Source organism: Peromyscus maniculatus, chromosome 20, assembly GCF_049852395.1.
Source record: "Peromyscus maniculatus bairdii isolate BWxNUB_F1_BW_parent chromosome 20, HU_Pman_BW_mat_3.1, whole genome shotgun sequence".
In the NCBI taxonomy this organism is placed as follows: Eukaryota; Metazoa; Chordata; class Mammalia; order Rodentia; family Cricetidae; genus Peromyscus; species Peromyscus maniculatus.
Window position 1 is genome coordinate 6,586,612 of NC_134871.1, and position 72,089 is coordinate 6,658,700.

The 72,089-nt window shown below is 38.6% G+C and overlaps 1 protein-coding gene and 1 long non-coding RNA gene across 6 annotated transcripts; one reads left to right on the top strand and one right to left on the bottom strand.

Annotated features, from left to right (window-relative positions):
- Positions 1–19,798: 19,798 nt before the first annotated feature.
- On the top strand, positions 19,799–45,825 carry LOC143269715 (uncharacterized). 5 transcript variants are annotated; one of them, XR_013046315.1, is made up of 6 exons: positions 19,799–19,986; positions 39,720–39,781; positions 40,379–40,494; positions 41,402–41,514; positions 42,458–44,058; positions 44,706–45,825. It is a non-coding gene; the product is annotated as an uncharacterized LOC143269715 (long non-coding RNA). The 5 variants fall into 5 exon arrangements; XR_013046313.1 differs by having other exon boundaries at positions 40,379–43,578; positions 43,992–44,058; XR_013046314.1 differs by having other exon boundaries at positions 41,402–44,058.
- A 1,494-nt stretch (positions 45,826–47,319) lies between these two features.
- On the bottom strand, positions 47,320–48,396 carry LOC102920232 (large ribosomal subunit protein uL10). Its single transcript, XM_006982379.4, has one exon. It carries the CDS (start codon positions 48,327–48,329, stop codon positions 47,376–47,378), a length of 954 nt encoding a protein of 317 aa, XP_006982441.2. The 5' UTR covers positions 48,330–48,396; the 3' UTR covers positions 47,320–47,375.
- Between the last annotated feature and the right edge of the window lie 23,693 nt (positions 48,397–72,089).

The window sequence follows — 72,089 nt, forward strand, 5'->3', positions numbered from 1 at the left end:
CTCAGCCATTGGTTCATAGTTCATGTGTTTCCATTCATTTGCCTATTTGTCCCTGGCTTTATCCAACCTTGGTTTCAACAATTCTCGCTCATATAAACCCTCCGCTTTCTTGCTAATTAGACTCCTGGAGCTCCACCCGGGGCCTAGCCATGGATCTCTGCATCCAGATCCCTCAGTCATTGGATGGGGTTTCTAGCATGACAATTAGGGTATTTGGCCATCCCATCACCAGAGTAGGTCATTTCAGGCTGTCTCTCGACCATTGCCAGTAGTCTATTGTGGGGGTATCTTTGTGGATTTCTGTGTGCCTCTATCTACTTTGCATCACTACTATCTAGCACTACTCACATCACAAGGGAGGCTACCTGGAAAACAGGACTCCAAGAAAGTCACGGGGATCACCCAATGATGGAGAAATGGATGAGATCTACATGAACAGCCTGGACATGAGTGGGGGTAATGAAGGGTGAGGGTTGAGGGAAAGAGAGCTTGGGGGAGTGGGAGATCCCAGCTGGATCAAGAACAGAGAAGGAGAACAAGGAAGAGGAGACCATGGTAAATGAAGACCACTTTCATTTTAATTTGATGTTGGTTGTTAGCTTGCCACATACTGCTTTTATAATTTTTAGGTATGTTCCTTGTATCCCTGATCTCTCTAAGACCTTTATTATGAAAGGGTGTTGGATTTTGCCAAAGACCTTCTGGAGGAATGAATCACTACTATGTATTAAAAACAGCTATGGTATTAAAAACAGATTGGTATTGTCATCAAAACTAATATGCGAACCAATGGAACTGAATTGAAGACCCTGATGTAAATACACACACCTATTAACACCTGATTTTTGACAAAGAAGCCAAAATTATACAATGGAAAAAAGAAAGCATCTTCAACAAATGGTGTTGTTCTAACTGGATGTTAACATGTAGAAGAATGTGAATAGATCCATATGTACCACCCTGCACAAATCTCAAGTCCAAGTGGATCAAAGACCTCAACATAAATCCAGTTACACTAAATCTGATAGAAGAGAAAGTGTGAACTAGCATTGAATGCATTTGATACAGGAGAACTACTTCCCAAATATATCACCAGTAACACAGACACCAAGAGTAACAATTAATACATGGTATTCCCTGAAACTGAAAAGCTTCTGTAAGGCTGAGGACACTGTCAATAGGACAAAATAGCAGCCTACAGAATGGGAAAAGATCGTCACCAACCCCACATCTGGCAGAGGGCTGATCTCCAAAATATATAAAGAACTCAAGAACTAGACATCAAAATACCAAATAATCCAATTAAAAACTGGAATACAGATCTAAGCAGACAATTCTCAATAGGAGAATCTCAAATGACTGAAATACACTTAAAGAATTGTTCAACATCCTTAGTCATCAGGAAAATGCAAATCAAAATGACTCCATCTTACACCTGTCAGAATAGCTAAGATAAAAAACACTGATGATAGCTTGTGTTGGAGAGGATGTAGAGTAAAGGGAACACTCCTTCACTGGTGGTGGAAGTACAAACTGGTACAGCTACTTTGGAAACCAATATGGCGGTTTCTCAGAAAACTGGGAATCCATCTACCTCAAGATCCACCTATACCAATCTTGGGCATATATCCAAAGGATACTTGCTGGGGACCAGCCTCAGCAATTTCTGGGGTCTGAAGGATGGGATCCATGGAAGGTGCAATAACGACTCAGAGACAATGTTCGTGCAAGCTGACAGGTCACTTTGGGCTTCTGCAGTTGCTAAGTTTCTTTTTCTTCCCTAGCTTCTCTTAGCTTCTGCTTTTGCCCTGGTAACCTCAGTCTTTTATTATCAGAGATCCACAGCCAAGGTCTGAGCCAAGCTCTGGGAGTCCTCCTAAAGAAAAGGGAGGAGGCATAGTACAGTCTAGGGGAGGGGTCAAGGTCATGATGGAGGAACCCACAGAGACAGCTGATGTGAGCTCATGGGAGCATAAGGACTCTGGACCAACAGTTAGGGAGCCTGAATAGGACAACCTAGGCCCTCTGCATGTGGATGACAGTTGTGTGGCTTTGTCTGTTTGTAAGGCTCCTAGCAGTGGGATCATGACCTGTCCCTGGTGCTTAGTTGGCTTTGGGAATCTATTCCCTACACTGGATTACCTTGCTCAGCCTTTATACATGAGGAAGAGCTCAGTCCTATCTCAACTTGATGTGCCATGCTATGTTCAAGCCCATGGGAGGCCTGCTTCTTTCTGAATGGAGACAGAGGAGTGGGTAGAAGTGGAAGGTAGAAGGGAGGGGGTAGAAAGTGGGAGGAGAGGAGGGAGGGGAAACTGTGGTTGGTATGTAAAATAAAAGAAAAAATGTTAAAAAAATAATAAAACACACATCTGTTTAAAAAATAGAAGTTGGTGTTCTAATAAAGTTTAATGTAAAACCTCCTCGGGTCAGTAGGCAGAACTTCACAACTTGCTGGCCACCACTTGCTACTTATTACTGTTAATTTTTATTTCCTTATTAGGAATTCCCTCTAATTATTACACTTTCTGATTTTTTTCAAGACAAGGTTTCTCTGTGTAGTTTTGATGCCTGTCCTGGATCTCATTCTGTAGACTAGGCCGGCCTTGAACTGACAGAGATCCGCCTGGCTCTGCCTCCCGAATGCTGGAATTAAAGGCGTGCACGACCACTGCCCGACTCCCACTTTCTGATTTTATGTCATATTTTTTTCTTTACTGTCTCTTCTTCCAACTTCTTTAAGATCTCTTCTCCCTTCTTAATGTCTCCTTTGTAGTTCGCGCGTGCGCGCGCGCGCGCGCGCGCGCACACACACACACACACACACACACACACACACACACACGCGCGCACGTGCACACACGCACATGCGTGTGCATGAGTGGGTTTTAGTTATTTTAACCCCAATACCTTTCCCCCTTCCCTTCTTTCTCCCAATGAAACCAAACCCAAACTCCTCTCCTTCTCAAGCCCCGTCCTACTTGTGTCTCTTTCTTTGTGACTCACGGAGATTAATTATGGCTGCTGCTATGAGCATGACTGGGGACTATTGACATGGGCACAGACAATGATCAATGCCGACATCACTGAGGAAAATGATTCTAACCTCCCTTAGCAGCCAGTAAACCTTCAGGGTGAGGTGGAGCCTTGTGGGCACTTCTCCGTGGAGGACGGAATGTGAGACAGCCCTGTTATGCCAAGCAGTATTGTTTTGCTATATATGATTATCCATGAGCCTCAGGGGAAGAAGGCATGATATAGATGTCTCACTTAGAGTTAAGATTCCACAGTCTCTTTTTCTCTGTGTGCTGACCAGTTGTAGGCATCTGTATTAAACACCATCTACTGCATAAAGAAGCTTCTCTGATTGGAGAGAGAGAGAGAGAGTGAGGTGCATACTAGTCTAGGTTACCCCATTCATAATGATTATTTCCAGTTTCACCTGTTACCAGCAAATTCCATAATTTCAGTTGTCTTTGTCATTGACTAATATTTCATTGTGTATTGTAGCAGGAATCTTAAAAGTTCTTATTAATAAAATCAAACCCGAGGCCAGTTATTGGGGTCAATGCTGGTAGATCAGAGAGACAGAATAAGCCACAGCTATCTCACCTCACCAGTTCCTCAGCTGGTCCTGTTTCCTCAGACTGGAAGCTTCTGTGTCCTCATCCAGAATGAATCTCAGCTGTACTGTGTTGCTCCATAGCCTGAAAGCTTAACCAGGCCAAATGCTTAACCAGCCAAATGCTTAACCAGCCAAATGCCTAACCAGCCAAATGCTTAACCAGCCAAATGCCTAACCAGCCAAATGCCTAACCAGCCAAATGCCTCTAGTTTCTGGTCCTCACGCCTTATATATCTTTCTACTTTCTACCACCACTCCCTGGGATTAAAGGCTGGCTTTCTGGGATTAAAGGCGTGTCACCATGCTTGGCTATTTCCAATGTGGCCTTGAACTCACAGAGATCCAGAAGGATTTCTGTCTCTGGAATACTAGGATTAAAGGCGTGTGCTATCACTGCCTAACTAGTGGCTTGTCTGTTCTCTGACCCCAGGTAAGTTTATTAAGGTACACAATATTTTGGTGAACACAATACCACCACATCTCCTCTCTTTTTGTCTAAAATTAAAAAAGCTTATAACTAGTACAAGAAAAACTATCCAATAAGTATATACAATATATACAGCCAAAAATTACATTAATGATTTCTAGTCCATTAACATTTGACAGATTCAGATAAAAAACTCCACTAATATATAACAATGTCCAGTCCAGTAACATCTGATAAACTCAGACCAAAAAATTTTCATTACTTATCTTATTTCAAACAAGTAGTTCCTTTTTAAAAGTAGATTCCATAATCTCCCTTTTTATCTTATCATATCCATATTCTCTTTTTTCTTTTCATAATACATTCAGTAGTCTACCTTTTGTCATTTTTATATCTTCCCCTTTTCTTCAGTGTAGATTCAATGATCTACCTATTTATCCTATTATTTCTTTATCTTTTTTCTCAGAGTAGATTCGATGATCTATCTCATATCTATATTCTCTTTTTCTTTTTGCTTTCTAGGGGTGAAGATATCTTTAGGGAATTTTGAAAAGAAAATTTTGGGGTTAATCATCAAGTCCTGTATCATTTGTCCAGTCTCTGGATAATAGGAAAGTTCAGGGCTTATTTCAAGTCCTTGTTTGAGTAGTCTGTCAGGCTGGATCATCTCAACTAGTCCTCTCGAAATTGTTCTGACCAGTTTGTAGTCCAAAGTCGATTTTTCCATGGTGTTAATCGGCTTAATGGCTTTATCATAGTCCATGTGGAATCACCGTTGTAGGATCCTGTCATCTTTTTGAAGATTTCAAAGTCACTGTTAGGCATGGTCATGATTTCCTGCAGAATTTTTTTATTTTTTCCTCCTCTGTGGTTTGGAGCAATCACAGTCTGATAAATGTCTGTCTCTCGGAACCATGAACATTCTTCCCTAGAACAGAAAATCTTCACAACAATTTCTCCCCACCATTTGTCTTGCCAAACTTTTCCAAACTGACCTTTGCTGATGCTTTCTTGTAACACGATGGTCCTGGCAATTCTTCTCTGAAATAGCAGCATTAAACCCTTCATCCCAGGTAGCAGCATCACCATAGTCACCAACATGATGAGAAGGAGCTGGCAACGTGGAGCAGTAGCCACTGTTTCCATGGTCCCACCACTGTTTGTGGTTCAGTCCGGGCCAAAGCTTCTCCCAAGCCTCCTAGGCCGGCCTCAAACTCGGGATCCTCCTGCCTCTGCCTCCTTCAGCAAATCCAACCGGCGTGCGCCACCACAACCCACTGAATGTAGCTTGGGCCTGAGCTGGGGCTCACAAGGCCACAGGCAAAAAGCTTTTTCATGAATTCGTAACACAAACGTTGGGCGCCAGATGTAGATGTAACCAACCGTCTTATAAAATAAGAAACACAGAAACAATGTAAAAGAGAGAGCCGAGAAGTCAGAGCTCAGAGCTAAAATCTCACCCTTCCTCCTGCTGTCCCAGCTTCGCGAAAAGAGACCTACCTCCTGTCTGTTCGTTTTTTTATAGTATGTTGTTCTGCCTTCTCATTGGTTGTAAACCCAAACACATGACTGCCTCGTCACTGTCTGAATGTACAGCCCCCTAGGTCTTAAAGGCATATGTCTCCAATGCTGACTGTATCCCTGAACACACAGAGATCTTATGGGATTAAAGGCGTGTGCCACCACCGCCACACTCTTGCTATGGCTCTAATAGCTCTGACCCTGAACACACAGATATCTATGGGATTAAAGGCGTGTGCCACCACCGCCACACTCTTGCTATGGCTCTAATAGCTCTGACTCCCAGACAACTTTATTTATTAACATACAATCAAAATAATAATTCAGTACAATTAGATTACCACCACAGTGTATATGCACCACATTTCATTGGTTGATAGACATCTATTTCCGTTTCTGGGCCATTGTAAGCAGAGGCTGGGCGAGCAGGTGTGTAAGAGGAGTGCTATGCTCCCTCCAGATAAACTCTGACCCCTCACTCTGGTTCTAGAAGCCTTTGTCATGTGTGCCTTACTGCTGAGATGGAACCTTCAATTTTCTCAAGATTTCCTTCTGAGAAACTGAGCAAGTGCCTCAGCAGTCCTACCTGGAAAGACCTGTAAGAGACCTGTAGCTTTGCTGGCTGGTTCAGGACCAGAGCAGCTCAATGGAAATTGTTACAAACTATCCTTAAATTGTATCTTTTTATGACTACCTACTTGGTTCCTCCTGCTTTTCTTGCTTTCTTCTACTGCTTAAAAACCACTGGGAGTACTTCCTTAATAAGTACTGGGCACATACCCTCTTTCCTTAGGCTCTGTTTCCAAGAACTTGATACACAAAAGCCCAGAGCGGCTTAGAGCAACCAAGAAAGATCTGCACTCAGGTTTGGAACCACGTCTCCATATAATGATTTATTAAAACTGCCAATATGTGTCCCATGTAGCTTCCTGGACAACTCCAGTGCTTCAATTAGAAGAAGAGAGACTGTTTTCTCTGGTCATACACACTTTGTGAGTTAGTATTTGCCAATTACAAGTATATTATTCTCTGGATGCTTAAAGAAAAAAATCACATTATTTAATTGCTTCAGAATCTTCTTTCTTGAAGAGAAATACTTTCATGCTTTGTTTGCATATCTGCTGCTTGCTTTTTTAACCATTAAATTGTCTTGAAAAACAATCCTGCCAGGCAGTGGTGGCACACACCTTTAATCCCAGCACTCGAGAGGCAGATGCAGGCGGATCTCTGTGAGGTCAAGGCCAGCCTGATCTCCAAAGCGAGTTCCAGGAAAGACGCAAAGCTACACAGAGAAACCCTGTCTCAAAAAAACTGAAAAACAAACAAACAAACAAAAAATCCAAAAAAAAAAGAAAAAAGAAGAAAAACAATCCCAATGTCATTAATATCACTCATATCATTATGTATAGAATATGTACAGATCCACATATTCAATTGTAGTTCTTACACAGTAGTTATAAGATGCCCTGAAATATTTTTAATTTGCTGACAAAACTGGCTTTTTAAACTTGTTTTGTTTTTCACATAATTGTTCCCATCCCATAGTTCAATTCACAGAGCTAGATAAAGCAATGATTTCAAAGATTTAGAAGCTTTAATCTCTTTCCACAAGAGACATGTTGACTATTTGTACTCATGAATTACCAGGTCAGTCCAAAGGCTGTTTTGGTAATTCAGCTTTTAACCCAATTATTCTATGTGTAAGAAATTAGATTAATATACTGCTATGGGTCAATTTCCATTCACTTTTCTAATCAAACTTACTTTTTTTTTTAACTCAGTCTTCTTTCCATTTACATAATTACTTCCTGATATTTCTCTGACACTTGTATTGCATTTCCATGCATCTGCCTTGCTAACTGTACTGGAGATGCTCTGGCAAAGCTCTCCAAGTATGTTGCACATTTCCCCATCTTCATTCCTCCGTGTTGTGCATATAGAACCTCTTGAAAGTCTCCTCACCTACTTTCTATGCTATTACTAAGTTCCTGAAATATTCTTCCCAACACCCTGCTTACTCTTAAGTAATCAACCATCATAGTCTTTTTCTCATTTCTCACTCTCCACACTTCTTCCAGACCATCTCTATTTCCGTGTTGCAAAACACTGCAGAATTCCCATAGTTGAGGTTTTTCTGTGTCCCACGCAGTCCGCAGCTGCTAGAACCCAATTGAACACCCAGAGGCTTATATTAATTATGAACTGTATGGCTGATTGGCTCAGGCTTCTCACTAGCTAGATCTTACGTCTTAAATTAACCCATTTCTATATATCTATACTTTGCCATGTAGCTCCTGTCTTACCAGTATCTTTACATCTTGCTTCTCATGGCAGTGGTTGGCAGTGTCCTCTCTGTTCTGCCTTTCAACTTCCTCCTCTCTAGTTTGAACATCCTACCTAATCCTATTCTGTGTCACCATTGGCCAAACAGTTTTATTTATCAACCAAATCAGAGCAACACACATTCACAGCATACAGAAAGACATCCCCAGAAAATTCCAGTAAAATATTTGACAATCTAGAAACACAATTTTCCTATCAATGTATCAAAAATGACTTGAAAAATTGCAGTGTTCTAGCATCCATGATTTTCTTGCTAGCTGCAAACATTGGTAATATGTTTCTAGACGAGCAGAACTACAGCTGTTTGGAAGTGTTTGAAGGAACTGTTCCTGTTGATTAAAAAGAACAACTACATAAACATTACACTATTGTTTTGCTCATCTTCACACAGAAATAGTAGCATTTATAAAATTTCATGGCAAAGCTATAAGTTCTTCTTGCAATGAGAATTGTGAATCATATAATATTGATTTGAGGAAATATAAGTTAGCAATTCAGTCACACATTATTCTCATTTGCTAAGTTCATTAAGTTTTTTAAGAGCCACCCCAGGGGCTGGAGAGATGGCACAGAGGTTAGGAGCACTGACTGTTCTTCTAGAGGCCTGAGTTCAATTCCCAGTAACCACATGGTGGCTCACGACCATTTGTGATGAGATCTGGCACCCTCTTCTGTATACATAATAAATAAGTAAATCTTTAAAAAAAAGAGCCACCTCATAGTTAAGATCACTTTATCACTCTTTGTTTACAAAGGGCAGAAAAAATTATGATTTTTTAAAATTAACTATACTACAATAAAAGTGCAAAAGAATTCCAGGTCAAATTGCTAAACTATAAAAGTGTTAAAGAAAACACAGGAAAATCTATGTAACTTTGGATTTGTGATCTGTTAAAATAGCACAAAAATTCAATCCGTGAAAGGAAAACATGGGAAGTCGAGCTTTCTTTTTATTTTATTTATTTTTATTATTTAAAACAATATTTAAATTTAAATATATTTTGATCATATTCTTCATCTCCCTAAGTCATGCTAGATCCTCTCCCTTTCCCTACTTACCCAGTTTTATGTTCTTTCTTAAAAAATATCCAATACAAAAACAAAGCCCCCAAAAACAAGAAAACTAAATAAAACCACAATCAAGATGAAAACAAAACAAAACAAAACAACAAACTATAATCAAATAAAAGCACACACACACACACACACACACACACACACACACACACACACACACAAAACTATGGAGTTCATTATACTTTTATACTTTGATGAGCTACTTCTGAATGTGAAGCCTTTCCTGAGATGGTTGATACCTAGCGAGCGTCACTCTTGGAGAAAACTGATATTCCCTATCCCAGCAGGTGTAAGTGACAATTCAGTTGTTACATTTTACCCTAGTAGCTAGTTTTCATTCATTCATTAAAAATATAACAATATAAAATATAATAAGATAAAACAAAAACCATTTGGGTAAGACAAACTAACAGAAGGAAAAGAGCCCAGAGAAGGCCTAAGAATCAGAGACCTACTCCTTTGCACACTCAGAAATCCCACAGAGACACTGAACTGGAAGCTATAACATACTTGCAGAGGAACTGGTGCAGACTGTGCATGCCCCTTCAGTCTCTGTGAGTTTATATGAACTTTGCTCATGTTGGTTTATAGGGCCTTGCTTTTTTGGTATCATCAATCCCCTCTGGCTTTTACACACTTTCTGCCTCCTCTTTGGTGGGGTTTCTTGAACTCTGAGGGGAGGGATTTGGTGGAGAAATACCATTTAGGGCTGAGTGTTATAGGGTGTTTCACTCTCTGTGCAATGCTGGATATGGGTCTTTGTATTTGTTTCCAGTTTCTGCAGGAGTTAGCTTTTCTGATAACTGAAGAAGGTGCAGATCTATGAGTGTAGTTGAATATTATTAGGAGACATTTTATCACTACATGTTTTTTTTAGATATGTATTATTTGGTTTTCCCCCAGGTCCCTGGTTATCTAATCTCAGGTTCTTGGTCACCCAAGAATTGTTGGGTATGGGTTCCATTTTGTAGAATCAGCCTTATGTCAAATCACATATTAGTTAGTTACTCTCAGTCTGTATCAAATCATTGCCCTAGTATATCTTACAGACAGTAAACCATTGCAGATAACGGGATGGTGGCTGGATTACTGTTTACCTTTCTCTTTTGAGAACATGCTATACAGAGTATGTTCCTGTAATAAAGACACTGGGATGTAGGGGTGAAGGCTCAATGAATTCATCCCTGGTTGATGTGCACATTTCTCATTGGAGAGCATGCTATGTTCCTGTACCAAAGAGGGTAGAACATAGGGATGCAGGCTGTAAGTGGGGACTGACTCAGCATCTCCATCTTCAATGAGTTGTGTAGTTGTTATTTTCATCAATGGGGCCTTCCTCTCAGTTTGTGCAGCAGAAAAAAATCAATGTGAACTAGCTTTTAAAATAAGAAAATACATTTGAGAGTGATGTTGGATGTGGGTGGACCCAGATGGTTTCTGATAGGATTGGGGAGGTATGCCTCTTCTTTCCACAGCCTCTTCCCCCTCTCTATAAGAATCATTTTCAGATGTCAGTTTTTATGCCAATACCAAGCTGTTTTTATTACTGTAGCTCTATAGTAGAGCTTGAAGTCAGGGATCATGATGCCTCCAGAGGTTGTTTTATTGTACAGGATCCTTTTGGCTATCCTGGGTTTTTTGTTTTTCCATATAAAGTTGAGTATTATTCTTTCCAGGTCTGTGAAGAATTGTGTTGGTATTTTGATGGGGATTGCATTGAATCTGTAAATTGCTTTTGGTAAAATTGCCATTTTTACTGTGTTGGTCCTGCCTATCCATGAGCATGGGAGATCTTTCCATTTTCTGACATCTTCTTCAATTTCTTTTTTCAGGGACTTAAAGTTCTTGTCATATAGGTCCTTCACTTGCTTAGTTAGTGTTACCCTAAGGTATTTTATGTCATTTGTGGCTATTGTAAATGGTGATGTATCTCTGATTTCCTTCTCAGCTTCCTTGTCCATTGTATATAGGAGGACTACTGATTTTTTGAGTTGATCTTGTATCCTGCTATGTTGCTGAAGGTGTTTATAAGCTGTATCAGTTCCTTGGTGGAATCTTTGGGGTCACTCAAGTATACTATCATGTCATCTGCAAATAGGGAAAGCTTGACTTCTTCCTTCCCAATTTGTATCCCCTTAATCTCCTTATGTTGTCTTATTGCTCTGGCTAGAACTTCAAGTACTATATTGAATAAATATGGGGAGAACGGACAGTCTTGCCTTGTTCCTGATTTTAGTGGACTTGATTTGAGTTTCTCTCCATTTAATTTGAAGACCCTGACATTAACCCACACACCTATGAACATATAATTTTTGACAAAGAAGCCAAAAGTGTACAATGGAACAAAGAAAGCATCTTCAACAAAAAGTGCTGGCATAACTGGATATTAAAGTGTAAAAGGCTACAAATAGATCCCTATCTGTCACCATGCACAAAACTTAAGTCCAAGTAGATCAAGGACCTCAACATAAATACAGCTACTCTGAACCTGCTAGAAGAGAAATTAGGAAGTAGTCTTGAATGCATTGGCATAGGAGATCACTTCCTAAATATAACACCAGTAGCACAGACACTGAGAGAAACAATCAATCAATAGGACCTCTTGAAACTGAGAAGCTTTTGTAGAGCAAAGGATACTGTCAACAAGGCAAAGCGACAGCCTACAGAATGGGAAAAGGTCTTCACCAACTCCATAACTGACAGAGGACTGATATCCAAAATATATAAGGAACTCAAGAAATTAGACATCAAGGCCCCCGACTTCCCTTCTGGACCAGAGGTGAGTATCCGGGTCCAACCCGGACCCCATCCCTGGGCACCAGCCACTCCGGGAAGACCTGCCCAACTTGGCCACAGGCTCTGACCACCGGGTGGGTCCCCTTCTAGCCCCACTGGGAAGGATCCCCTTTTCCAACCCCCCCCCCCGGCAGCCCCTGTAATCTCCGTGCCCTGCCCCCACGCCCATCTGCCCAAGACCTCAACCACTTCCTGAGACTTATAGACTGGCCCCCAGCTCCCATCCTGCCCCTGACTTCCCTTCTGGACCAGAGGTGAGTATCTGGGTCCAGAGTTGGACAAGAGAACTCCCTTTTGGACAAGAGAGACAGACTTCCTGAATCTGTCAGCTCTTTCTGAAACAAGTACACCTATAAGACCAAGAAGGAACCACAAGGAGATGGGCAGACGTCAAGGCAGAAGTACATACAACAAAATGAAGAGCAATACAGCATCACCAGAACCTAGCCCGCCTACAACATCTAGACCTGAACATCAAAAATTGGAAGAAGCAGAAGAAAGTAGCCTTATGAGTAACATCATGAAGAAGGTAGAGGCTTGTATAGAGGAAAAGACAAGAAAATTGGAAGAACGCTGTAAACAACTAGAGGAAAGGGCAAACAAATTAGAAGAAAACAATAAAGCCCTGCAAGAAAACAATAAAGTCCTGGAAGAAAACAATAAAGTACTGGAAGAAAACAATAAAACACTGAAAGAAAATCATGAAAAAGCAATGAAACAAACAAAGGAAACAGTCCAAGAACTGAAAAGGGAAATTGAAAAAATGAAGAAGACACAAACAGAGGGAATGCTGGAAATAGAAAACCTGAGTAAAAGATCGGGAACTTCAGATGCAAGTATAACCAACAGAATGCAAGAGATGGAAGAGAGGATTTCTGGCATTGAAGATACAGTAGAAGAAATAGTTTCATCAGTCGAAGGAAACACTAAAGCCAACAAAGTCATGAACCAAAATGTCCAAGAAATTTGGGACACCATGAAAAGGCCAAACCTACGAATTATAGGGATAGAAGAAGGTGAAGAATACCAACTCAAAGGCACAGAAAATATATTCAACAAAATTATAGAAGAAAACTTTCCCAACTTAAAGAAGGAAATGCCTATGATGATACAAGAAGCCTATAGAACACCAAACAGACTAGACCCCCCAAAAAAGTCCCCTCGACACATAATAATTAAACAACTAAATGTACAGAATAAAGAAAGAATATTAAGAGCAGCCAAGGAAAAAGGCCAAGTGACCTATAAAGGTAAACCCATCAGAATAACACCCGATTTCTCAATGGAGACTTTGAAAGCCAGAAGGACCTGGACAGATGTAATGCAGACACTAAGAGACCATGGATGTCAGCCCAGACTAATATACCCAGCAAAACTTTCAATCATCATAGACGGAAGGAACAAGACATTCGAAGACAAAGCCAGATTTAAACAATACCTATCCACAAACCCAGCCCTACAGAAAGCACTAGAAGGAAAATTTCAACTGAGGGAAGTCAGATACACACTCGAAAACACAGGCAATAGATAAAGCCACAACAGTAAACACCAAAGAAGAGAAGTACACACACACTACCACCAAAAATAACAGGGATGAAGAATCACTGGTCATTAATATCCCTTAATATCAATGGACTTAATTCACCTATAAAAAGACATAGACTTACAGAATGCATATGAAAGCAGGACCCATCTTTCTGCTGCATACAAGAAACACATCTCAAATTCAAAGACAGACACTACCTAAGAATAAAAGGCTGGGAAAAGACTTTACAATCAAATGGTCTTAAGAAACAAGCAGGGGTAGCCATCCTGATATCCAACAAAATAGACTTCAAACTAAAATCAATCAAAAGAGATCAAGAAGGACATTACATCCTCATCACAGGAAAGATCTACCAAGATGAAGTTTCAATTCTGAACATTTATGCCCCAAACACAAGGGCACCCACATATGTAAAAGAAACATTACTAAAGCTTAAACCACATATAAAACCCCACACATTAATAGTGGGAGATCTCAACACCCCACTTTCACCACTGGACAGATCTCCCAAATCGAAACTTAACAGAGAAATAAAGGACTTAACTGATGTCATGACCCTATTGGACCTAATAGATATCTACAGAACATTCCATCCTAACAAGAAAGAATATACCTTCTTCTCAGCACCCCATGGAACTTTCTCTAAAATCGACCACATACTTGGCCACAAAGCAAATCTCAACAGATACAAAACAATTAGAATAACCTCCTGTGTTCTATCAGACCACCATGGTTTAAAGTTAGATTTCAACAACAACAAAAACTACAGAAAACCTACAATCTCATGGAAACTGAATAATGCTCAACTGAATCACCAATGGGTTAAGGAAGAAATAAAGAAAGAAATTAAAGACTTCCTAGAGATCAATGAAAATGAAGACACCACATACCCAAACTTATGGGACACTATGAAAGCAGTGTTAAGAGGGAAATTCATAGCACTAAATGCCCACATAAAGAAGTTGGAGAAATCCCACACTAGTGACTTAACAGCACATCTGAAAGCTCTAGAACAAGAAGAAGCAAAGTCTCCCAGGAAGAATAGACGCCAGGAAATTATCAAAGTGAGAGGTGAAATTAATAAATTAGAAACTAAGAGAATAATACAAAAAATTAATGAAACAAAGAGTTGGTTCTTTGAGAAAATCAACAAGATAGACAAGCCCTTATCCAAACTAACCAAAAGACACAGAGAGAGAATCCAAATCAACAAAATCAGAAATGAAAAGGGGGACATAACAACAGACATTGAGGAAATCCAGAGAATTATAAGGTCATATTTCAAAAACCTCTACTCCACAAAACTGGAAAACCTAAAAGAAATGGACATTTTTCTGGATAGATACCACATACCTAAGTTAAATCAAGACCAGATAAACTATTTAAATAGTCCAATAACCCCTAAGGAAATAGAAACAGTCATTAAAAGTCTCCCAACCAAAAAAAGCCCAGGTCCAGATGGTTTCAGCGCAGAATTCTACCAGCTCTTCAAAGAAGAGTTAATACCAACTCTCTAAATTGTTCCACATAATAGAAACAGAAGGAACATTACCAAACTCCTTCTATGAGGCTACAATTACCCTGATTCCTAAACCAAACAAGGATGCAACAAAGAAAGAGAACTACAGACCGATCTCCCTCATAAACATTGATGCAAAAATACTCAATAAAATACTGGCAAACAGACTCCAAGAACACATCAGAACAATTATCCACCATGATCAAGTAGGCTTCATCCCAGGGATGCAAGGGTGGTTCAACATACGAAAGTCCATCAATGTAATACACCATATAAACAAACTCAAAGAAAAAAAACACAAATCATCTCACTAGATGCAGAAAATGCATTTGACAAAATCCAACACCCCTTCATGATAAAAGTCTTGGAGCGATCAGGAATACAGGGAACATACCTAAACATAATAAAGGCAATATATAGCAAACCAATAGCCAACATCAAATTAAATGGAGAGAAACTCAAAGCAATTCCACTAAAATCAGGAACGAGGCAAGGCTGTCCACTCTCCCCATACTTATTCAATATAGTACTTGAAGTTCTAGCCAGAGCAATAAGACAACATAAGGAGATTAAGGGGATTCAAATTGGAAAGGAAGAAGTCAAGCTTTCCCTATTTGCAGACGACATGATAGTATACTTGAGTGACCCCAAAGATTCCACCAAGGAATTGATAAAGCTTATAAACACCTTCAGCAACATAGCAGGATACAAGATCAACTCAAAAAAATCAGTAGCCCTCCTATACACAATGGACAAAGAAGCTGAGAAGGCAATTAGAGATACATCACCCTTTACAATAGCCACAAATGACATAAAATACCTTGGGGTAACACTAACCAAGCAAGTGAAGGACCTATATGACAAGAACTTTAAGTCCCTGAAAAAAGAAATTGAAGAAGATGTCAGAAAATGGAAAGATCTCCCATGCTCATGGACAGGCAGGGTTAACATAGTAAAAATGGCAATCTTACCAAAAGCAATTTACAGATTCAATGCAATCCCCATCAAAATACCAACACAATTCTTCACAGACCTGGAAAGAATAATACTCAACTTCATATGGAAAAACAAAAAACCCAGGATAGCTAAAATAAACCTATACAATAAAACAATTTCTAGAGGCATCACAATCCCTGACTTCAAGCTCTACTATAGAGCTACAGTAATAAAAACAGCTTGGTATTGGCATAAAAACCGACATGTGGACCAATGGAATCGAATTGAAGACCCTGAAATTGACCCACACACCTATGGACATATAATTTTTGACAAAGAAGCCAAAAGTGTACAATGGAAAAAAGAAAGCATCTTCAACAAATGGTGCTGGCATAACTGGATATCAACGTGTAGAAGGCTGCAAATAGATCCATATCTGTCACCGTGCACAAAACTTAATTCCAAGTAGATCAAAGACCTCAACATAAATCCAGCTACTCTGAACCTGCTAGAAGAAAAAGTAGGATGTAGTCTTGAATGCATTGGCATAGGAGATCACTTCCTACATATAACACCAGTAGCGCAGACACTGAGACAAACAATCAATCAATGGGACCTCTTGAAACTGAGAAGCTTCTGTAGAGCAAAGGATACAGTCAACAAGGCAAAGCGACAGCCTAGAGAATGGGAAAAGATCTTCACCAACCCCACATGTGATAGAGGACTGATATCCAGAATATATAAGGAACTCAAGAAATTAGACATCAAAACGACCAACAGTCCAATTGAGAAATGGGCTTTAGAATTAAATAGAGAATTCTCAACAGAGGAAACCCAAATGGCTGAAAGACACTTAAGGAATTGCTCAACATCCCTAATCATCACGGAAATGCAAATCAAAACAACTCTGAGATACCACCTTACGCCTGTCAGAGTGGCTAAGATAAAAAACACTGAAGACACTTTATGCTGGAGAGGATGTGGAACTAGGGGAACTCTCCTCCACTGCTGATGGGAATGCAAGCCTGTACAACCACTTTGGAAATCAATATGGCGCTTTCTTAGAAAATTGGGAATCAATCTCCCCCAAGATCCAGCTATACCACTCTTGGGCATATACCCAAGAAATGCTCAGTCATACCACAAGAGCACTTGCTCAGCTATGTTCATATCAGCATTGTTTGTAATAGCCAAAACCTGGAAACAACCTAGATGCCCTTCAACTGAAGAATGGATAAATAAATTGTGGCACATATACACAATGGAATACTACTCAGCAGAGAAAAACAATGACATCATACGGTTTGCAGGCAAATGGATGGATCTAGAAAAAATCATCCTGAGTGAGGTAACCCAGACTCAGAAAGACAAATATGGTATGTACTCACTCATAGGAAGATGCTAGATGTGGAACAAGGATGACTTGACTGCTACTCACATCACCAGTGAGGCTACCTGGAAAACAGGACCCCAAGAAAGACACAAGGATCGCCCAATGATGGAGAAATGGCTGAGATCTTCATGAACAACCTGGACATGAGTGAGAGTAATGAAGGGCGAGGTTTGAGGGAGAGAGAGCCTGTGGGAGCGGGATATCCCAGCTGGATCAAGAACAGAGAGGGAGAACAAGGAATAGGAGACCATGGTAAATGAAGACCACATGAGAAAAGGAAGATACAAAGTGCTAGAGAGGCCCACAGAAATCCACAAAGATACCCCCACAATAGACTGCTGGCAATGGTCGAGAGACAGCCGGAACTGACCTGCTCTGGTGATGGAATGGCCAAACACTCTAATAGTCATGCCAGAAACCCCATCCAAGGACTGAGGAATCTGGATGCAGAGATCCATGGCTAGGCCCTGGGGTGGAGCTCCGGGAGTCTAATTAGTGAGAAAGAGGAGGGTTTATATAAACGAGAATTGTTGAAACCAAGGTTGGATAAAGCACAGGGACAAATAGCCAAACGAAGGGAAACACATGAACCATGAACCAAAGGCTGAGGGACCCCCAACTGGATCAAGCCCTCTGAATAGGTGAGATAGTTGATTGGCTTGATCTGTTTGGGAGGCATCTAGGCAGTGGGACCAGGTCCTGTGCTCATTTCATGAGTTGGCTGTGTGAAACCTGGGGCTTATGCAGGGATGCTTGGCTCAGTCTGGGAGGAGGGGACTGGGCCTGCCTGGACTGAGTCTACCAGGTTGATCTCAGTCCTCGGGGGAGGCTTTGCCCTGGAGCAGGTGAGAATGGGGGGTGGTCTTGGGGGAAGGGGTGGGAGGCAGGGGGGGGGAGAATAAGGGAATCCATGGCTGATATGTAGAACTGAATGGTATTGTAAAATAAAATAAAAGGAAAAAAAAGAATCATTTTCAGATAAGTTCCTAAAACTCAATGTCAAAAATGGTGGTAAATAACCACGTTTATCCTATGTGTTACTGATTCAGTGACCTAAGAAAAGTAGCTATATATTGATACTTTCTGTGTGGTGTTTTTTCTTGTTTCAGCCCATATGTTGTATCACCTTCAGAACCAGATGTTGGAATAAACTTTGCTTGAAATTATAGGACTGCTGATGAAGAAGTAATAGACCCAGAACCCATGCATATATACAAAGGGCACACAGTTGAAGTTCATTATCCCAGTATACCAAAGAAATGCCTCAGAATAATTAATCTAGTGTCCAAAGTCATAAGGTTAATGAAAAGACTTCACAAGAAATTGAGGTTACTCATGTCTGAAGGGATTATATGTATTTAGAGCTGAATGAGTTGTATAGTTATAATACATGTTTTCCCATGGGCTTCAAAATATCATTTGTTGTATTCTACCCTAGGAGCTATCTTTTCTTAAATATCTTTTCTTTTCTTTTGCTATCTTTTCTTAAAATAATATCTCACATTCAAGTAAATTAAGGTTTTCAGTTTTACATGTTAAGAGTTTGTGAGACTTTATGGGGTTAAATGGTTTCCTATATTAGAATATTTTCTGTTAATCACTCCAGCTGACCCTCTAATCTTACAGGAATTATTTTCAAGCGTTATAGTTAAATCTGTTACACAAAGAGTTTCATTGATCTATCACAGTATAATCAAATATTATAAATTAAACTCATCAATAATCCTTGACTTGAGTTTCTACATATTGCACAAATACTCAAGCTTTTCTGTTCCTCATTTGCTTTAACTATCTAAGGTTATGATCATCCTATTTCTATAAGGCTCAGGCTTATGATCTCTTGCATTAAAAACAGTGGTTCTTTACTGAAGCTTGTGTGTGTGTGTGTGTGTGTGTGTGCGCGCGCGTGCGTGCGTGTGTGTAGGCAGGGCAGGGCTTCTCTATGTAGCCTTAGTTGTTCTGGACCTTGCTATATAGACCAGCCTGGGCTCAAAATCACAGAGATCCTTCTGCCTCTGTCTCTGAAGTGTTGGTATTAAAGGTGTGCTCCATTACACCCAGTCTTTTGGTAGCATTTTTACCACCAGATGGAAATCAAGGGCAAATGGAAACTCTTTTATGACATAAAATCTCAAATTTATATAAAATAAAGAAGACTTTTTCTTTTTGATGTCTGTTATTATTTAGTAAAATGAACTTGTGCTTAATTTTGATTGTCAACTTGATTTCATTTAGAACTACCATGGAAACAAATCTCTGGGCATGTCTGTGGGGAAATATCTAAATTGGTTTAACTGAGGTTAGAAGATTTGTCCTGTATGTCAGGAGTGCTGTTCTATGTGCTGGCATTTCACACTGCACAGGAAGGAGAAAGTGAGCTGAGCATAAACATCCATTGGTCTCTTCTTCTTGAGTGTCTGTTCAGTGCATTCAGTAAAGTGAGCTGAGCATAAACATCCATTGGTTTCTGCTTCTTGAGTGTCTCTTCAGTGCATTCAGTTAGCTACCCGCTCTGGCTGCTATGCCTTTCTTCATGATGGAATGTAGGAACTGGTTTCCCAAACAGGCCCCTCCTCGTTGAAGATGCTTGTTGTTAGATTTTTTTTTCACATAAGATAAAGCTAACTAATAAAGTGTTAGCCTTTTTGTAACAGCTGCTCTGAACCTGAGTTCTTCAGAAGCTCAGCAGTTGAAGAGAATGTATGAGCAGCCTGTTTAGAAGACTGAACTAGGACCATCTCTATGAAGCTTTGGTTGATTGGCACTACACAGAAATCATTACTGTAAAGATTTGTCTTCAAAGGTGTGAAACTTTAACTTAATTTTTAAATATTAGGAATTCAGAATCAGAAAAAGATAATAATGTTGTATTCACTGAATCCAAGAGCTTAGTTCATCCAAACTTGTGAGCTGTTCATTAGTGCTCTCAAACTTAATTAATGTATGATGATTATTTATACTATCATTGACTTTGTTGGTTAAAGACTTTTTCCACTTTGTTTAAATGTTGAATCTAGAAAATATACAAACACAATCACGTAGACTTTATGTAGCAAGGATTTCAGGGGTTGTGATAAATTGAGATAGGGAACCACACCATTAATATTTTTAATAAGGGTTCATTTTGTTTTATTTCTGTTTGTGTGAGTGTATCTATATGTATATATGTTCACATGGTGTCTAAGTGCCTATGGCAACCAGAAGAGGACATTAGATTTCTTGGAACTAGAGCTCAGGCATTTGTGATCTGATCAAAGTAGGTGCTAGGATCTGAACTCTGCTCCTCATGATTGAGCAAGTACTTTTAACCACTGAGCAACCTCTCCACACCCTAAAAGTTACTTTTTAATTAAAGCTTTACTCAACACTTGTTTGGCTTTGTTCTATGGTGACTAACTGATGTAGATGTAACCAACCGTCTTATTAAATAAGAAACACAGAAACAATGTAAAAGAGAAAGCCGAGAGGTCAGAGCTCAGAGCTAAAATCTCACCCTTCCTCCTGCTGTCCCAGCTTCGCGAAAAGAGACCTACTTCCTGTCGGTTCGTATTTTTAAAGTATGTTGTTCTGCCTTCTCATTGGTTGTAAACCCAAACACATGACTGCCTCGTCACTGTCTGAATGTACAGCCCCCTAGGTCTTAAAGGCATATGTCTCCAATGCTGGCTGTATCCCTGAACACACAGAGATCTTATGGGATTAAAGGCGTGTGCCACCACCGCCACACTCTTGCTATGGCTCTAATAGCTCTGACCCTGAACACACAGATATCTATGGGATTAAAGGCGTGTGCCACCACCGCCACACTCTTGCTATGGCTCTAATAGCTCTGACCCCCAGACAACTTTATTTATTAACATACAATCAAATTAATATTTCAGTACAAATCAAAATAATATTTCAATACAATTAGATTACCACCACATTTCCCCTTTTCTATTTTAATAAAAAGAAAAAAAGCAAAAGGTTATGACTAACAAAAGAAAAACTATATACAAAAGTACAATAACTATATACAATATATACAAGTAATAAATACCTAAACAGGTATTTGACGAATCAGAGAAAATAATTCCATTATCTATCCTATTTTGATAATTCCAAGATGTATCTAATGTACTTTCTATCCTAATTAATTTTCAACTATAACTAACTAATCTTCAACCATAACTAACTAATTTTCAACTCCCTCAGAGACCCAAGAAGGGAATAATATTAGCTAACAAAAATAAAAACAGGAAGTGCATGCAAGCAACTTCCAAAAAATTTTGTGAGTTGACAGAAACAGCCAGCTGCCTGGGCAGTCACCTGAGGTTTCTCCGCAGTGTTGGGGCATCATCTTCAGCCTATAGGCTTAGTGTATCTGACAGACTCATTTGTGAAGTAGGATGTACACAAGGTCAACAGTTCAACCTCACATTGGGTGAGAGCAGTCCACGTACCAGAAACACCTGAATTCCACTAGTGTCCTGTCATGATTCAGGATTTTAAATTCTGGAAATTGTTGACAGTTTTTTAATTCAGCTGTCCATTCTTCTTGGCTGTGTATATATGGCTTCATCTCAGCATCCCCTTCTTCTCCACATCCCTCTATTAAATGCCAGTCTACTTTTGAGAGGCATGAGCTTTCAGCTGCTGTTCCATTGTACAACAGAATCCATCGGCCCTCTGCCTGTTAAGCTGCCTTCGAAGAAAAGGGCACCGTACCTTTTCCGGATGCGAAGGCCACTTCAGGGATGGGGCCATATTGTCCTGGCCTCAGAAGATGCCTTTTGATAAAGCCATAACCACACTTGTTTTGGCAAGAATCAGTAGTCCCTTGTTTCGTGATCTGTCTGTCCATTTTGTCCTGTTGATTCGAGGATACTTTGTTGTCCAGTGGCTAACTTTTGCCAGAATGAAAGTTGACTCCATATGCAGTTTCTTCAATGCCCATATTTTCTCTAAAGTAGATTGGTACTGCCAGGAGCCGACATGTCTCAAAAAAGAAAAATTTTCTAAGTTATTAAAACATTGTAAATGCCATATTCTGTAGATCTCTGAAGGGTTTGAAGATGACCTGTCTAAAACATCTCTGCTCAATTTTTAAAACATATCTAATATGACTACAAGTTCTATGATAATGTCTAACTACTAGCTTTCATTTCTTTATATCCTAATAGTTGATAATAATAACATTCAAGGATCAGAAATTTGCATTACATTGTTAAATGGATGGAATAAATACAATTAGAAATATACATATAGCATTTTCTAACAATATCAGTTTCAAATTTGTGTACAATATAAAACAATTCAATCCAATGTAAAGTATTTAAAACTAGTAATTGTCTTTTTCTTTTCTTTCTTTCTCTTTTTTTTTAAACAAGAACCTTAAATCTAATCTCCTTTGCTTAGCCTTTTTCCTAACCCTTGACAATAACTTGTAACCAACCCCCCTAAATACTGAAAATTATCCCAGACCCAAAACCCATTAAAAAGACCAAAAAACCACCCGCCCCACACCACCTCTTTGGGAATGTGGGCGTCGTATTCTTAAAATTGCTTCCTGCTGGGTATGGGCGAAGTTTTCTTTATCCTGAAAGAAAAATTTTAGGTTAATTGTCAAATTCTAGGAGAGGTAACTATATCCTTCATTATCCAGTCTGTGTATAATGCCAAAGTTCAGGGTTTATCTCAAGTCCTTATTCAAGTAGTCTTTGAGACTGGATCATCTCAGCTAGTCATCTCAAAATTGCTCTGAGCACCTTGTAGTTCAAAGCTGATCTGTGGATGATGTTTGTCAGCTTAATGATATTATTATTGTCCACGTGGAATTGTTGTTGTGGGGCCCCATCTTCTTTCTGGAGACTTCAGTTGATGTTAGGTCTGGCCGTGATTATCTGCAGAAAACTGATAAGAGACTCGGACACAAAAACATATATATGCAGCTAGCCTTTTTTCTAGAATTAGTTAGTACTCTATGTGACCATTCATATCTTAACAAAGTTTAAAATGTATATATATGTATTAATCTTGTAAATTTTGATATAAAATTTATACTTTGAGAAAAGTTTAAAGAATCAGAATAGAATCAAAGAGTTGAGATTAGTAATAGAATAGTCCCTTAATTAATTTTGCTTTTGTCCTGTACCATAGCAGAAGATGGCTCTTATTCTGGCATGATACAGGGAGTTTGCATTTTCCTTTTAACAACATGCTTGATTTTAAAGAAGGAGAGAGCCATTCTCCAACTCCAAAGTCAGCTTTAAATTTTAATTGAACTGGGACTGTTAGAAGACCAATAGTGTTAAATCTTTAGAGAAAAGCAGAAACAAACATTTAGGAAGACATAAAATTTTTTTTAGATAATATATACCCATACACCGTTTCACTCTGTTTCTTGGGATAGATGATTTGTCCCTTTTCTTCAGTTGTCTCATTTGTCCAGTGTTCTTCAGATTCCTTAACCTTCATTCTCCTAAAAGACAAAAACAAAAACCTTTCCCCAAGACTAATTTTGGGGATGTTCCTTTTTGGCAAGTTATTATCTGATGAAATGAAAAGGCATGTTTTATTGATACAAGTTAGTTTAAATTGGATGTTCATGCTGGTTGATGAACTATCACCTCCTCTAATTAAGAGGTCTCTCTTGTTCAAATCGAACCTTTATCAATTTTGATGGTACCCACAGCTTATCTTCTCCTGTAGAAATAAAAGCAAAACCACGTCCCCAATGTAATACATACCCTGGTTTCCATTCTGAGGTCAGCACATCCTTAAAGTATATAGGCTGATTTAATTCTGTAGTTTTTTCTATTATCCAATGTCTCTCTGCAGCTGTTGTTCCTTTCTCATTGGCATTCAGAAAATTCAAAGTTAGAAGAGCATTATGCAGTCTATTTCTGGGGGTTTTTGTTACCCATTTCTGTTTATTTAGCATATCCTTTAGAGTTCTGTTTGATCTTTCTATAACTGCTTGACCTGTAGGATTATGTGGTATGCCTGTAATATGCTTTATATTGTAATAAGCAAAAAACTGTTTCATTTTAACAGAGACATATGATGGAGCATTGTCAGTTTTGATTTGTGCAGGTATACCCATGATGGCCATAACTTCTAGCAAATGAGTGATTACAGAATCAGCTTTTTCAGAACTCAAAGCAGTTGCCCATTGAAATCCTGAATAAGTATCGATAGTGTGGTGTACATATTTCAATTTTCCAAATTCTGCAAAGTGAAACACGTCCATCTGCCAGATTTCATTTCTCTGAGTACCCTTTGGGTTACATCCTGCTGGTAATGGCGTCTGATTGTAGAAGGAACAAGTAGGACATTTCTTTACTATTTTTTTGGCTTGTTGCCAGGTTATGGAAAAATCCTTTTTTAAACCTTTACTATTAACGTGATGTTTTTTATGAAATTCTGAGGCCTCCAGCACATTTCCTATCAATAATTTATCAATTTCATCATTGCCTTGTGCTAGAGGGCCGGGCAGACCAGTATGGGATCGAATGTGAGTTATATATAAAGGATGATTCCTTTTCCTGATTGTATCTTGTAATTGAATAAATAGTGAAGTTAATTCTGAAGCATCAGGGATAAATTCTGCAGTCTCAATATGTAACACCACTCTTTCAGCATACTGAGAGTCAGTTACTATGTTGAGAGGTTCTGAAAAATCCATTAATACCAACAGAATAGCATACAATTCTGATTTTTGAACTGAATTATACGGACTTTGAACCACTTTACTTAAATTTTCTGATTTGTAACCTGCCTTTCCTTGTTTGTTGGCATCTGTATAAAATGTACGAACTCCAGATATGGGTTTTTGCCGTACAATTCGAGGCAAGATCCAATCAGCTCTCTTTATAAGATCAATTCTATTGCTTTTGGGATATTTGCTGTTAATTTCTCCCAAAAAATTACTGCAAGCTCTTTGCCAAGGTTCACTTTCTGTCCATAATTTTTCAATGTCCTCCTTAGTTAATGGTACGACAATTTCTGCTGGGTCTATGTCTGCTAATTGACGAAGTCTCATTTTTCCTTTGTAAATCAAGTCAGAGATTTTTTCCACATAAGTTTTTAATTTTTTATTTGGTTTATTTGGTAAAAATATCCATTCCAATATAATATCTTCCCTCTGCATTAATATTCCAGTAGGAGAACGCCTAGAAGGTAAGATAACCAAAATGCAATCCAGCTTTGGATCAATACGATTCACGTGTCCTTCATGCACTTTCTTTTCTACCAAGGCTAATTCTTTCTCAGCTTCAGGTGATAATTCTCTTGGACTATTTAAGTCCTTGTCACCTTCTAAGGTTTTGAACAAATTAGTCAGTTCATCATTTTTTACCCCAACAATAGTTCGTAGATGAGAAATATCTCCAAATAATCTTTGAAAGTCATTAAGAGTCTGTAGTCTATCTCTCCGAATTTGCACCTTTTGGGGTCTAATTTTTTGTAGCTCTATTTTATATCCTAAATAATTAATAGAATCTCCTCTTTGTATCTTTTCAGGAGCAATTTGTAATCCCCAGCGAGGCAAAATTTTCTTTACTTCTTCAAACATTATTTCTAAAGTATCTGCATTTGAGTCAGCTAGTAAAATATCGTCCATATAATGATAAATTATAGATTTAGGAAATTTTTTACGTATCACTTCCAATGGCTGTTGTACAAAATATTGGCACAGAGTTGGGCTATTCAACATTCCCTGTGGGAGGACCCTCCATTGAAATCTTTTAACCGGTTGAGAATTATTATAAGTAGGCACTGTAAAAGCAAATCTTTCTCTGTCTTTTTCTTGTAAGGGTATTGAAAAGAAACAGTCTTTTAAATCAATAACTATGAGAGGCCATCCTTTTGGTAACAGAGTAGGCAAAGGCATCCCAGATTGTAGAGAACCCATTGGCTGAATTACTTTGTTAATTGCCCTAAGGTCTGTTACCATTCTCCATTTACCAGATTTCTTTTTAATAACAAATACAGGAGAATTCCAAGGGCTGGTTGATTCTTCAATATGCTGAGCATTTAACTGTTCTTCTACCAGCTCTTCTAAAGCCTGGAGTTTCTCTGTTGTTAAAGGCCATTGCTGGACCCATACAGGCTTGTCTGTTAACCATTTTAAAGGTAGAGCTGTTGGTGTCTTTGGAAGATCCTCAGTTATTGTGCCCTGTTCTTGTATAATATGGATGGCTGGTGACCACTCATTAGAACAATATCTTCTAATATTTCTCTCAGTAACATGTGCTAGTTTATGATTTGTTTCTGAGATTGGAGGGATGTTAATCTGAGTATTCCATTGTTGCAACAAGTCTCGACCCCACAGGTTCATAGTTATGTTAGCCACATATGGTTTTAATTTTCCTCTCTGTCCTTCTGGACCTATACATTCGAGCCATCTTGCACTCTGTTTCACCTGAGATAATGTCCCAATTCCTAACAGTTGAACGTTTACCTCCTGAAGAGGCCAAGTTGGATGCCAAAATTCTGGTGCAATTATGGTAACGTCCGCACCTGTGTCTACCAGACCAGACAACAAAACACCATTTATTTTTATCGTTAATTTTGGTCTTTGTTCATTAATAGAAGTTTGCCAAAAAATTTTCTTTATGTTTTCTCCTGAATTTTCTATTCTCTCTGTTTCATCATTCTGACCAGCATGATTTATTCCAATAGGCATTTGGTTATTTAATCGCTCTCCAGAGCAGGCATTTCCTCTATGGCTGCCGGAAAGGTTTGAACTGGATTTGCACTGGGGGCCTGCCTGAGGCCCCTCTGGGAGTTTCCCGAAGACTGAGGCAAAGGATTACCCTGTCTGTCCTTTGTTGATCTACATTCGTTGGTCCAGTGTTTTCCCTTACCACACCTTCTGCATACTCCAGAAGGAAGGGGCATTCTGTTGCCATTGTTCCTTGAAGAAACATTGTTTCTGGAAATGACCTGTCTACAGTCCCTTTTCAAATGTCCTTGCTTTCCACATCCAAAACATCTAACACTCCTCAAACCTTTTGAAATTACTTCTCCTACCCATGTATCATCATGCTCATCAGCTTCAACATTAATTGTTTCTCTAATCCAATCTTCCATAGGTGCAGATCTTGCCCTTAATGGCCTGATTATTCTTTTGCATGCTGCATTCGCATTCTCAAAGGCCAAAGATTCAATTATTGCCTTACCAGCTTCTGAATCCGAGACCGTTCTCTTTACTGCTGAAGCCAGTCTTTGTAAAAAATCTGTAAAAGACTCTTTTGGGCCTTGCTTCACCTTTGTAAATGACTCAGATTTTTTTCCTGGTTCCTCAACTTTGTCCCATGCATTCAAGGCTGCCGTTCGACATAAAATTAGGGTTTGGACATCATATAAACATTGTGCTTGTGCTGAAGCATATTGGCCTTCGCCCATAAGCTGATCCTGGCAAACTTGTACTCCTTTATCCCTCCATTGTTTTTCTATGTTTTTAGCCTCCTCCTTAAACCAAGTCAGAAATTGAAGTCTCTGGCTGGGTTCCAGAACACCTTGTGCGAGGTCCCGCCAGTCCTGTGGTACTATCCTATTATATGTTGACCAAGTGTTTAACATTTGCTTTACATATGGGGAATGCATGCCATAAGATACTATTGCCTCCTTAAACCTTTTTAAATCCAACATTTCAATTGGAGCCCAAGTATTTTGTGTAGCCATTTGATCAGGCATCTGCTGTACTGTTACAGGATAAATTAAGGGTGACTGTGTGAAAACAGGCTTTCTTTCTGCAACCTTATGATCCCGACTTGAAACAACTTCACTGTTAATTTCTTCTGTCTGAATTTTTACAGGTTTAACAAGTTCTTCTAACGCTGTTATCCTGGCACTTAAATTGACTATCTTTTTAAATATTAAAATGTGGATTATTATAGTGATGAGGTGCATAATTCCACCAATACTAATATTATATAGTTGTTCCATTGCCAGACTGCCTAAAATTTCGAACAAAAACCAATTTTCTTCCTATGTACACATAAAACCCATTTGTTTTTTAATGTGGAAAAAAATTCTCTTTTAGATAGTTTCCTTTAAAATATCTGATATATTATGACTTACCAAATCTGCGTAGAACAGTAGAAATCCGAGGGGATTTTCAAAGCAGCCACCTAGTGTCCCAGGTGTAAATCCAGAGAGAGAGAGAGAGAGAGAGAGAGAGAGAGAGAGAGAGAGAGGAAAGAGAGAACGCACAAGAAAGCGTAGCCGGCTAAAGCTTAAATGCAGCCACGTGTTCCCTCTTGTGCCGAGTCAAGGCTTGGGTCTGGCTTCCTTAAGCTCCGACCACGTGCGTTTACAGGCAGGGCCCTGTTCGGCAGGGCAGGTCTGAGTTGTTTGTAGCACCGGCTTTAGGCAAGCTGCTCACAGACCTAGGCCCGGGCTAGAAGTTGCTACCCGGACTAGGACGCCAGCAGCTCGGACTAAGAAGCCTATCGCCGCCGGCCGCCTTGTGCCGCCGCTGCCGCCGCTGCGGGAAAGCGGACCTGCCGCCAAGCCAAGCAGTTTTTAATGGATTCTTGTCCCTGTTCGGGCGCCAGATGTAGATGTAACCAACCGTCTTATTAAATAAGAAACACAGAAACAATGTAAAAGAGAAAGCCGAGAGGTCAGAGCTCAGAGCTAAAATCTCACCCTTCCTCCTGCTGTCCCAGCTTCGCGAAAAGAGACCTACTTCCTGTCGGTTCGTATTTTTAAAGTATGTTGTTCTGCCTTCTCATTGGTTGTAAACCCAAACACATGACTGCCTCGTCACTGTCTGAATGTACAGCCCCCTAGGTCTTAAAGGCATATGTCTCCAATGCTGGCTGTATCCCTGAACACACAGAGATCTTATGGGATTAAAGGCGTGTGCCACCACCGCCACACTCTTGCTATGGCTCTAATAGCTCTGACCCTGAACACACAGATATCTATGGGATTAAAGGCGTGTGCCACCACCGCCACACTCTTGCTATGGCTCTAATAGCTCTGACCCCCAGACAACTTTATTTATTAACATACAATCAAATTAATATTTCAGTACAAATCAAAATAATATTTCAATACAATTAGATTACCACCACAAACTGAATTGTATTTAGCTATGCTAGATTCTTGCAGAAGAATGAGGTTATTGAAGGAAACAGACATCAACTACCTTTTCCCACATGCTTCATCCCTGACATGTGAAGTAGTTCTTGCTTCCACTGAATCTTGAATGCTTGGCTCATCTATACTTTGCAATTGTGTTGCTTTTTAGTTCTAAAATCTCTTGTATAAGTTCAAGATGAGTCACTGTTTTTCTTATTTTCTCCCACTCACAACCTGCCACCCAAAAATAAAGACTCCAATGGCAGTGCAAGCATGTTGTCAGCATAAGATTGAAATTGATGAATGAAACTCATGGATTGGATAAACCAGTTAAGTAAAACCAAAGGATGTCTTCTAGGGAAATATGTTCCTGAAGGCCAATCCAATGGCCTTCTACATTTTGGGTTTGTGTATACGTCCGAGAATCATCCATTTTCCCCAGAAGATGCCTGAAGTAGCATGGGAGTCAAAGGGCATTGTGTAGAAGGCATTTCTGTTTACAGACAGTCATCTTCTTTTCTAGTGCCCCATGAGGAGCATTAACAGGCTGTGTATTAACGTAATTCATCAAATGGTTACATGCCTAGAGTTTTGAGTCAAACAGAAGTGGACTTGGACCTAGTTTAGTCCCCTCTCCATAATCTTGACTGATTTACTTTTCTTCTTAGTGACTGGTTTACTTTTATTAGTTTTGGTTGCCTTTCCATAAAATAGAAATCATATCAGCATGTCTCCTACAAGGAAATGAATTCTTGTGACAAGGAAATTGTTCAATAGCTGCTGGCAATTTATAAGCATAATAATTCTTCAGAAACAGGAGCCACACCAATCCTGACACAAACCTTGGTTAAATAATGAAACCTCTAATCAACAAAATGCCTTTTGTTGAGAAATAACTCTTTCATTCACTAAATAAAATTACTTATTTAAACAATTACTAAATATCTGTTGAAGGTGAGAAAATGAATGTGTGTATAAATAATAAAATTACAGTATTTGTCATTATCTATATTAGCACAAAGGATGTCAAGGAAGTATATGTTGCATTGATAGCAGAGGAATCATCTCATTTCTCTTTCTGGATTGAAAAAGTAGTAGATAGCCCTCATTGCTGTTAACTGCTCTTGAACATAAACTTAATTTTGAGTTCAACTCTTTAAATTTAAAAGAAGTAGTAAGTCTAGGCTCTCCTTGATGCATAGTGAAGATTTAAATAAAAGTTAGACATGATTTCACAGCAAATTTCCTGATCATCTAGCTATTTTAATCTGTTCACACCCCCAATGTTCTATGAGCTTTAAGTGCAGGAATATTTTGTAGATGGGATTCAAAACTCTCTGAGTTTTGATTGGCTATGGTTTCCTGTAATGATCAGCCTCTGTTTCGAAGAGAAGTTTCCTTGATGAAGGGTGAAGACTCCAGTTATCTTTGGGTATAAGGACAAACATTTAAATTTTTTTGGTGATTATGCAGGGTTTAGTAAATCAGTAGTTGTAGATTCTCCTCTAATAAGCATGGCTTCACTAGAGTTGAGTAGTTAGCTAGGCTTCCAGTACCAGGCATGGTCACCTTCCTGTTGAGCAAGGCTTCAGTCCAATTAGAAAGCTGTTGGTGACCACCAAAGTGTGTGTGCCACTACTGCACCTGTAAGGTTATTGTGCCATCATGGTCGTTGATGTGGTTCATAGGTGTCATAGCTGGGTAGGACTATTGGTTGTTTCTCTCTTTTGGAAGTTTACATTGTGCCTTCCGGTACCATGAATATTAGGCCTCAGATAGGGAACATCCTGTTCAATTCCAGTCCAGGGGTCTCTATGGCCTGTTTATGAAATACATGGTGCCTTCATCAATAGGAGCTTATCTTCCACCTCCGGGGTATAACTAAGGGCAACTTCAATAAGCTGTATGTCTTTTGGACAGTTCTGGCCAACAGCTCAAGAGAGGGCTTTTCATGTCTGGTATTGGGGTTTTTGTTAGTTGGCCTATCAGAAGCTGTACCTGTATAGTCTCACCAACATGATTGCCCAAACATAAGTTGAATGTGGATGAAGCCACTGGACATGCCAGAGTGGGTGGGGAAAAGCCCACAAGGCCTCAACTCTACATGAAGAACATCAGGCAACTTAGAAAGCTGAGAGTAGGGGAGGTGATCCTCCCCAGGGACGAGCACACCAATTGGTTGTCCAGTGCCAAATGATCAGCCCTGAAAACATTATGTGGACTGAACAGGTTATATTTAGGAATATATATGTATATAAATATACATACATGTATGCAATAACCATTAGTGAAAAAGAGGCCATGAATTTGAAGGAGAGAGAGGAAAAGGGTATATGGGAGGGATAGGAGGGAAGGGAGGAAAGGAAGAAATGTTGTAATTATAATCTCAAAGATAATATTAAAAAGTACTGGGAAAAAATAAAATAAAGGTTAAAGAGTTCTGCAATGATTCCCTGTTAAAAACTTCGCGATATGATCAAGCTCCTAAACCTAAAATTATCATGACTTCTTCCCGCTTTTATCTACTCAGGGTCAGAGTCATTGCTAATGAGTTTGTTGGAATCATAATAAAAGGACTGAAAACCACCCAGGTGCTTGGTTCTTCTTTGATATACATGTCCCTGATCCTCAGACTTTTAAGAAACCAATTTATTTTCTTTCAGTCTCTGAAATTTAATGTATGCACAAACTTGCCAAGCTTTTAGCATCACAAATCTCATATTGTTTCCAAATATATTTATTTTTAAAAAGTGATTTGCCAGTTGTGTATACATAGACATTTGTGTTTCGGAAGCATTTAGAATTAGTGACTGAATTCCCAGTCTTTCTTGCCAATGGCTATTTTCAAACTACTAAGTCCTTGCAACCAAAGTTTCTGAGCATGAAGCTAATGGACCAATGCTTAGAGCAGTTATTTGCCAACTGGTAAATTTAAACCAAAGAACGTGCCTAAGCACAAATAGCCTTGCCAGCCAAAGACAAAGGGATTCCATTCATGAAAATGGCTTCTTTTGCAGCAGGCTCCAGTCCAGACTTTACTCAGGGGTCTTGCTAAGATGGCTGCTTTGGTTATCCCTCAAGCAGGCAATAAAGCCACAATGTCTAAAGGCCTCCCATGGGGTGGGTCATTGCTGGAGCACATATTGACACACTGTGGTCCATGAGCCACCTCTGAGCTATTCCCCTTCTGTATGGCCCATAAAAATGAGAGCACTTCACATTATTTTAGATGGTTAAAGTTCAAAAGTTAATTTATCCTTTGTGATAGCCTGAGGTATGATATGAAATGAGAATTGCATTGTGCACAAAATAAGTCTTACTGAAACACAGCCACAGTCAATCTTTTGACCTCAAAGATGATTTTTTTCCCATGAAACAATTGCATCAGAGCTGTGAAAGAGACCCTATGACCTGCAAAGCATGACATTCACTGTGTTGATCTTTACAGCTAATGTTTGCCACTTCTGTACTAGATGGTGCTTGGGCTGTCTACTATTCTACCACTTGTAGAAATGGGACTTCACCCCAGCTGACCTTCGGTGTGGGATAAAGGGCAGAGAAAAATGACTTAAAGAGAGTTGGGAGTTCTACGTTGCTATGTAGAATAATCTCAACAAACTGCTAAAAGTCTAGGATTCTCTTACAAAATGAAAAGGATAATTAATGGTCCCTTTCTTCCTTCTTTATTTTTAGCTCTCTCTGTCTCTATTTTTTTCTACCAGAATTTGACACACAGCACATAGATACTAAGGGAAAACTATATCTTTTCATTTCTTTTTTCCCCCTAAAAGCCTCCAGAAAATGAAAGTTTACAATATTTGTCAAAAGTGTTACTTTTGCCCACTTTCTGATACTTACCATAAGAGTAATAAAGATTAATTTTACTTTTTTTCATTTCTCTGCATATTCATAATGAATATAAAGAATAATGTTTGGACAAAAAGTTAAAAGTCATAACAGTATTAATTTTTCTCAATAATTATTAAGATTGTTTTAGATGTGCATTTGTGTGTGTGTGTGTGTGTGTGTGTGTGTGTGTGTGTGTGTGTGTGTGGTATTTGGGTGCACAGGTAGGTGTGCACCATTATTTGTTACAGAACTTGTTGGTTAATAATCCTCAGGAGCACTGGATTTTAGAGGAGTACAATAATATCTGGCTTTTCTATGTGAGTTCTGAGGGTTGGAAACCAGTACTCCACCAGTTGAATTTTCATCTCAGCCCAATTATTGAGGTTATTTTTTTTTAACATAGTAGATTACGTGATCTTTTAGGGTTTCTCTGCGTAGCTTTGTTCCTTTTCTGGATCTCGCTCTGTAGACCAGGCTGGCCTGGAACTCACTGTAGAGATCTGCCTGCTCTGCCTCCCGAGTGCTGGGATTAAAGGCGTGTGCCTGGCTACGTAAAAAATTACGTGATCATTTTTATGTCATGTCTCTTCACGTTTTATAAAGATGGGATCTGCTACCATGATTATTAATTTTTAATGACAACATGAATGTCAAATGCTTAAGAATAACTATTGTAAATACTCATGCACAACCTTCCTGTGTGCTAACCTTCAAAAAGTGTCTTTTTTAAAGATTTAAAGATTTTACAGCATTTCTCTTTCTTTTCTTCTGTCAAGCAAATTATAATCTCAAAAATAAAAAAATAAGATTTTTAAAGAAAGATTTATTTTATTTGTGTAAGTGTGTGTGTGTGTGTGTGTGTATGTGTGTGTGTGTTGGTATACATGAGTAAAATGTCCACAGAGGACAGAAGAGAGCATTAGATCCCCTGGAACTGGAGTAAACAAGTGAATATGAGCTACCAGGTATGGGTTAGGAGAACTGAACTTAGGTCCTGTGCAAAAGCAGTACCTGCCCTTAACTACCCAGTCATCTCTCTAGGCCCTATAAAAAGCTTTATTTTGACTTCGTTCTTTTTTTTTTTTTTTGGTTATATTTTTATTATTATTATTATTATTATTTTACAACACCATTCAGTTCAACATAATAGCCACAGAATCCCCTGTTCTCCCCCTCTCGCCCACCCTTCCCCCTAGCCCACCCCCCATTCCCACCTCCTCCAGATCAAGGTCTCCCCCGAGGACCGGGGTTGACCTGGTAGACTCAGTCCAGGCAGGTCCATTCCCCCCTCCCAGACCGAGCCAAGTGTCCCTGCATAAGTCCCAGGATTCAAAACGCCTTGGCATAGGAGATCACTTCCTAAATATAACACCAGTAGCACAGACACTGAGACAAACAATCAATCAATGGGACCTCTTGAAACTGAGAAGCTTTTGTAGAGCAAAGGATACGGTCAACAAGGCAAAGCGACAGCCTACAGAATGGGAAAAGATCTTCACCAACCCCACATCTGACAGAGGACTGATATCCAGAATATATAAGGAACTCAAGAAATTAGACATCAAAAGGACCAATAGTCCAATTGAGAAATGGGCTTCGTTCTTTTTTTTAACCTTTATTTCTTTTTAATTCGATGTGTCTTTTACATCATGTATCTTGATCCCATTCACTTTGCCGTTCCTTTGCATTCACCCCCTGACCCTGTATCCCCACCCCCAATAAAACAAAATTTAAGAGAAAAACTGAAAAAAATTTAAAAAAAGGGAGAAAAGTTAAAAAATCTCATCATGGAAGCTGCAGTGTGACACAGTCAGTCATGCTGTAAACCCCTTTGTCCATGTATCTTTACTTGTAAGTGTTCATTGCAAAGAGTCATTGGTCTGGTTAAAGGCCTCTGGCTTCTATTACACTATTGATCTTGGGCCCTCACAAGAACACTTCCTGAATATTCTGTTGTTGCCCTGTGTTGTGGAAATCCTTCAGCTTTGGGTATGGGGGTCAGATTCTTTCACATGCTCCAACAGATCATAGATGGGGTGGATGTTGGGGCAGGACAATTCATAACCCTGGGTTTGGGTAGGGTTGGTCTGCCAGATGAGAAATGGGAATAGCTTTCCCATGTTTACAACTTTGGGGCTGGCTCACTCATATCTGTTCTTTCAAGTCCATTCTTAATAAAACCTATACTTAATAGTGTAGATTTGGTTTATGTTCAATTAATTAAAAGTAGCATTTCAAGGATGGGTAAATGGCTCAGTAAGAAAAGCACTTGTACAAGCATGAGGATCTAAATTCAGATCCCCAGCATCAATGCAAACACCCAGCATAGTAACATGGGCCTATAATCCCATTGTTGGGGAGGCAGGGACTGGACGATCCATGGGGTGAGATTGCCAGCCACTCTAGCTAAATTAGTGAGCATCAAGTTTAATGAGAGAACTTAGTCTCAATAAATTGTGATTGAGGAAGACACCCAAAATGCTGACCTGTGGCCTCTACATGCATGCACATGTAGGTGAACACACACACACACACACACACACACACACACACACACACACACACACACTTTATTGTCCTGTAGGTTCTGTTACTACTCAAAAGAAGGCAACTGTCATCTTTAATTTGCTTAATTTGAGATTTTCCTTCAATGTTCTATATATTTACCACTATGTATATAGGGCATATTTATACTTGTGTTTTGTTTAATAATTGGTGGTAATTTAATCTTATTTGCTAGTGTATGGACAAAATTTATTAAGGTGTGTACCTGTTTGTAGATCTATATAGTTCCTTCATCATGTAAATTACTTTAATTGTGCTCAAGCATAGCCATATTGTGTAAACTACAAGTTAATCTTCAAAAAGCTCAATTATATGTATTTTTATATGAAAATGTATTGATATAATATGATTTTAGACATTACATGTACCCACTTGCTTTTTTTTAGTTGCAATGATAAGTAAAACTTTATTTCCATTCATGATCCTCTCCATCAGAAATTTCTTTTAGTCATATGACCACAGAAATACTCTGGTAATGGTGTAACTTGTGCTGTTGGGGCATGCTAAATAAGAACATTACACATAGAACTAAGAAAAAAATTAGTGTATAAATCCTTTGGAGTTAAAAGATTTGGCTTCATGATTTTTATGGTTCTTCACCATAAACATTGTAATATAGCTGAAATCGTGAGTATTTTGGTAATAACTGATTGACGGTGAGTAATAGCAGAAATTTTCAGACCATTTCTCTGCAACCCAGAACAGCTTCAATAGACACAATCATACACTTGAAGGTAGGGAAGTTATATATTAATGAAGCAGAGCAACTTTTCTGAGAAGTGGTTTAGGTTTTCAAAGGAGAAAGTATTACATTGAAGGAGCTGCAATTGCATAAACCTCATCTGAGAATAATATTCTTACCTTGCTGTTCAAACATAGACCCTGCCAAGATGATATGCTGCGTGAAAGTCCAACTATAAAGATTTCAAGGAAAGACAATGTTGAAGAATGAAATGAGCATAGAGTGCAAAGTCAAATCAACCTTAGTTTGAATATCATTGGATTTCTGCTTGCTAGATTACCCATATTAAATAGATTACACACACTATCCTAAGTCTTTGAAATGCATTTTCTTGATTAGTTATATGAAGCTTTTCAGACCTACCTCATCAATTTATGATTTATGAAATAAAAAGTCATAAAGTATATATGGAAATAACTGAAAAGTAGTACCCATAAAACAAATGGTGGCTATTTGAAGGGACAGACAAGGTACCTTCTCCCCCTTGTCTCGTGTTTTCAGAAGCAGAACAGTGGAAAAGGAAAGCTACTATTCTCATGTGTTCTCTTATGTTAAAAACCTTGGCTGCATTTATTTGTTGCATAATATTTTCTTTATAAAATCAAATTTATCATTTTCTAATGCCAAGTTTAGATTTTATGCTTCCTAGATAATCTTTGAGGTCTCTTCCAAGTCTCATTTCATGAATCTATAAATTGAATATATCATTTTAGTTTTAACCATTGTCATTTAAGCCAATTAGGCCATTGAATTGTATTATATTGGAGCTACAAGGCTCCCTAATGGCTTCCTCTGAGACCTACTAAGGTAAACTGATTTATGTATGTCATGTATTGACCAGTGGAAAATCCCAAATTGAAATTCCATGTAAGTTTTATCTTCACAGGTTCTAAATTCAAAAGGTTTTTTGAAAAATTAGTAGCGTTATCGTATGAAAACATTCCTAGACTCCAGTAATTCTTACAAGAATATTATTGAAAATGTGAACATTTCTAGAAATGACATGAAGCTGTATTTGGTACCTGTTATTTCAAGTTCTAGTCTCTGTAGTCTCGTCTCTCATATGTTCTCCATCTGAATGTCCTATGACTTATCATCTTAGTACATATCATCATCACGGATATGCCTCACTCAACTGGAGAAGTGGCCAGAGAAGCTAATTTGGTACAATAGCAATTTAATTATGTAACATTTTCCTAGATACCCTTGACTGGGACAACACTCAGTTCCATTGCTTTTCTGGAAAGTCTTCTGGGAAAGGTGATGGGTTGCTTACAACCTCTTGTATATAGTTGTAGATAGTGTAGATCATGGCCTGACTCCTGTGTCAGGTGATAGAGAAATATTCATTGGAGTTTTGTCAACTGAAGAAACCACAAACACACTTCAGGCCTCCAGGAGCACCCAGCGTATACATGGTACACAGACATACGTGCAAATACTCACACATTGACATAAAATAAAAAAATTAATGTCTTTTAAAAGTTGTTTAAATATATAAACCAGCATCTTTATAGTGATAGAACATTTAATCAGAGAAAAGCCCTCAGGCTTATGTAGAAAATTGCACACTAAACTTGACTATTGGTCTAATAATAACTTCCTCTTTCATGTAGTCTCTTATAAAACAAACAATTTAAATGATCCTTTTCCTATTCTTTGGTCACAGAGACAAAAAAATCTGCTGCTATAAGACTTTATTTTGAATTGGGAATGTAAGGGACCTGAGGCATGTGGTGGCACAGAACAGTAAGAGGACCCATGTCTTTCTAAGATCTTTTCTGTCTGTGGATCTGGTTCTTATGCCATGACTTCATGACTTTGCTGGGGCTAACCAAAGGTTTTTTTTTAAACATGTGAATGTCTAATATGCATTTTGCACTTTGATTTTCCTGGGATAAATGTAAAGTATTCTTATCTTTATCATTCAGCTGATGATATTACACATCAGCCTTGGAATGAGCTGGATCTTAGAGGTCATCTCTTCTAACCTGTCTTGCCATGCTGGGATCTCTTCTACTATACTGCTATCTAACAACCTCCTTAGCCTCTGATCACTCTAGATACCAGGCTAGTGGCTTTAAGTTTTCACACTATTTGTTTCAGTTTATGGGATAATATTCCATGGGCTTTAGGAGTGGAAAACTTGAAATTCTATTTCCCTAAAGCAAAGAGCACTAGGTTGGTGTCTTAGTTATGATTTGTATTGATGTGAAGAGACACCATGACCACAGCAACTCTTATAACAAAAACATTTAATTGAGGTAGTGGCTTATAGTTTCAGAGGTTCAGAGCATTATCCTCATGGTGGGACATAGTGATGTGCAGGCAGACATGGTGCTGGAGAAGTAGGTAAGAGTTTTACATCTTGCAGGTAACAGGAAATGGTCTTAATGTCACACTGAGGGAAGCTTGAGCAAAAGAGATCTCAAAGCCTACCTCCACAGTGACAAACTTCCTTCAACAAGGGCACATCCACTTCAACAAGGCCACATGTCTTAATAGTACCACTCCATTTGGGGGCTGTTTTCTTTCAAACCACCACAGTTGGCAAGTGAAAATCCATAATCCAGTCCCACTACTACCACTATCTTAGTGCAAGGTACTTCATTTCCCCCAAAACTTCAGTGCATTTTCTTATAAAAGGAAGTAAAATTTCCCACCACTAACTTCATAGATTTTTGTGATTAAATAGAAAAATGAAGATAAAATGCCCTGCAAACTGAAAGCATATGCAATATTATTTTTGAGAAAAGATTTGTGGCAAGCCCACTCAAGAAACAAACATGATCGAATGGTGGGAATTTTTGATGATAGTACAATTTTACAGCCTAAAATCCTTAGAAATTCAGATAAGTAACTGATTTAAATGACACCAAGTCCTTTGGTTAGTGAAAATACACGTGTTATTTTATCCAAAGACATTGCATTTAAATTGGTAAAAAAATCAATAAAGTATCATTTGGTAAGGGAGTAAAACATGTTCTCTCTTTTTCTTCTGTTTGTTTTCCTGTACACTTAAAGGGTATTATGGGATAAGAGAAAAGGTAACAAGGCATAATTCAACACATGAAATTGGTACATGTCTGAAAAATTATTAAATAATGTTGGAATGAGATTTAGAAGTAAATTATTAAATATTTTGTTCCCTTATTATTACTGAAAAGTAAGTAAGACCCTCAATGACATGATAGTGTTCAGTGAACGACTAGAACTTGGACCCATTCATGGTCAGATTCTGTTTCTCTTCACAGTTCCATATGTGTGTCTAGCCTAATATACCATTTTTCACCCCATTGCTTTAGGAAATGGAAATCATTATGAATTTATCTTCAGAAGGAGTTTGTTTAAATCTGGTCATAACCTTGTAAGTATAACAGAAATGTAACGCATGCAGTTATTTTCAAGTGATTAGAGCTCTTTGACATCCCCAATCCTACACTACAGAAATTCCCAAAAAAATTTTACTGATAATTAACCAGTAAGCAAGTTAAGCTACTTTCATTTAACCTAGTTTAGTTTAGATGTACCCAGTTCACGGATGACAGGAGAATACTCTTTAATGGGAAACTGTGCAGTTATTTGGCTTAGCAGCTACAGAGGAATGTATTTCTGGCCACCCACAATATGTGGGAGCTCTAAAATTGATGCTGGCTTTTAGATGAAGATTTTCAGCCCTTAGCACAGTTAACGTAGGCTCCCTTCCATCCTGTGTTCCCCCAGAGCCATGGGAATCTGGTTCACTAGGCAATAAATCATCATTACAGAGTTGGAACAGTCACTGTGAAGAGGGGCGCTATGGACGGAAGGCATTATGCATCATCTCATGGGACAGATTGCAAAACAGAAGCCCTTTAGAGGAGAAATTTGGCTGATGAGATTGTGGGCATCTTGTGTATAGATTCTGAAGGCCTTACTATTTTCTCTCTAAACATGTTCGGTGTTTCACTCATTTGTGTGTCAGACTGCCAGATTCTCGTTTCTTCAGGGGCAACACAGATGGAGATTCTAAAGCTAGTGCTTCCTTTCCCCGTCCTTGTTCCTCACCCATCTGAGAGCTGCAGAATGACTTCTTCAAGGGTGAGTTCACCTGTTCAGTTCCACATTCCTTTGGTAATAGGCTAATTTCTTCCATTCAATAGTGACTTAAGAATTAGTTGTTAAAGTAATGATCTTCAGAAATGATCAAAATATTCCATTTCTGAATTTATTTAATCTACTGAATTTATTTTGCTATCCCATGTCCCATATTATTACTATCATTGTTAGTTTAATAAGGTATAATTTGTATATTGTACAGTGTACAGATATGAAGACCACTGTCCAATCAGAGCTGAAAAGTACATACATGCATCTAATACATCTATAAAGATACTATTTTATTGATCTAGACAGTTTCTTAGGCTGAATCAAATGGGTGTGGATGTTAACACAAATGATGGCTAATATATGAAAATACTAGCACAGACCTTGTATTGTCTTTTGGAACAATAGGCTTTCTCTTGTTCAGATCATGACTTGGGTCTCTAGGAGGCAAAATTTTTGAAAATACTCATATTAGTGCAGGGAGACTATGAAATCCTCAGAAATAGGGACTGTTCCATCTAGACATGAAAGGCTTTAACCAAATTAAGCTTCTATGATGTGCCAACACTTGCTGTCTCTAATAACTTAATTTTGTCCATGTGCATACATGTTTATATCTGTACTTGCATACATGGGTACAGGTGTGCACACATGTTTGTGTATGTACATGGAGGCCAGAGTATAACTGGTGGAGGTAGTCCTCAGATACTGTTTATCTTGTTTTTGACATTGGGGTCTCTAATTGGCTTGAAGCTTGTCATGTAGTCTAGACTGGATGGCCAGCAAGCCCTAAGTATCTGGCTGTCCGCCCCTCAGCTCTGAGGTTACAAGTATGAGCCACCATGCCCAGATGTTTTTTGTATGAGTGTTGTGGATGACCCTCATCTCCTCATGTATGCAGGGAAAGTGCTTTATACCCCAGCCATCTCTCCATCACGAATGATGTCATGATGATTGGAATATTTTGTTGCCACTGAAGAATGAACTTAAATACATGACTCTGATCTTATAAAGGTATATGGGAAACCATTTGTTGGTTGGTCACTAATGAGTTCCTCAGAACTTCCTTCCTGTGCAGTTTTTCTTTTGCTATACTTCAGAGATTGCATGTATTTCTTTCTAATGTGCTCTGATGAAAAATCAGACAGGCCATGAGGATTTCACATAATGTGTAACATGAGTCAAGCCTCAGGTTTGGCTCATGTGCTACTAAATTACTGGCATTTTTTGTGCATTTTAATAAAGTGTCTTATATCCTTCAATTATTAATATTAAAACTAATATGTAACAGGTGCTGATCAGCTCATCGTTCATATGTATTTGCTCTCTCTATACCGTATATGAGATAAGCATATTTGATGAGGGAGATCATAGACATATCTCAGATTCAATTCTGGAATGTCAACCTACCCATGTAGCTTTAGGCATATTTGAACTTTCTGTGCCTTAGTTTTCTCATATGTCCAATGAGAGCAATTGAGTGTTATTTACTGCATCCAATTAAGCAAGATTGCATGCATCATGCACTTAGCACCATATATAAGTGGCGGAATAGGAATCAAACCTCAGTTTTCTGATCCCAAGTGAAATAGTATTTATACTGAAGTTTCTACTTTATCTAAAATAATATGGAAAAAGAGCTACTTGAGTGTCTCTAGTGTTACCTGTGATGACTGACAAAGGCCACTGCCAAACTCAGATTCTCTCCTGTCGCCTACACTGAGTGAGGGCTTTCTGGCTATGAACTTGAGTAGACAGACCTGTCTTTTAGACAACAGGAATTGCTAGCACTTTCTTATTTTCTAAGGAATGGAACATCATATACATTTATTTCTGTGGTGCCCTAGATTCCTATATTACCATTAAACAGAGAAAATAAAGAAAATGTAAGCTAAGAGACATGAACCTATGATCATAATTTGCAATGGCCTTTTCGTTTACTTTCTTGCTCTTTTAGAACCCCAAGGCTCCTCCCTCCAGTGATTCCAAGGTTGTGTCTCCATGTTCACTACTGGTAACTATTACAAAGTCTGGTCTTATCATCTTTTGAGCCGTGCCTTGTATTGGATGATACTGTGTGCAGTGCCATCATCTGGGTTCAATTTTGAGGAAAGTGGGATAGTGGCCTTTTTAAAATCATCACGTTGCATTCTGGGCACTAAGAGAGTCAGATTCAGCTGGAATCCTACATATCTGTTCCTTCAAGGTTGCCAAACATTTTTGGATCTGATTTCATAGGGTAAACTGATGTTTTCAGGCTTATTGCACGTGTTTCTTTGCTCTTCTCTTCATCTTGTTGCAGTACTTTTAAGACTCAAAAGGCTCTCTTTTTTATTGCTCCCTCTTGGAGTCTCTCTGTCCACTTGGTCCCTAATGTTAGGCTCTGGCAAACACCTGGAGCAGTCACAATGTTCTTGTGGGCACTGCAAGGAAGATGGAGGTACTGAAGACCCCTTTCTTCCCTAATTGACCCCTTCCCTTGTATAAACTCCTTTATTTTCCAGATTAATTGATAACCTTGTGAAGAAAACTCAGAACCTATGATGATCACTATTCCACAACTTTTTTGAAATAATCAAGTAACCAAATGAATTTAATTGGGTCAACATGTAATGGGCAGTTTGTTTGCTTGTTTTTAAAACTGTGTCTTCAAGGATCTCCAAGAGCTGAGTGGATAGAAGGGAGTTTGTACTTGGCCAACATAAACTCTGTGTGATATTAACCTTAGGTTAGATTTTCATTCTGTAATTATAAACTGCCAACTTTTATCCATCTGATTTCATGTATTGCATAGTAAAGCTGTAGAAGATGGTTCTTTTATGTAATTTTCTCCCACCTCAGCAAAATAAAATTTCTCTCTTTGATTTCAGTATCTGTGTTTCTTATTGGCTCATCTGGACCATGGAACAATTTAACATCTCTGGTAACTTCTGAGAATGGCTTCAGAAGTTGTTATATACTGATGGCACATTAATAGATATCAAATGGATTCTCTGGAAAGAACAGATTCCCAGTACTATTATAAAAGTTGTAGGCACTTGGTAGAGAAGAAATTGCAAAGCACAAGTTAATAATGAAGTAATATCAATGGCATGCCATGAATCCTAACCCAAGGCACAGCATATATCTCTGGAAATCTTCAATCTTTAAAAAAATCATTGAGTTCATTCTACATTGTCTTGATGATGTTCAGAGACAGGAAGGCAATGTTCTTTACACACTTACCATGATTTGACTGCCAGCACGTTTTTCCTATATTTTCTCTCTCTTCTCCTATCTATGTGTTGTTCACATTCACTGATTTGTGAAACAGAGAGCTCTTTACAATGAAGTAAGCACATATTTTGCTTTCCAAACTAATAGCCATTGAGAGTTGAAAGGGATACTATTAATATTATTATCAGACAATATGTGTGTAGGCTGGGGTGATTTAATCAAAGCCCAATGTAGTCACTCTACTTAAACTCCATCATTTGTAAATTTGCTTTTAGAAGTTTCTACATAAACCTGAGGTTTTGTCTTACTGTTGGAATGGTCATATGCAAGGCTGTACTTGAGGTGAGTTTTGAATGTACTACAAAATTGCTCTATCTCATGAATTTCATGAGAAATCATTGGAATAAAGTGTATGGTGTGGATAACTATATAATTTTTAACACGATGGCCAAGTGTCTGGCCCATCAGTGGAGAACAATGATTGAATAAGAAACTATTTCAATTGAAGTTCATGGAAAGATTCAGACACAGGAAATTACAGACATCCATGTTATTATAAGGTATTCTTGAGTTCAACACCTGTGTGAAAGATACTATAGTAGGACCATGTAAAGAAGTAGCTGAGTTGTGATGCAGTAACAGTTATGGCTTCAGCTGATCCCATCAGATGCCCTGGAACCTGAGAGGCTCTTAAAGGTTGACATGAATGGAAGATGAAGCCGGGACCTTTGAATCTTGCAGTGAGAAGTCACCAGACATAACCATCTAGGAGAGTCTTTCTTTCAGTGAGAGTGATGTCTGAGTCACATATCCATAAGCCAATACTCCTTAGCTTCTAGTCCTGGTGGAGATAGGTTGAATGGTGAAGAATTGGTGAAGGGTGGTGCTGCTGACTACTACCAAGTGAGTCTGAGAAGGTAACATAGGAATGGCATCTTGTTCCAGGTGGATTTTTTATTCAAGTTTATTTTGGGTCTATTCTCTTCCAGTTCGTTGAATTTTTCTGACTTGGCTATTGAAGACATTGCTGCCAGTGACTCCAGAGCAGGTGTGTGCATCTTCCCTGGTATTATCACCTAAGGAGAGCCCGCAACATGGCAACTCCCCTTTTTCTGGAAGGATGACAGAGTCAGCGTTAGTTTGTTGCTTGTTTTCTCTTAATTATTTTCATAGCTGATACTCACCATTAACAATGATTACTTTCGTGATTTTGTTTGGATTTATGTATGACAATAAATAGTTCACAAAAATGATTGATTGTGAGGAAAATGTAAGGCTCTTTAATGTAAGATAAGGGACGTCAACAGTGTTTAATTGTAGTACTCATTGTTGCATATGATGGCTCTGCGGTTTAGAACACTTGTTGCTCTTGCAGTGGACTCCAGCTCTCTTCCCAGCACCCACATGGTTGTGGACAATTATCTGTAAATCTAATTTCAGGTGACTCTGTGCTCTTTTCTGACCTCCATGGGTACCAGTCAGGCACATGGTACACAGACATACATTTGGTTATAACATTAATATGCATAAAATAAAAAAAGAAAACATTCTGTTACTCTGTAGGGTTCTGAATGAAGTGCAAATACTTGGCCTATGCCTGTTATCAGATTATGTATACATTCTCCCTAAGGAAGGCAGCATTCGGACCCCGGCTTTGAATGAGTTGTATGTTGAATCTGTATCTCTCAGATTCTGACAGTTGCATTTCCATTGAGTGGATTAGATAATGCAAAACATGGCCATTTACTGATTTTTCTCCACATAGTGACAAACATGTGAATAGTTGAGAAAAGGAGGAAATGAATCTCACCTCGATAACAGGAATTTACTTTCAGTTTTCCTGCCTGGAAGGATATATTCAGGGAATATATAAGAAATGGTAAATACAGTGCTCCATGCATGATTATGTCTACATGCTTAAGGAAGAGGAAGTTACTGCTAATATGGGAGAGAAGAATCATGCAGGGAGCTTACTTTCAGTGTTGCCTGGGACAGCTTTAAACTAAGGAACCATATGTAATAATTTCTCTACTTTATCCCTTTCTATTTGTTACTTATGCCCCTTGGCCTAATCTTTGAACCAGACACAAAACATCAGGACTTTAGTCAGCATGGGAACCATTCAACTTAATAAAATTTAAACTTTAAGTGTTGATTGAAGAGTTAAAAATAAATGTGTTCCTTTGTCTGGAAAGTGCAAGTGACCAGGACATGCCATTTGAAATGGACATGTACTAGGGATATGTTATGCCTATTGCCTTTCTTGAAACTGTCAATGAATAGAAGAAACTCTTCATTGTTTCTTCTAACATGCCATTTATTTTGAGCCACTGTTGTATTGACTCCCAAATATTCTTGCCTACTAATCTTTCCTGAAATAGGTAGTATAATGCATCTGGTTTTGGGGTGGGAGATGAAGCATATTTTTGAAAGTTCCATTTCTTGTCTATTGGATTGTCAATGATGATTATCAATGATGATTATGCTAGCTCTTCTCTCAAATTTTGCTGAAAACTGTTGAGACATACTAAGGGTGTCTTCCGGTAGGTGTAAGCTGAACATATCATGATGGACTATTGGTCCAATTAGTGTTAGGTGATTTGGGGGAGATGAAGGGAGAAATCACAGTAAGTCTTCCATTATAAACTGTGATAGCCATGAATGCATGTCAAGCTATGCATTGAGTGTTTTGGAAACCTTTTTGGATTTAATTTACATAATAATGAGTGGTAGATATTTTAACCCCAGTGGTATTAGAGTCTAAGAAGGCGACTGAGACAGCTGCTACAGAGCTGGAAATAAAATGCAGGTGTTTCTAGCTCCCAAGGACATGCATATTCTTGGCACTATTTTGTATCCCAAGGGAAATAGCCTATAAACAGCTCTCTCCATCCATTATTTAGATTGGACTTCTAACCCAGAGTAGTGATGGTTATTTAACTGGCTCTTAACCAGTGTCCAGGGATGCTTTTCTGTAATACAGCCAGAAATAAATGAAAATCATTCATTTACAGTCTTTCCTGGAACTCTTAATGTTGTTTCTAATCTTTGTTTCTTCTGACATGCCATTTATTTTTCTTTAACATTACATGTTTATTCTCAGGCAATGAACCAGTCACCTTGCTTCTACTCACCCTAAACAGAGTTTTAGGATATTTACAGTCTGTACTTCCAGGTTTGACCACCATTCAAATGCCCTTTAATCTACCTGGCAATAATACTAACCATGTGTTCTTGAAGCAAGGACTGCTTCTCTAGAATATTAGCAAGCAATAATATCAATAACATGAGTTTTTTCCCCCTTGTATTTCATGCGTGTCCACTGCTGATCATGTCCTGAGGATAAAACGCTCCCCCAGAAAACATCTATGAATATATTAATATCTCTTTCCTGTAAAGAAAGATCTAGCCAGTCTAGTGACAAAAAAAATGAGGCAGTTATCTACAAAGTTATTATCTGTGAAGGGCTTATAAAACATCAGAGGTCAAAGGAAATGCAAATAGCCATTAGAGACAAGAGTCCTCTCATTTGGGCAATGATACTTGGCAGAAAATGACCTAAAGCATTGAAAGGAAAACACCTTTCAATATTTTTTTTTTCTTTTATTTATTTCCATGTTTCTCAAATTAAGCTGGCTGAGTTGGTTGTTTTGAGGGGATTAGTCAAAGAGACCAAATCCCATATCCTCATCTGATTCCTCCGACTCTTCCTTGGCTTCAGCCTTGGCTGGGGCTGCAGCAGCAGCAGGAGCAGCAGTAGTGGCGGCGGCCACAGGGGCAGCAGCCGCGAAGGCAGATGGATCAGCCAAGAAGGCCTTGACCTTTTCAGCAAGTGGGAAGGTGTACTCAGTCTCCACAGACAAAGCCAGAACCCGCTTGTACCCATTGATGATAGAGTGCGGCACTGAGGCAACAGTCGGGTAACCAATCTGCAGACAAACACTGGCAACATTTCGGACACCCTCCAGGAAGCGGGAGTGCAGAGTCTGCTCTGTGATGTCGAGCACTTCCGGGTTGTAAATGCTGCCGTTGTCGAACACCTGCTGGATGATCAGCCCGAAGGAGAAGGGCGAGATGTTGAGCATGTTCAGCAGTGTGGCTTCACTGGCACCTACTTTGTCTCCAGTTTTTATCAGCTGCACATCACTCAGAATTTCAATGGTGCCCCTGGAGATTTTAGTGGTGATACCTAGAGCCTGGAAGAAGGAGGTCTTCTCGGGCCCCAGACCAGTGTTCTGGGCTGGCACAGTGACCTCACACGGGGCGATGGCACCAGCACGGGCAGCAGCAGGCACCTTATTGGCCAGCAGCATGTCCCTAATCTCCGTGAGGTCCTCCTTGGTGAACACAAAGCCCACATTACCCCGGATATGAGGTAACAGTTTCTCCAGAGCTGGGTTGTTCTCCAGGTGCCCCCGGATGGCCTTGCGCATCATGGTGTTCTTGCCCATCAGCACCACAGCCTTCCCTCGCAGGGACATGCGGATCTGCTGCATCTGCTTGGAGCCCACATTGTCTGCTCCCACAATGAAGCATTTTGGGTAATCATCCAAAAGTTGGATGATCTTAAGGAAGTAGTTGGACTTCCAGGTCGCCCTGTCTTCCCTGGGCATCACGGCGGTGCGTCAGGGATTGCCACGCGGGGTTTAAAGACGATGTCACTCCGAGGAGGGCGCCTGGCGAGAGTTCAATATTTTTTTTATCATTTTAAAATTTATTTATTTATTTTACATACAAATCATAGCTTCCCCTCCCTTCTCTCTTCCCATCCCCTCCTAGCACCTTCCCTCTGTACACTGCCCCACCCCAAATTCACTCATCCTCTGTTTCTGTCTAGAAAGGGGCAGGCCTCCCATTGGTCACCAACAAAGCATGGCATGTAAAGTTTCAGTAAGGCTAAGCACCTCCCCTTCTATTCAGGCTGAGCAAGACAATCCAGTATGAGGAATAGGATCCTAAGAGCCAGCCAAAGCATTAGGGACAGCCCCTGCTCCCATTGTTAGGAGTCCTACCAGTAGACCAAGCTATGCAACAGTCACATATATGTAGCAGGCCTAGGTAGGTCCAATGAAGGCTTCCTTGCTGTTTGTCCAGACTCTATGAGCTCCTATGACCCAGGTTATTTGTTTCTGTGGCTTTTCTTGTTTCCTTGACCCCTCTGGTTCCTAGAATCTTTCTTTCCTCTCTTCAGCAGGATCTTTGAACTCTGGTTAATGTTTGACTGTGAGTCTCTGCATCTTTTTCATCAGTTACTGGATGAAGGCTCTCAGATGACAATTGGGGTAGTCACCAATCTGACTACAGGAAATAACCAGTTCAGGATACTTATCCACTATTGCTAGGAGTCTTACCTGGGGTTATCCTTGCATATTTGTGGGAGTTTCCCCAAGAAACCATACATCAAAAACCAAATAATCCAATTAAAAAATAGGGTGTAGACCTAAACAGATAATTCTCAATAGAAGGATGTCAAGTGGCCTAGAAACACTTAAGCATCCTTAGCCATCAGGGAAATGCAAATCAAAACGACTTTGAGACACCATCTTACATCTGTCAGAATGGCTAAGATAAAAAACACTGTTGACACCTTATGATGGAGAGGATGTGGAGCAAATGGAACACTCCTCCAATGCTGGTGGGAATGCAAACTTGTACAACTGCTTTGGAAGTCAATATGGCAGTGTCCCAGAAAACTGGGAATCAGTCTAGCTCAAGACCCAGTGATACCACTATTGGGCCTATACTGAAGGAATGCTCAATCCTGCTACAAGGACACTTGCTCAACTATTTTCTGTAGCATGAATCTTAAATGTTCTTATTAATAAAATCAAACCCGACGCCAGTTATTGGGGTGAACACTGGAAGATCAAAGAGACAGAACAAGCCACAGCTATCACCTCGCTGGATCCTCAGCTGGTCTTGTCTCCTCAGACTGGAGGCCTCTGAGTCCTCATCTGGAATGGGTCTCAGCTGAATTACTGCTCAAACGCCTGAATGCTTAACCAGCCAAATGCTTAACCAGCCAAATGCTTCTAGTTTCTGGCCCTCACGCCTTTATACCTTTCTCCTTTCTACCATCACTCCCTAGGATTAAAGGCTCGCTTTCCGAGATTAAAGGCGCAAGTCACCATGTCTGGCTGTTTCCAATGTGGCCTTGAACTCACAGAGATCCCAGATGGATTTCTGCCTCTGGAATGCTAGGATTAAAGGCATGTGCTATCACTGCCTAACTAGTGGCTTTTCTGTTCTCTGACCCCAGATAAGTTTATTAAGGTACACAATATTTTGGGGAACACAATACCACCACAATTTTCATAGTAGCTTTAATTTGTAATAGCCTTGAACTGGGAACAACCTAGATGTCCCTTAATAGAAAAATGAATAAACAAAATGTGGTAATTTACACAACGGAGTATTACTAAGTTGTTAAAAACAACGACATCAGGAAATTTGAAGGCAAATGGCTAGAAGCAAAAAAATATCATCCTGAGCGAAGTAACCCAGACCAGGAAAGACAAACATGGTATGCACTCACTCATAAGTCAATATTTGTTTTTAAAGTAAAGGGTAATTATGTTAAAATCCACAGATCCAGAGAGAGGCTAGGTAACAAGGAAGGTCTAAGAGGAGAAGCATGGATCTTCCTGAGAAGGGGACATAGAAGAGATCTCCTGGGTGGACTGGAGGTGGGTGGGGATGGGAACTTGAGGGATTGGGTTGGAGTGGATGGAGGGGGAGAATACTGAAAGAGGTGATTGAAAATGGAGGATATTTCTGGATCAGGTAGAAACCTGAAGCAAGGGAAACTTTCAATATGTTTTATTAGAAAGTTCAAGGCATGGTGATTTTATTCCCAGTGTGTAAATTCTTTCCCAGTGTCAAATAGTTTTACTACCATTTTCTCATTAACTCAAATGGCTTATTGACCTCACTAGGATCGTCAAATACTCAGAATGTAGAGTTTAGGCCAGCAGAGAATTTCAACATTGCCCAGATCTCAGAACCTTTGGGTACACCTTCTGTGTAGTCTTAGGTCTCACCGGCTTATTTGTGCACACTTGTGGCCTCTGAACTTGGTCTGCTTCTCTTCTGTGTAAGGATGCATTTTCTTAAGTTGCTGGAGTTCCTCACACTCTTGTCAATTCCCTGGATTGCTTATTTGTTGGTGCTTAGTAGAGAATAAGCATTCAATTATATATATATAATTCATAACCTCTGTGTAAATTTATATATAAAATTTACACAGAGTTTTCAAGTTTATAGTAAGAAAAGTGATGAATTAGATATGAATATCCATTTTAAGTTGGTGCTTAAGGAATAGTAAATGTTTTTATAAAAACTCTTTTATTTTTTAACTTGTTAATTATTTGCCTTCACATGCCAATCCATGACTTAATTTTCAAATACATTTTCACTCATTTCCCTGTGTACAAAAGAAGCTTTATTTAGGCTGCCTTATTTTAAAAAATAATCACATATAGACTTATATGTGTAGAATGTATATATATACATATATATATATACATACATATATATATTTATGAATATATTACCAAGAAAACTTGAAACACATACACATAATTCTCCCCGGTATTTTATTATCTAGTGAAACTTGTTAGCTACACAAACAAGTTTCATAGTTTAACAAACAAATCAAACTCTGAAACATATTAGAAAGTTCTAGACTCAAAATTCAGCCAGTTTTCTAATGCAAACTTAGCATTGTTCCTTCAGAGAGGCTGCTTTGATTTCCCCAATTTTCATATTTTAGAAAAGCAAAAGACTTGGGGGTTTACTCAGAAACTCATGCTTCCCTGTAATGGTAGATACACCTTTCACAATAGACTAACACTTATTATTATTATTTATGGTAGATATTTTGTCCCTCATTGGTTTATAATGCCTTAGGACCTACTATATAAGTCTCTTTGATTATATTTCTGATAAATATTGCACTTTCCAGATTTATGTGGCTCATTTTTCTCAGGAGGTCAGACAAAAGACTAGCCTTTACATCTCCCAGTTAACTGGAAATCCTAAATCCCTATCAGACTCTCATTCTTTTTTTTTATATTTCAAAAAAATCTGTGCTTTTCCAGCTTAGATATTCTGCTTTCATTTATAAGCATCTTATAAAGATTTTTGTCTAGTCTATTCACTTCGTGAACATTACTTTAGCTGCTTCCAGAAATTGCATTACTCATATTTGGTCCAGCTTGCTGTTTACCATTGCAAAGATGATTTCCTCATTCCATCCTTCAGAGGCCGCAGGTGTCTTTGGGGCAGCCACTTTACAGTCTCCCCTAGAGTTAATCTTAGTCAATAGCTTCTCGAAACTTGAGCTATTGAGGGTGCATTCTTAAAATTAATAATTCTTACTGGATGATTTCCCAGGTAGGACCTCCAAACTCACCCAGATGTTGTATAAGAATAATAATGTACATTAATAGAGTAGATAAAGTCAGACTTGGCCCTTTGCCAACATAATGAAAATGACTGTGAGCAGTCTGAAATTAAACAAAAAAGAGAGGCTGAAAATAAAAAATTAAAAGTGGTCCAGGTTGCTATAACTCATAAACAGCAGATACCACTGCAAAATGTTATATAAATATTATAGTTTTAACACTAAAACTATATTTATTTATATCATATATTAAATAAATATATAATATTAAAAATAATTAAAATTTTAGAGTATTAAAAGGATAATGACATATTAGATAAATCATATAGTAGGTTATTTGTGTGGTTAGAAAAATCATTATATTCTTAGAAAAGTTGTGAATTGCCAAAATTGGTTTGTGAAGAGATAGAAAAGCTGAGTTATCTAATTAGTTTTACATAAGTTCAATGCATAACCAAAACGTTTTATACCCTGAGTCACCCATGTCATGGTAAGTGTCAATAATAAACTCGTGGTGCACCAAGTCCGACTTGGTTGGGATTGCTCTTTGGTGTCACTGGCCACTCCATCTGGAATGAACAGGAACATTCTCTCAAAGACAAGCAACGGACAACATCCTAACTCAAAATTGACAGCTGCCTAGTATCACACAAATGTGCAACTGTTAGCATTTTAATACAGTATGAAATTGGACCATTTTAAGTATTCTTTGTATGATTTTATTTTGAATCACTTTAACTGCTCTTCATATACTTTTATATAATCAAGACTTCACCTTGAAAAATATTCAAAATTTTGATGCTAGAGATAGGAAAAAATGTAAAGTATAAGTGAAAAAATTTTCATTACAGAATTCATAGTCTAGTGAAATATCTAGGAAAGAAAAGAAACAGTCCCTGGCAATTATACATTATAAACTTGTAGCTATCAACGTGGTTGGTGACATTTTCTAGGAAAGTTTGATGATACATCTCTTCATTAAAGATGGGGGCACTGATGACAGATCAAAAAAATGGCTTTACTCAAGTCTAGCTTGGGGAAGCCATGAATGAACTTGTTAGAGGCACTTCCTGGAGCATGGATGACTCAGAAAGCTGCATCTCCAGAACATCCACCTGTGTTTTGTGATGATTCATACTGTCCGTGTCACTGGAGTTCCTTGCCACACTTACATGCAGTTCTACCAAGGCTCTCCTCTTTTCCAGTGACTCCTTAATGCTCACACAACCCTAGGGAAGTGCCTCGTAAGTCTTGTAACTTCTCAAGGACCCTGAGTTTTGTAAGTTTTATGGACTTCCTGAGTATTAGAACTCCTCTCTAACTTCTAGGAGGGAATGTTTTTCCCTTCAAGGCAACAGCCATAGAACATTTCACCCTTATCTATAGTTCTTGCTTCCTTCCCTCCTTCTCTTCTGAAATAGTGCCCAAAACTTAGAGCCTTCCCTTTGAATATATCCTAATATTTTCTTTCATTTTTATGGCTAAACATTGTTCCACTACACCCCAGACACAATCTTGGATTCTCAGCTGCTTGACTGGTAACCAACATTCATTGGAAAAAAAAGAGGAGCACCTGAGGCTTACTGTATTAGTAACTATGGATATAAATGTAAGTATCTAGAAAACAATTGGCAGGCACATCATATATGTAAGCAAAATAATAGTGGTTACTTCCTCATTGGTGTTGATGACTTCCCTAGCTATATAACTTTGTCATAGATTATAGGACCAAGCATAGGTTCTCTCCTGTATATTAGGTCTTAAAACCAATCAGAACACACTTAATTGTACCTGTGATAGTTATGGCAATTTATGAAGGACTGTGAGTGTAGCTCAGGGGTAGAGTGTGGATCCAGTATGCACGGGGAACTCTGAGTTTGATCTGTAGATATGCAAAATAAAATAAAACAAAACAAAATAAAAAATGAGCCTTATATAGATCATTATACGATTTTGTTGATTAATAAGTGTCAGAGATCTTATATATCATTTTGGTTTATCCTGTTAGGTAATAGAGATATATTACACACACACTACATACTTGTACACTACACACATACTATGCATACATCCATACACACTATACACACACTATATACACACACACACTTGTTATGGGATGTTTTATATGTTAAATGTGTTGCTCTGATTGGTCAATAAATAAAACACTGATTGGCCAGTAGCCAGGCAGGAAGTATAGATGGGACAAGGAGATAAGAATTCTGGAAGGTGGAAGGCTGAGGCAGGAGATGCTGCCAGCTGCCGCCATGACAAACAACATGTAAAGATACTGGTAAGCCACAAGCCATGTGGCAACTTATAGATTAATAGAAATGGGTTAATTTAAGATAGAAGAACTAGTTAACAAGAAGCCTACCACGGCCATACAGTTTGTAAGCAATATAAGTCTTTGTGTGTTTACTCAGTTGGGTCTGAGTGGCTGTGGGACTGGCGGGTGAGAGAGAATTGTCCTGACTGTGGGACAGGCAAGCCTGGAGAAAACTCCAGCTACACACACTATACACACACACACACACACACACACACACACACACACACACTACTTATATATATATGTCCCTCCTCTTCACCTGGAAAATGTCCATTTTTCTGCCCATTTAGGACTCACTAAAGGGGCCAGTTTGGTAATACAGCTCATGTTTTTAATATTATATTTTATCCCCTATAATACATTTAATTATTATACTCTCTTGAGCCTACTATACTTACATTTTTTCCTCTCTATCCTTGAATGAAGTGGTCTCACATTTAATTTCATATTTTAGAAAGCATCTCTGTTCTTCATTGTCCTTGTTTCATCATTAGTAATAACAACTATTTTAATTTTATTATGGACATATTTGCAAGTTTATTCTTCCTGCAGATTGGCTGGGATAACAAAGCATCAGAGACTGGAGAATATTTTGACAACACATTTATTCTGTTTTGTGGGCTATAGTTTGAGATTATGGTATCAGAAAAATTGGTTCCACATTAAAGCTGGTGGGAAGAAACTGTTCCCAGATATTTGGGCTGGTGTCCTGACAATCTGTGAAGTTCTTTGACTTTTATTAATTTATCTCTAATATTTTAAGTCAAAATCATGTAATATTTTCCTTAGTCTATGTACAAATGTTTCTTCTTTATATAGATACCCATCGTATTGGATCATGACCCAAGCTAAACATCTTATCATAATTGGCTCTTCAATAAGTCTAGTTCCAAATAGGGGCATATTCTAGCGTATTGGGAATTAGAATTTAAACAGTGAGTATTGCAGATATTAAAATCTAACCTGTCACACACACACACACACACACACACACACACACACACACACACACACAAATAAAGTTGAATGTAGAGGGTTACTGATTTTCTAATACCAAGTGGTTATCCCATTCCCCTAACTCCTCCTGCTATAGAAGTTTCTCTGGTTTAGTGAGAATAAGACAGTAGGCCTCTGGTTCAAATAGGGACATATTCTTTTAATGATAGTGTAACCAACAGAGGGTAGTCAGGCAAGACCTCTCTTAGACTAAACAGAAAATTTGAAGCATTGGTTGGCAGAAAAGTAACTCACATGCTTTTGTGTATATGAGAGCAATAGAGAAGAAGTTCTTGGGAAAATTCCCGATTTGTGGTTAAGAATAGATATGGAACACAAATTTCCTTTCAGTCAGAAGGTCACAACTCATATGGAATAATTGGCAAGCAAAGATCTTACACAAAACCCTGCAGCTTTAAACACTAGGCTACTGTATATCACCACTGTGATATACAGGAGTAAGAAGTTCAGCTAATTTTTTAAACCTAATTTTTTAAATAACCTTTTCTTTTCTTCTTTAGTATATGGCTTTTTGCATAGCATCAACTTTCAATTTTACATACTCCTGTGAGAGAGACAGTTACCACAAGTGCCCTTTGGTGACAGACTATTGAGGGCTCAGAACATTTACACAACTTTCTGTAGTAGAAAAAGGTCTATTTCTTTCAACATATTAGTACAGTCTTTGTCAGGTATGATATAATTGGGCAAGATCCTTCACAGCGGTGGTTGAAGCTTCATGATTTGAACATGTGTGGAAATTTTTTTTACTGTGCATGAATAGTTTCAAGTTCAGAATACTACATGGAAATGCCAGAGAGATCTGAGGATACAAAGAAAGGCCATGGACCCTTCTCTGTGTTCTCCTTTCTTATCTTGGATTTAGAAAACTTACTGAATTCTTGAAATGCTGAAGTGGCTAACCTAAGTATTTCAGTTAGAGTTGAAAGTACTAGACTTTGCCTTACTAAATGGTAATTTCATTAAAAATGTAAACATGTGCTGTGCAAAATTAAAACAAATTTTTACATAGATTTTTTAATTTATTGATTAATAGAAGAATACATAAGATGCCACAGGCTATTCAAAGGAAAATACAAAGTCCACTTATTCAAAATGAGGGAGGTTACAAGGGTTAAAACTGTTTAATGGCTACTATGTATGCAAAACTGGTTTATTCGGCTGGGAAGAAGGATAATTAAACCTTGTCTCTATATGACTGTGCTTGATGGACAGGAACAATTGGCATTACCATCATTTTTGTACCACTGAGAGAGCATGGATAGGCACAGACAACCAGGAATGATGTATGTGCAGGGCACCCAACAATCGATTTACCTATTTAAAGTGTTTCAAAATATTTTTCAATGGTCTAATGTTGTTGTGAGCAGCACTGAGCAATACCATGGAAGCAGGGATGCTGAGTCAGAGAGAAACATGAAGAAGGATGCACGTGGGAATTGACAGATGTCCCGGGGAGGGCTTTGGGCTTTGGCAAGAGGTTGGAATCAGGGTTCAAGCCAAATTTAACTCAACTGACATATGGTTTGCATTTTATGGTCCTTAGAATAATTAAGAATTGGGATGAAAACCCCAATTTTCTCTTTCTAGGTCCACCATGGTTTTCACATCACTGTATTAGGCTAATGATTAAACATTCTGTAAGAGCCTTTTTTTCCCCAGTGAAGTTAAAGAATTGATAAATGATACTGAAATGAGTATTTTCTACTCAAACAATAATGCAAACTGAAAGACTGATGGATCAGATGAATCTGTATGAGTATGCAAAAGCTGTAATTTAGTTGTGCTCTGCAAGAAGGTACCTTCAAACCTAATTCTTAGTACTTTTAAATATAGTCTTATTTGGAAATACACTGCTCACCAGTGTAATTAAGTTAAAGTGAGGTCAGATAGGGTTGAGAGAAAGCATATTCAAGTGATTAAAAGTTTGTTGTCTTTGTGGGGAAGAGGAGAGTAAACTGCAAATAGAGATAAAGAGATAGAGATTTACACATGGAGGCGAAGGTCATGTGAAGGTGGAGAGAAATTTAGATGGCGTCACTCTGTACCCAAACCTCAGGACAATGCCAGTGTCCATCATTGCCAGGCAGATGCAAGGGATGATTTTCTACAGTTTTGCCAATACCTTGGTTTCAAATTTCTGCTTTCTTGAACCACAAGGAGATAAATTTATATTAATTTAAAAATTGAACCCTTTAAAATTACTTTTTCTATTTTTTGAGATTATAATATAATTATATCATGTCCTCCTTTTCTTTCCTTCTCCCAAACCCTTTCCTGTATCCCTCCTTGCTTTCTTTCAAATCCACGGCCTTCAAAAAAGAAATCAGTTGTTGCATGCATCCCTGAAAACATACACACATACAAGCAACATTATACAGACTGAGCAGGTTACATTTAGGGATATATAAGTCTATCATATACAATTTTATATTCTGTTAAGCTATTTATAATTTTTTTTGTTAAAGTAGTCTTAAGAATCCAATCCTCTTTTCCTTTCTTATTTTTTTTCTTTTTCCTCTTAAATTTTGTTTTGTTTGAGGGGGTAGCAAGGGCAGAGGGCAGGTAGGAAGGGATGGAGAAATAAATGGGATTGAGATACATGATGTGAAAGACACAAAGACTGAATAAAAAGAAAATTAGTATGGAATCTAATATCTAATATAACTTTCATTATCCAAGAACCACTTGAAGTAGCTGATAGCGGCAATATGTGCAGTGGAAGAATAAAGCAACATAGAATCAAGATGTTAATGACACAAAAGGAGGAAGACAACACAGACCTGGAACAGACGCTTCTACCTAGATGTTAGATAAGCAGGAGGACATTATTTCTCTCATCAATAAAGAACTCACAAAAGCTGCAACAAGGAGGAGATAGCTTGACCATCTAAGAAGTGAGATTATACGTCTGATTTTTTAATTGATCTTACAGTATACCTGAAACTAGGAAACTGATAAGAAAAAAGTATTTATTTTGCCCATGGCTCTGGAATGTAAAATCCTACAGCAAGCATGGGCTGATGTAGGACTCCCATTGTTACAACCCAAGTAACAGAACAACAAGCAATAGCATATAACAAAGAGACACACACAAGCCTTACCCTTAAGTTGGTCTCATCTGTGGCATCTTAGTCCTGTGAGAACGAGGACTCACTTCTGAGAGAGAGTACCAAGCCATATTAAAACATAGCACTATCCAATATTGAAAACAAATGCAGGGGAAGATGGTGGTGCCGAGTGCTGTATCCACATAACAATTTTTACACTTCTTTTGTGAATTCCATACTTGTTAGGAAATATGATTAAAACATAAATGTGGGACATCTAAAAATGTCTTTCAAAATCAGTTCGTACACTACTTTGAGACTGATTCACATAAGGCCTTTTAACCTTATAACTCATTGAACGATTTGCCCATGAATAGTATGGAAATTAAGATATGAAACCACATGCAGTCCCCAAACTCCATATTAACTTTTAACCCCCCAGATACTTAGCTAGTAATGTTCTACTGTTCATCAAAGACTTACAAGTAGTGTAAGCACTGGGCTAATATCCATATTATGTGTTATATGTTTTACATATGGTAAAAAGGCACATAAAGCATGAGAGATAGTTTTAGTCTTATATGCAACTTAATGGAAAAAAATGGACTGCTCCATCAAAGATGAGCATCATGTGGCAGATTAAAGGTTAGCAATAGCAATAGATGGCCAGGGCTTTATTACATTAATACACTGTAACCTGTAGTAAGCTTTATGCCATTGCTTTTAAATTATTTTTATCAATATTTTTAGTTAGCATACAAAATAGTGGGATTCTTTAGGGTGTCTTCAGCCATGTGTATCCGTGTACTTTGTAGTCACACCTCCATCACCCTATTGTTTCTCTTTTTTGCACTAATTGATCTTTTTTCATTCTCTATAGGGTCCCCTTTCAACCTTCATGCCATATATATGTACTTGAGAGATTTGCATTCCACATAGAAAACACATAAAATCCAACTTGTTTTACTTACCACAATTATTTCCAGGATAATTCATTTCCCTAAATGCTAATTCAGACTTCTTCACAGTTGTGTACAACACTATTCTCTCTCTCTCTCTCTCTCTCTCTCTCTCTCTCTCTCTCTCTCTCTCTCTCTCTCTCCACAATGTTTTGTTTGTCTGTTGATTGACATCTTGAATGATTCCATACATTGGATGTTATGAGTAGTGTTGTATTCAGCATGGAAATGTAAGATCCTCGATGTCATCCTCTCTTGATTCCTTCCAGTATATTCCCAGCAATTCTATAGCTGTTTTATGTGGTAGCTCTATTTCTAGCATTTTTAGAGAATGCCTATACTGAACTTCATGTTTTCCTACTTCTCTCAACTGTGAATGGCACCAAGTGTAGTCTATGTTTCTAAAAGTTTTTTTTAATTTGAAAATATATTCTTGCATATTTCTGGTAATAGATGATAAAAGACCATCTTATATATTATGTACTTGTGACTTACCTCTTTCTTATTGAAATTTCTGGACTATATGGTTCATCTTCAAGTATTCACAAATCTCTGAATGAAAAAACTCTGCATTCAAAGTGGATGCATGTATTTCAGAACTCTTTTGTTCAAGGGTCAGTTGTGTTATCTAACTAATACACTGCCTGTGACTAAATGTTCCATAGTTCAATTAATCCTCTGTGGATTTCACAGAGATGCAACAAAGAAACCTCTCAGCTATTTCTGTATAGATTAGACCATGGTGGAGCATTTTAGCATGCAATGTATTCTCAGACTGCAGAAATAAGGAGGTCTAAGCCATCATACATAATGTCAGCTGCCTTCTAGAAGGGCTGCTAATCAAATGACAGATGTTTGTCATGTATTTACTGATTTATCTGAGTATTTACAATATTCGCCAGACTTCTCTACCTTTTCTTTGCCTTTGTGTCTCAAACTGACTTTACACTTTCTTCACTTAAAATCCATGGCATCTATGCAATTAATTAGTTGACATGTTTAGTCTTGGCAAGTCGTGATAAAGACATGATTTTTCCAGATCTTAAAAAAAAATCCTATAGCTTTGAAACCCTCATGGGACTGAATCAATTTCTTGGGTAAATTACATGAAGTAGGGATTCCAAGAACACGTGCTCCTGGAGAAGTTTTATTTCTTCCAGATCACCTGGAACTCAAACAAAGTGAAACTTGCAACTTTATCCGTGTTTCAACAAAACCTGATTGCTGTGTTTAGTCATAAACCAGAACAATGAAGTATATAGAACTCTTATGACCTATTTATTCACTGTTCAAACCATCTGTTTGATATTATGTGATTGAATTTTGAGAAGACAATAAAAAATGAACAAAATTGAAGAAATTAATTCACCTTAAATTAATCTTGCCAAATTGCTCCAGAATAATATTCAGCTATGGGTAAACCATGTTTCTTGTCCATTATGGTCATGCATTTTGCATTATTCACTATCTTTTGTATAGGATGCCTAAGTTGGCATTGCCTGAAGTAGCCCTGAGCTGTGTACATTTATATATTGTTAGCAGCTTCTTGGTTTTGAAAAAAAATATATTAAGATAGAAAGTTGGCTTGTTTCAGTTTGAGTAAGAGGATTGTTATTGGAGCCAACATATGGAAAGCAAAGCTATTCTGTTTTGACTTAATGAAGGCAATCATTATTCTCCAGGGATTTTCTCTGCTCATGTTGGAAACAAGATGTTCCTTCTATCATAACTAATTATCATATCTAGCACAATCTCAATCTCTATCTTAAGACAATTTACAGACCACCTGGAAGTCTAGAGCTGAATCCTGTGTTTTTCTACTTTGTACATACACAGAGACTAAGCTATATGAGATCTGAACAAATCAGAGCAGAGAGAAATTCACCTTGATCATGGGATCTCAGAACCTTGATGAGCTGCTAGTGTGGAACTTCACTTTACCATTCATTTTTTTTTTGTTTAGATAGAGAATTGATTAGACACTGTGAGTTTAATTGGGCATAACAAGATAAAACAGAGTTGGTACTTTCCCCACAATGCTAATAGCTTAGGGGAAGTTTAAATAGCTGGGAATTGACTACACAGTATCAGAATGTTCCAACAAACCTATTTATTCTCTCTGCCCACCAGTCCTCCCTATTTCTCTCTCCTGCATAGCTATTGGCCATTCAGCTCTTTTTCAGACCAATCAGGTGTTTTAGGTAGGCAAAGTAACACAGCTTTACAGAGGCAAATGCAATATAAAAGAATGTCATACATCTTTACATCATTATACAAATATTCTATAGCATAAATGAATATAACACATCTTAAACTAATATTCCAGAGCAAAGAGGTAGCTAGGAATTGACTACACAGTATCAGAATGTTTCATCAAAAGTGCCTATACTTCAGTAATGCACAGAGTGGGAACGTACTGAGCAATAGGAAGATCCTATGTGAAAGTGTAGAGGTTAGAACATTCTCCATACTTCTGAAGACCTGAAGATGATTCATTATTTGGGTTTTATAGGGACATTGGGGCAGACAATATTTAAGTCTGGAGAAGAAAAGAAAGTACTAGACATTTTTCCTACAAGAAAAAAAGAGAATGCTATCAAATTTCTCAGGTCAAGGCATTCATTGTATTTCTTATTCATTGTAATTCTTTATTAAGAAATTTTTATTCATTTTACATACCAACCACAGATGTCCCTCTCATCACTCCTCCTGCTCCCCCAAGCCTTCCCCCAAACCTACTCCCTATCCCATTCCTCCAAAAAGGTAAGACCTCCCATGGAGAGTCAGCAAAACCTGGTACATTCAGTTGAGGCAGGTCAAGGCCCTCCCCCTGCCTCAAGGTTGTGCAACATGTTCCACCACAGGTAATGTGCTCCAAAAAGCCAGCTCATGCACCAAGGATAGATCCTGATCCCACTGCCAGAGGTCCCTTAAACAGACCAAGCTATACAACTGTCTCATTTATGGAGAGGGCTTAGTCCAGTCCCATGCAGGCTCCACAGTGGTTTGTCTAAAGTTCATTAGTTCCCACTAGCCCAGTTCAGTTGTCTTCGTACATTTCCCCACCTCGATCTTGATGCCCCTTGCTGATAGAATCCCTCTTTCCTCTCTTTGACTGGACTCCTAGAACTTGGCCTGTTGCTTGGATGTGGATCTCTGTCTGCATCTGCTTCTATTAGCTACTGGATGAAGGTTCTATGATGACAGGGTATTCACAGGGCCCAGGCACCCTCTCCACTATTGCTAGTAGTCTAAGCTGGGGTCATTCTTGTAGATTCCTGGGTACTTCCCTAGCACCAGGTTACTCCCTATCTCCATGATGTCTCTTTTTGTAGCATGAATCTTAACAGGTCTTATTAATAAAATCAAACCTGAGGCCAGTTATTGGGGTGAATGCTAGAAGATCAGTGAAGCAGAACAAGCCATAGTCACCTCACCTTGCCAATTCCTCAGCTGATCCTGTTTCCTCAGACTGGATGCTTCTCAGCTGAACTGTGCTGCTCAAAAGCCTAAAAGCTTAACTAGCCCTAGTTCCTGGTTTTCATGCCTTATATACCTTTCTACTTTTTGCCATCACTTCCTGGGATTAAAGGCTCTTGTTACCACACCTTGCTGTTTCCAGTGTGGCCTTGAACTTACAGAAATCCAGACAGATCTTTGCCTTTGGAATGCTAGGATTATAGGCATGTGTGTCACAATTTTCTGGCCTCTATATCTAGTGACTGTTCTGTTCTCTGACCTCAGATAAGTTTATTAAGGTGCACAATATTTTGGGGGAACACAACATCACCACATCTTTTTTTCAAAATACCTCTTTCATTGCTTTCCCACTCTGTCCCTGTTCTAGTTCGACCATCCTGTTCCCTTATGTTCTCTTCCCCCATCCCCTACCCTCTATTGCACCCCTTTACTCCCAGTTTACCCAGGAGATCAAATCTATTTCCCCTTTCCAGGGCAATCCATGTATCCCTCTTAGGGTCCTCCTTGTTAGCTAGCTTCTCTGGAGCTCTGGTTATCCTTTGCTTTACATCTAGTATCCACTTATGAGTGAGTACACACCATGTTTGTCTTTCTGAGTCTGAATTACCTCACTCAGGATGATATTTTTTTTTTAGCTCCATCCATTTGCCTACAAATTTCATGATGTCATTGGTTTTTACTCCTGAGTAGTACTCCACTGTGTATATGTGCCTCATTTTCTTTATTCATTTATGAATAATGCTGCTATGAATGTAGTTGAGCAAGTGTTCTTGTGGTATAATTGAGCATTTCTTGGGTATTTGCCCAAGAATTGTATCATTGGGTCTTGATGTAGATTCCAAATTTTCTGAGATATAGTGGTAAACCACCATACTGATTTTCAAAGTGGCTGTACAAGTTTGCACTCCCACCAACAGTATTGGAGTATTCCCCTTGCTTCACATCCTCTCCAACATAAACTGTCATCAGTGTTTTTGATCTTAGCCCTTCTAACAGGTGTAAGATGGTATCTCAGAGTCATTTTGATTTGAATTTTTCTGATGACTAAGGATGTTGAACAATTCCTTAAATGTCTTTTGGTCATTTTAGATTATTTTGTTGAGAATTCTCTGTTTAGATCTGTAGCCCATTTTTAACTTGACTATTTGGTATTTTGATGTCTAGTTTCTTGAGTTCTTTATTTATTTTGGAGATCAGACCTCTGTCAGATATGGGGTTGGTGAAGATCTTTTCCCATTCTGTAGGCTGTCATTTTGTCTTATTTACTGTGTCCTTCGCCTTACAAAAGCTTCTCAGTTTCAGGTAGTCCCATTTATTAATTGTTGCTCTCAGTGTCCTGTGCTACTGGTATTGTTTAGGAAGTAGTCTCCTGTTACAATGCTTTCAAGGCTACTTCCTATTTTCTCTTCTACCAGATTCAGTGTAACTGGATTTATGTTGAGGTCTGTGATTTACTTAGACTTGAGTTTTGTGCATGGCAATAGATATGGATCTATTTGCAATCTTCTACATGTTGACATCTGGGTATGCCAGCACCATTTGTTGAAGATGCTTTCTTTTTTCCATTGTACAGTTTTGACTTCTTTGTCAAAAATCAGGTGTGTGGTGATATATTGTGTACCTTAATAAAAATTTCCTGAAGATCAGAGAGCAGAAAAAGCCACTAGATGAAACATAGATGCCAAGCAGTGGTGGCACACAAGTTTAATCCTAGCACTTAGGAGTTCAAAGCCACCCTGGACCTGACATTGACTCAGTCTAGGAGAGAAACTAAGCCAGGCAGTAGTGGCACACTCCTTTAATCCCAATACTTGAGAATCACATGCCTTTAATCCCAACTCTAAAAAGGAAGTGATGGTGGGCAGAGAAAGGTATATAAAGCATGAGGAGACAGGAACTAAAGTCTTTTGGATAGAGGCTTTTCAGGCTGAGGAGTCCTAGAGGTAAGACTTGGCAGTGGCTTGTTCCTTTGTCTCTCTGATCTTTCAGCATTTAACACAATATCTGGCTTCTGTGTTTTGTTTTGTTTAGTTAAAAGACCATTTTAGAATTTGTGCAACACAGATACTTATACGTGTATGGATTAATGTCAGGATCTTCAATTTGATTCCATTGACCCACCTATTGGTTTTTATGCCAATACCAAGCTGCTTTTATTACTATAGCTCTATAGTAGATGTGAGCATTGCAGCTCAATGGGAAGGTATCCTGGCAGATGGAAGCCAAGATTACCCCGAAGTCACATCACACAATAAACTTCACATAAGAGATTTATTGGGAGGGGAAAAACAGGATGGTGGCTGCCTCTGCTCCAGCAAGAAACAGCAGCAAACTGAACAAGATAGAGAGCTCAGATAGAGTTTCTTGGGAAGGGGGTAGAACTTTTCAGGGTGGAGATTTCCATGGTGGAGATTGGTGGTATTTCAAATCCAGAGATTGGGCTTTTTGTCCTGCAGGGTAGGGGAAGGGTCCAGCAGTTAGGCCAGTTAGAGTGTTCTGTGGGTGGAACCTGGCAGTAGAGGTCACTGGGGCATGGGACTGGCCACTCCAGTGGGGAGGTTGCTTTGTTGTACAGGGTTGTTTCAACTATCCTGGGTTTTTTTTTTCCATATGAAGTTGAGTATTGTTCTTTTGAGGTCTGTGAAGAATTGTGTTGGGATTTTGTTGGGGATTGCCTTGAATCTGTTGATTGTTTTTGGTATGATTGCCATTTTTATTATGTTGGTTTTACCTATCCATGAGCATGGGAGATCTTTCCATTTTCTGACATCTTCTTCAAAATCTTTGTTCAGAGACTTAAAATTCTTGTCACACAGATCTTTCAGTTGCTTAATTAGAGTTACCCCAAGGCATTTTACATTATCTGTGACTATTGTAAAGGGTGATGTTTCTCTGATTTCTTTTTCAGCCCATTCATTATTTGTATATAGGAGGGCTACTGATTTTTTTGAGTTAATCTTGTATTCTGCCATATTACTGAGTTGTTTATCAGCTGTAGGAGTTCCCTGGTAGAATTTTTGGGGTCACTTTACATACTATCATATCATCCACAAATAGTGAAAGTTTGACTTCTTCCTTTCCAATTTGTATCCCCTTGTTCACCTTTTGTTGTCTTATTGCTCTAGCTAGAACTTTGAGTACTATATTGAATAAATATGGGGAGAGTGGACAGCCTTGTCTTGTTCCTGATTTTAGTGGAATTGCCTTGAGTTTCTCTCCATTCAGTTTGATGTTGGCTGTCGGCTTGCTGTAAATTACTTTTTATTATGTTTAGGTATGTTCCTTGTATTTCTGATCTCTCCAAGACATATATCATGAAGGAGTGTTGGATTTTGTCAAAGGCTTTTTCAGCATCTAATGAGAAGATCATGTGGATTTTTTCTTTCAGTTTGTTTATATGGTGTATTACATTGACAGATTTTCATATGCTGAACCATCCCTGCAACTCTGGGATGAAGCTTACTTAATTATGGTGGATGACTTTTTGGTGTGTTCTTGGATTTGATTTGGCGGTGTTTTGTAAGTAAATTTGTTGCAACTCTATGGATTTGGTCCCAGATTTTGGCACCAAAACATGAGTTTTGCAACTCTGGGGAAAGGAGTCCTGACTACCTGGAGAGTTGGGCAACACCTTGAGCTGCAGGGCTGAAGCTGCAAGGAGACAGTTCAGCCCTGGAGGCTGAGGTATCCAGGACTAGGTATCCTGGACACCTCAAGCTGCTCAGAACAGCTATGCCCTGGAGGTATCCTCGACACCTGGAGCTGTTTAGTTCATGCTTACCTGATAGCTGGAACTGCAAGGAAGCAGCCCAATTCTGGAAGAGAAAATTTTCTGATTTCTTAGAAAAGTCAGGCCTGAAACTGCTTCAGTAGGGGAGGTTATTCTGACTGTTTGGGAAAGTCAGAGTATAGCTGGTGTGAGGGGGATGGTCTCCTCACAGGATATAGCAATCTTGATCCTCTCTTGGAGAGTCACTACAGCTGCACTTTGCTCAGCCCCCACTTATGGGGGCTTCCTAGCAGAGCTCTGCTTCTCTGGCCTAAGAAATTGCAAAAGTGTAGCAGTCTCCTCTGGCTCAAGAGAAAAGTGTTATTTTCAGCTCTTTCAGCTCTTCCTCGCTCTGTCCACTGAGGGATTTCTCAGCAAGGGTCTTCTCTACACCAGTGAATGAAAATCTTCACACCCAAAATTCTTTTGAGAAAGATATTAATTTGGAAAGGAGGAGTCCAGGAGAGTAGCTGCCTCTACCCGGTAGAGAGAAGAGCTCTTTTTCTAACTTACCAGGCAGGGCAGTTTACATAGGAAGTCTTGGAATTGGAGTCACCAGGGGTTGACTTGGACCCCAGGGTTCTACAGTCCTGCTCTGTGATTGGTTGGTTTCACAAGTCCCTTGGCCAGGGGCAGAGATGGCTCTGATTTGAGCCAAACTGTGTTTCTTTCACTGGCCCTACTTAGCTTTTTGACACTTATTCTAAGGTCAGGACACATTTCTTTTACTGCTTCTGATTTTAGGGACCAAGAGTGTTATTTTGGCACTAGTTTCAGAGTCAGGGCATGTTTCCTTGGTTCATTTCTCTGACTCAGGACCCAAACTCATGCTGTATTTCTTTTCCTGATTCTGGGCACCAGGGCCAGGATTCTACTGTACTACTCTGTGATTGGTTGGTTTCACAAGTCAGTTGGTTATGGGCAGAGGTGGCTCTGATTTGAACCTAACTGTGTTTCTTTCACTGACCTTATCTGAGCGATGTTTCCCTAGTTCTGGGATCCAGGGTCAGGGTGGGTTTCTTTAACCAGCCCCCTTTCCCTACAGTTTTATTGAGTATTTTTATTTACATCAATGTTCATGAGGGAGATTGGTTTGTAATTCTTTTTCTTTGTTGCATCTTTGTGTGGTTTAGGTATCAGGGTAACTGTAGCCTCAGAGAAAGAATTTGGCAGTGTTCCTTTTGTTTATATTGTGTAGAACAATTTGAAAAGTATTGATATTAGGTCTTTTTTACAGTTTAAAAATATATTTTAAAAACTTTCATACATCATTATTTTCATAAATAGAAATACTTTAGAATGGATTATAATGAGATTCATAAAACAGCATATTGGAAGTCACTGACAAGTAAAGTGTCCACATGAAGGGAATAAGAGAGCTTGGCCCTAAGTGGGACATAGATATCACACCCCTATTTCTAAGATGGAGGGATCCTCTCAAAGAGGGTACAAAACCAAAAGGAAGTAGATAACTTCAAGGAAACTGTTTTTTTTTCAGATACAACAGGGTGGATGTACACATAAACTTACAGCAATTGTGAGAGCATGAACAAGACCTATACAAACTCCAGCAAAACAAAAATCCTGCATAGAGGGAGGGACGGAGGTGAGCACAAAACCTCACTCCTGGCTGAGGAGGTACTAGAATGAAATAGCAGCTAGGAGACTGAGAATCAGTCCCCTTTAGTGATATAAACCCTAGTAAGTCAACTACAACCCAGAGAAGGTTCTACTTCCCAGAGTAGTTAATTAGGCAACACAAACTAGATGCAATGGAACAAAAAAAACGACAAATCTCAAAGTTGGATGGGTAGGAAAGATATTGGGAGAAAATAAGAGGAGGAGTTTGGGGAGGGAGATGAATATCATTGAAATTTTAAAAGAATTAGTAAAAATCTTTTTTGAAAAAGAGTAAATGCAGTGCAATTCATAAAGCAGCACATTGGAGGCAGCTGAAGAACAGAGCACATGAGGCAGCAGACAACCACCAAGACAAGGAAATGTGAGAGAGCAGTCAAGAAATGTCAATGATAACCAAAGAAGGTCCAATCTACTTAGAGCTAAAATTTAGAAAAAGACAGAGATATCATTGTGTGTATAGTGAGACAGGGAGGAGGCATAATTTAAAGAGATTATGACCTAAGAAAGTAAAACACACACACACACACACACACACACACACACACAGTCTAGTGACACTGTATAATAACAAAGAGTCTTTTTTGAAATTCTGGTAGAATTCTGTGTTGAAACTATCTAGTCCAGGCCTTTTTTTTGGTAGTGGGGAGACTTAATGACTATTTCTATTTCTTTGGGGGTTATAGGTCTATTTAAATTGCTTATCTGGTCTTGATTTAATTTTGGTATGTGATACCTATCAAGAAAATCATTCATCTCTTTTAGATTTTCCAATTTTGTGGAGTATAGGTTTTTGAAGTATGACCTGATAATTCTCTGGATTTCCTTGTTGTCTGTTGTTATGTCTCCCTTGCCACTTCTGATTTTGTTAATTTGGATGTTCTCTCTGTCTTTTGGTTAGTTTGGATAAGGGTTTATCTATCTTGTTGATTTTCTCAAAGAATCAACTCTTTGTTTCCTTGATTCTATGTATTGTTCTCTTTTTTCTTTTTTATTGATTTCAGCCCTTAATATGATTATTTCCTGTCATCTATTGCCCCTGGGTGAGTTTGTTTCTTTTTGTTCTAGAGCTTTCAGGTGTGCTGTTGTTAAGTCAGTGGTGTGATATGTCTCCAACTTCTTTATGTAGGCATTTAGTATTATGAATTTTCCTGTTATTACTGCTTTCATAGTGTCTCATAAGTTAGTGTATGTTGTACATTCATTTTCATTGAATTTTAGGCAGTCTTTAATTTTTTCTTTATTTCTTCCTTGACCCAGTGGTGATTTAGTTGAGCATTATTCAGTTTCCATGAGTTTTAGGCTTTCTGTAATTTGTGTTGTTGTTGAATGCTAACTCTAAGCCATGGTGATGTGACAGAATACAGGGGGTTATTCCATTTTTTTATATCGGTTGAGATTTGTTTTGTTACCAAGAATGTGACCAATTTTAAAGAAGGTTCCATATGGTACTGAGAAGAAGTTATATTCTTTTGTGTTAGGATGGAATGTTCTGTAGACACCTATTAAGTCAATTTGACTCATAACATCTGTTAGATCCCTTATTTCTCTGTTAAGTTTTTGTCTGGCAGAACTTTCCATTGGTGAATGTGGGGTGTTTAAGTCCCCCACTATTAGTGTGTGGTGTTTGATATGTGATTTAAGCTTTAGTAATGTTTCTTTTACAAATGTTAGTGCCCTTGTATTTGGGGAATAAGTGTTCAAATTGAGACTTAATCTTGATGGATTTTTCCTGTGATGAATATGTAATATTCTTCTCAGTCTCTTTTGATTAATTTTAGTTTGAAGTCTGTTTTGTTACATATTAGGATAGCTATACCAGCTTGCTTGTTAGTCCATTTGATTGGAAAGTCTTTTCCCGTTTTTTTTACACTTAGGTAGTGTCTGTCTCTGAAGTTGAGGTGTGTTTCTTGTATGCAGCAGAAGGATGGATTCTGTTTTCTTATCCAATCTGTTAGTCTGTGAATTGAGTCCATTGATATTAAGGTATATTAATGACCAGCTATTGTTAATTCCTGTTATTTATTTATTTATTTATTTATTTATTTATTTATTGGTGGTAGTGTGTGTGTATTTTCCTTTTTTGGGATTTGTTGCTGTAGGATTATCTATTGCCTGTGTTTTTGTGGGTGCATCTAACTTTTTTAGATTGACATTTTCCTTCTATTACTTTCTGTAGGACTGGATTTGTGGATAGGTATTTGTTTTAATCTGGTTTTGTCTTGTAATATCCTGTGTACTCCATCTATCATGATTCAAAGTTTTAATGGGTACAGTAGTCTGGGCTGGCATCCATGGTCTCTTAGTGTCTGCATAATATCTGTCCAGGACCTTCTGGCTTTCAGAACCTCCATTGAGAAGTTAGGTGTTATTCTGATGGGTCTGCCTTTATAAGTCACTTGGCCTTTTTCCTTTGTAGTTCTTTATATTCTCTCTTTATTCTGTATGTTTAGTTCTTTGATTATTTTGTGGTGAGGGGACTTATTTTTTTTTCAGTCCAGTCTATTTGGTGTTCTGTAACCTTCTTGTATCTTCATAGCCATTTCCTTTTTTAGGTTGGGAAAGTTTTCTTTTATGGTCTTATTGAGTGTGTTTTTTATGCCTTTGAGCTGGTATTCTTCTCCTTCTTCTATCCCTATTTTTCTTAGGTTTGGCCTTTTCATGGTGTCCCAGATTTGCTAGATGTTTTGTGTTATGACATTTTGTATTTAACATTTTCTTTAACTGCTGACTCTATTTCCTCTATCATATCTTTCGTACCACAGATTCTCTCTTCCATCTCTTGTATTCTGTTGGTTGTGCTTGCATCTGTAGCTCCTGTTACTTTACTCAGATCTTCCGTTTACAGCACTCTCTCAGTTTGTGTCTTCTTCATTGCTTCTGTTTCAATTTTCAAGTCTTGAAATGCTTCTTTCACCTCTTTGATTGCTTTTTCTTTGTTTTTTCTTTAGGGGTCTATTGATTTCCTCCAATTTTTTGTTTTCCTCAATTTCTTTAAGGAAATTTTTTTATTTCCTTTTAAAAGGCCTCTATCATCTTCATAAAGTTATTTTTAAAGTTGTTTTCTGCTTCTTCTACCTTGTGATGTTCAGGTCTTGCTGTTGTAGAACCGCTAGGTTCTGGTGATGCCATATGCTCTTTATGTTGTTGTGCTATTCTTGCACTGGAATCTAGTCATCTCTTCCTCCAATTGGTGCAAGAAGTATTTGTGTCTGAGGGAGCTGCTCTTGGTTCAATTTGGGCTGGCTGTGTCCTTGTCTCAGGGGGACAATCAGCACTATTGGTCCAATCAGAGCTCTTGGTCCAATTGGAGCTGGTAGATTCTATGTCCCAAGGAGCTGCTGAGGTTTTGGGGGCATGGGAGGGTTTGGGGAAGGAATGGATCTTGTAGATTGTAGGGTCCAATGGGGGGTGTTGGTGGGGAGGCCTGCCTTTAGGAGCATTCTCTGCTGGTGTGCAACTGGGGCAGTGATAGGTGGGGTTTGGGGATCATGGGTTGTGCCCCTGGGGCTAGGTCATAGAGAAAGTACTCTTCAGGTAGGAGAAGAGTCACTCACCTCTTGGTCCAATTGGAGCTGGCAGATTCTGTGTCATAGGAAGCAACTGAGGTTGTAGAGGGATAGATGGCTTTGGGGAGGGAGTGGGTATTGTATATTGCAGGTCCCATGGGGTTTGTTGGTGGGGAGGTCTGCCTGCTGGGAGTCTTCTCTGCTGGCTTGCAACT

What these genes read in the sequence shown, in the direction of transcription:
- LOC102920232 (XM_006982379.4), bottom strand. Translation starts at nt 48,329, where the DNA reads ATGCCCAGGGAAGACAGGGCGACCTGGAAGTCCAACTACTTCCTTAAG.